Consider the following 72,089-nt stretch of genomic DNA (forward strand, 5'->3'; position numbering starts at 1 on the left):
TAAGCAAGTGAAAGACCTGTATGACAAGAACTTCAAGTCCCTGAAGAAAGAAATTTTGGAAAAGATAATAGAAGATGGAAAGATCTTCCATGTTCATGGATTGGTAAGATTAGCAGTACTTATTACCATCTTACCAAAAACAATCTACAAATTCAATGCAATTCTCATCAAAATATCAACACAATTCTTTACAGACCTTGAAAGAACAATTCTCAACTTCATAGGAAAAACAAACAAAAACCCAGAATATCTAAAAAGCAATCCTGTACAATAAAAGATCTCCAGGAGGTATCTCCACCCCTGATCTCAAACTGTACTACAGAACAACAGTAATAAAAACTGCATGGTCTACTGACATCTTAATGACCTGATTCCCAAGTCAGGTCACATCATGAGATATGGCTGACTAGAACAAGAGCATCTGAGTAGGGCAGGACATTACTGATATCCCAGGTGTCTGTGAGTGACACTGGGTTGGCCTGAGGGAAGTGTTCACATACTGTACAAGGCTAACTGTAGTATCAGGGGCTTTATAAGGAATGGAAATGAAGAATTTCCAAGCCAGTGCCAGTAAATTCTGAGACAAGCTGAAGGATCCCACATGCATGCTCTAATGACCTTTCTCTGAGGAAGAGAGGGGCCAGGCAAAGCCTAGGGATGACTCAGTGGAAGAAGGGAGCACTCTGAGGAGGAGAGGGGCCAGGCAAAGCCCTGAGATGTGTCAATGGAAAGAGGGAGCAGAGGACAATCAATGGCTCAGCCAGCATGTGCTGGCATGGCACACGGGTTCTTCCTGTGCACCCCCTGTGCATGAGGGCTTCGTGTGCAATAGTCCACAAGTGCTCACAAGTCCACAGACCCTAACGTGATATCTGTCGCTTTCGTCGTTTGCAGTCTTCCCTTCCCAGATGACCACTGAGTGGACACAAGTATGTGCATGCTGTTGTGCTCAGTGGTTTCCATCATGGGCCCTAGACAGTTTCCCCTTTAAAATATGTGTGGGTCTTGCCTCTCTTTCATCTCAGCTGAGCACTTCCTCAAAGTCTTGAGATGAATAAATCATGCCTACCTCAGTCTGCACCAACCTTCCCACTCAGGACTCTCCACTTCCTCCAGGGCCTGGATGAACCAGAATTCTGGGGTTCTGTGCAAGTAATTTTCATATTCCTGCAGACTTTTCCTCCCAGGGGAATTTGAATAAACAGCAGGGCATTCTCTGAGCTCAGCTGTAATACCAACAAAGAGTGAGACTACTTCCTGAGGGCCTGACCCTGCAGCAAACTGAACCAAATTGAATGTCCTATATTCAAGAGGTGAGGTAGTCTCCTCTGTCAGCTGCCCCAGGGTGGTTAGCGGAGGGGGATAGGGACCCTGGAGGCTTATGTGGTGTTCCAATGGATTTCATCAGTGCTGAGGAATGCAGGGCTCCCTTTTCTAATGAATAGTCTCCAGCCTCATAGATGTCTTCTCTGGGACCATGACAATTTATCCAGAGCTGGAGGCCCTTTCCACAGCAGCTTCAGGGGAACCAAAAGGTTGTTGACCAGAACTCGGTCCCTGTTGCCCAGAGTTCTCCCTGGACTCTTTATAGGTATGTATGCTTGTGTGGGTTTCTCAGATCTTTTCCATCCATGTGTCCAAACTCTTCATTTCCTCTGACTCTATTTCCCTTCACGTCCCTGCCCTCACTTCTTATTCTATGTCCTTTTCCCCTCATCTCCAACCAGTCTCGCCAGCTCTCACCCCTCCAGAGGACAGCTCTGTCTTTCTCTGTGTCAGGTCTAATCTCCTGGCTACACTATCCAACTCTTCTTTCTAGACTGTGTTTACACTGTAGCCAGTATCCTCCTAGGATTTTACTCTTGCCCCTCTTTAACTTCCTCTAGGTAGGGTGCTAGTTTTTTATAAAGTCAACACTCACTATAAGACAGAGCCTTTCAGCCTCTGGCCATAAGACATAAACAGTGTGACTGTTTAGAGACTATTCGGGGTCCAGGCCAATTCCCTACTGTCTCAATTAGAAAAACCCATGTCTCTAGGCCCATGAGTTAGATAAACAGCTGTAGTCCATCCATGCAATGCAGGAGGAGATGGCCAGAGGCCCAAGGCAAAACGCATGGCTATTGTGGAAAGCAGCTATTCTGCAGAACACAACATGGCTCTGTTCCTTTTAAGTTACAGAAATAGATCTGATCTGTGCAGTTAGGAGCAGAGCAGAGCTGTCCAGTACTGGGATAAGCTGAAATCAAAGCTGGGGGAGCATGAGGGAAGGAGCCACTGGGATTCTCTCTCTCTCTGATCCCCATAGGCAGTCCCACGCCCTGAGCTCCGCTGCTCATGCTGGTTGCCATTCAGAGTCACCTGCTTGATGTTCCAGGAGCTTTATGAAGTCCTGTGTCAACACTGTGATGTCCCCAACCCTGTGTGAGTCAGAGAATAAGGCTGATACCCATGTGACAAAAGAGTGAAACTTCAGCATTACCAGTGGAGAGAGAAGCCACATTTTTGCTCAGGCCTGGTTCCTGCTATTCTTCAGGCTTGCCTTCCTCAACCTCCTGGGGAGTTCTGAGCTGAACCTCCAATGATCAGCGGAGTATGATGCATTTTCCATGGAGTACCCCAAAGCTATCCTGTATGTTAGGTCTACCTCTTCACGTAGAGCCCAAATCTCATCCAGGCTTGAGACTTGAGACCCACACATTCTACCTGACTCCTAAATGAAGGTCTAGCAAGCCTTTGGGCTGCAATGTTCCCAGGCTCTGAGGTCCTGTGGCAACTCAGGACATGGAAGGACTCTGCTCAGCAGGATAGGGACAGCACCCCGCCTGCTCCTTTCCAGGTTCTCTGCAGGGCCAGGCACCCTGTGGAAGTCTTAGAAGAAGAAAATCGAAGAGAGTCTCCAGGAGGCGGCAGGCACCACAAATAGCTGGTGATGTGGACACTTGAGGTCCTCCAGGCAGGGCCGGGTCAACATTTAATCTTCAGAATGTCTTTAATGTGACCTCTAATACAAAGTTCTTAAATTTTTCATGAAGAAAAGCATGAAAAATTTAAAATTAAAGCCATTAAGAGTGACCTCCTGATAAACAAATGTTCAGGCCTACTAACTCTGTATGGAGGGGACATCTGTGCCTCTCCCTGGAAATCCCCAGGCTCACTAGCTGGAGCAGCCCTCATTCCAATTAGGGCTGAAAAGTTGGGGAGTGGATTCTGGGTTGGGGCAGTGGAGTTTGTTTGAGAGGCAGGTGTCAGGGCCTGTTGCCGTCTGCAATGCTCACTTTGGGTTCAGTTAGTTTGAATTTTTTATGCCTGCCCTCATGAAAAATTAAACCAGAGTGTTCTTACCCTTTAGCTGCATTTGGGATTGATGAAGAAACCATCTCACAGAGCTGAGTTGCACTTCCAAAGCATATGACAGGCTGAAGACAGGGGGAGCCCATCCCTCCTGCGTGGGGCCTATCTGGTCTGCTCTGCTTTGGCCAGAGAGCAAGTGAGTGATGTCAGTCCTGGCACTGCATCATGGGAGAACTGGGCCCATGGCCTCAATTTAGTGGATAACCCTGGGGATTCATTTGGGGATTTGCCCAAATCCGTTGGGGCTGTGCTTGGTCTAGGACATTTAACAGGACCGTCATTTCCTACAAACGAACCCTAGACCTAAGGTACACTGTAGGAAGCAAGAAAACAGCCTCCAGAGATGTCCACATTCTATTCTTCAGAACCTGTGTGTAAAAGATGCTGCCTTACTTCTACTTCTTATCTCTGTGACAAATATGCTATAAGTCAACTTAAAGGAGGAAGGGTTTATATGATGCACAACTTGAGGTTATCACTGTGGTCCATCACTGTGGTGAAGTCACAGAATGGGAGGTTTAGATGGCTGGTCAGATCACACTTATAGTCAGGAGCACAGAATAGTGAACATATGAACTAGTCAACCTGACTTAGATAGTTCCTTCCTGGCTTTCTTATCCTAGGTGACAGAACAGGGGGCAGTACTGGCCTGGAGGTGAAAAGGGCCATGGCCCAGGAGTTGAGGCAGCCTCTTCTACTAAGAATGGAAGGGAGGAAAGAGAGGCCACATAGTTTCAGAAAAATACACCCTCCACAACTGGGGTGTTCATTCAATGAAATTCCTTTGCACATTTGACTTCTGAAACTGTTTTAAAAACTAGAAGAAAAATATATTAGAGAGAGAGACAGACAGACAGACAGAGGGAGAGACAGAGACAGAAAGAGAGAGGAAAAGGAGGGAGAGAAGGAGGGGAGGAGACAAGCGTAAAGGAGAGCAGTTCTCAGTGATGGTGTTGGGAATCACACAGATGGATTCAGACCTTTGGCTGAGAGGCATCTGTTATTCAGGACAAGAAGGAAGAGTCCCCGGTGGACTCCATCTAACAAAGAGGACTGGTCAGGCTGCATCTGCCTCACCATCCAGCATTTGGCTCTCCTACTTCCCTCCCTGAGAGCATGGCTGCCTCCTTCTCTCTAACTTCAGGAAGGATCCTCTGGAAAGAACTCTGAATCCCGAGCTTCGTCCTCAGTCCCCATCACTTCCCAGCCTCCGCTACATGTGAGTAGAGCCACAGCCCTCTTCCCCCTGGGTGTCCCCTCCACACTGGTCCTACCCTCAGTAGCATCTTAGCTAAAATTAGAGGCTCAGAGCCACACAGCACCAAGACTTGGGTCAAAAGTGTCTGATTATTCCAGAGGCTGGTGCTGGATGTGCTCCTGTGGACATTGCTGACACCTCAGCTCATTCTTCCACCTCCTGCCAGTGGGGCTTCTTTCTTGTGTCACTGCATCCGTGTGACACTGCTGTGTCCATGTGATGCTCTTCTACACTCTCCTGTGATGTTCCTTATATTGGTAGGGGCTTTTTGAGGCCATCAAGAAGCTAGCTCTAGAAGTAGGGCTGCACCCCTTCCCCATACCAGATAAAAACATGGTTGTCTCCAATTGTCTTTCAAGGACTTGTCTAAGTATGGGGAGACCCCCAAATTCTGTGACAGAGGGAAGAAATTAACAGGGCAGCTTGAAGCACAAACATAGGGTCCGTGAGAACAGACAGAATGTTTCCATTATTTATCCCATGACATGGGATGGGTAAAACCCACATAGTAAAATGGAAAAGACAAGCCTGGAGTTCATCCATGGAAAGAAATCTTTCCCAGCTGGTTTCCTTAGAATGGTGTGAGCCCTGGTTTAGTGATGTTGTCTCTCTCTGCTGCTGCGTGTTCTCTTACTTGGAAGCCTGACAGGACGGAGGCTCTGCCCAGACTCTGAAACCGGAACTCCAGTGGCTGCAGGTTTCTGCTGGATGTTAGTTAGGCCCATGTGTTCTCTATTTGTCTGTCTGTCTATAGACCATCTATCTCTATTCTTTTACTTTTACTTGCTATATATTTAACAAGCTCACTCATTCCAAACCTTATCTATGGCTCTAGTACACCATTTTTCCAGACTGTACAGTATTGTTGTAGTAAATCAAAAGATGTTGGGGTAAATGTCATTTATCATTAGCCCTATAATTATTATGGCAATATTACTTAACCCACTATCACAAATAATAAGACATAGACATCTGTTAGATTTTATAACTGCCTTATTTACCTTGGGCTGGGCAGATATTTCGTCTATACTGTCTCAACAACCTCATCATCCATCTCCCGGCCCCCATCCAATGCCATTCATCTTTAACCATTCCTATCTGGGCTACCTTCCAGCCATATTCCCAAGTTACTTTCTTATATTTCTCATCTTGTTGTTTGCTCCATCCACATCGTCCTTTGTGTCCTGCCTCCTGGCTCACATGGTTTCTTTTCCACACTAACTAATTGTGGCATCCTCCTGTCTCCTCTGTTCCTCTCTGTATGTCTTTATCCCATGATTTTCCCATCCTCAAAGCTCGGGAACCTTAGCCATGCTTACCCCATGCTGCCCTGTCCAGGTTTTAGGCCTTTTAATCAACCAATGAGGTATAATGTTTTAGCAGGTTTACACAACAAGGATAGGCATATCCAGGAAGTAACCAGATCTTGGGGGCCAGTAAGTAGCATAAAAATAAAAGCATCAGACTAACCCCCAATAATTCCCCTTTTCTGTCTAAAATAAAATGTCACTTTTTTGTACAGTAAGAATAATTATGAAACAATTATAAAAACCAATAGGAAAGAGTATATATAATGTCTAGTGTAAATGTATTTGGCAATCTTGAAGAAAATATCTATACTGTCTATGAGAGTTTAAAGTTTTGTATCTAGGTTAATTATAGTTTGTATCTATCAATCTAAAAACATCTATCTAGATGTTAAACATCTTTTTTAATTCCTAAATAACTAAGCTAATTGTAAAATTATGACTATGTGGTCTTCAACCCCATCAGAGACTTGAGAAGGAGTGAAATCAATTACTTAAGTAAATAAGAAGTGCATGTTAGAAGCTTCAAAAAAAAAAAAAAAAAAAAAAAAGACAGGGACAGTTTTTACTGCCTGAACAGCTATCCAAAATTCTCTACAATGTTGAAGTATCATTTTCAGCCTTCTGGCCCAGTATATTTGACCAATATTTATGTGAAGCAGGAACTATTTAGGATTTATTTACCTTGTCTTGGCAGAATTTGGCAGTCAACTTGCCCTGTATTTGAACTTGCCCATTTTAGGTAGAATTCTGTCTGTCATAAAGCAAGGGCATTTTCTTTACCTAGATGGCTGGTTTGCCATATTTCAAGCCATATTCATATAGGGGCTCTTCTCTACTCATCATCTTTTTTGAGATATGTTGGGTGCTGCCAGGAGATGACATGCATTATCCTCAAAGAATCCTTAAAATAATAAAAACATTTTAAATGCCATGTTTTGTAGGTCTCTGGGGTTTTTGAAGACTTATTATCTATCTGTCTATAAAATCATAACTATCTGCTAAACTGAGGATATATATTTCTGTGATTAATTAGATTAGTGTCTGACATGGCCATGAGTTGATTAACTAAAAATTAACTTGCATTACCTAATATACTAAACAGCTTGTAATGGCAGTTTTAAAAGTATTGGAAACAAACTTAAAATTTGTACCAAAATTTATACCAATGTACAATAAACCTATTTTTGGATCAATATATAGAAATCTATACCAATGAGTTAAAAGTAACAGTTCAGAATAACAAATGAAGCCTTAAGTTGAAGAATAGATGCAATAATCTATTTTTTTTTTGGTTTATCAATCCTATAAGATATCTCTATATTCCCCTTTCCTTCTTTACAACCTCTATCTCCATACCTGAGAAAGATAAAGGAAAGGAGAGAAATCCCCGTGTCTAATCTCATTGTCTCTCTGAAGAAGACAGAATAATTTTTAATCATCTGCCAATGTCAATAAACATTCATAGCCCCAGAAAACAACCAAAAATTTAGCCAACCCCCCTTTAAGGGATGTCATCCTCAATGTAGCTGATTTAGGGATGAAGAAACCTTATTTGGAGGACCAAAGGAAATTGGGGAAAATGGTTAGGAAAGCTAGCCTTAACATTTTTTGGCCCAGTTTCTAAGTTTTGAGAAATTTCAGGCTTAATAGGAGTCCTTTTTGGAACAGTCTGAAATGCTGGACCAGTTGAGATCAGTATCTTTCTTTGAAGCTGTTTTGGGAGCAGGACTTGATGAGGAACAACAATTGAAGCAGTTGAGGCTGGAATAAGCAAAATGCTGGAACATGCAGGATGCTGGAATAGATGTGTCTCAGCATGTTGGAAGGATGAATCCTGTTAGGTTTGATCCAGCATTGCTGGGGTCTGGTTCTTTTTTCTGAAAACATATAATTTCTCATAAGCATAATACAGTCCTCAAATTATAAATCTATGAGATGTGCAGGATGCACAGATCAACTAAGGATGGCTCTCTGCTCTTTGTATTAGGAGAAAGACATTTGTAAATCTTTATTCGAGCCATATGAAAGAATGGCGTGTATTTGTCATAGGGATTTTGTAGCCAACAAGAACTATTGGCTATGCATAGACATCATGTCTCAGTCAGTTTTAGAGCTGGATCAAAAATATAAGTGATCTCTTTGTTTTATTTTGACCTTCCTTAAAGAGGATGTATATTACTATTATTATTCAACATATAATCATGATCATGTTGAAATCAAAACAAGGTTGTGTAGACCTAAATATTTTTCTCTGATTTCCTGGGCATCTGTTGTTTTAGGCCAAGCCATTACCTGTCTCCTGTGAGAAGGTCTCATGTTTTAAGAGACAAGCCAGTTGCCCTGAGCAATAGAAAAGGCATAATCTTTTAAAATCAACATTATTTAAATTACTTTTACCTTTAATGTTTAAACATACCCTAGGCACCGTGTACCTGTTTAGAGGTTTAGGCCTGGGTTTTTATATTTGCTGTGGCTATTTTTGTCCTATCATGTTTTTTATGTTAAATGGGCCGTTATGCCTTTATAGACAAATTTTATATAAACTCCCTTTTACCTTTAGAGTATAAGCATATCCTAGGCATTTTTGTATTTGAATTTTTATATTTGTTGTGGATACCTCTCCCCTCATTTAATACAGAATGGGCGGTTATACCTTCATAGCCAAATTTTATATAAACTGTCTTTTATCTTTAGAGTTTAAGTATACCTTAGGCATTTTGTATCTGGGATTTACACTTATTGTGTCTATCTTTACCTGGTCCCTCCTTTTTCATATGGGATGGACAGTTTTGCCTTTTAAACATTTGAGTTGTAGTCTTTGGGTTTTTAAGACTTAACTAGGTTGGCATGTGCTTTGCCGTTTGTAACTCCTCTGTGTCTTTTTTGCAACAGGCATGAAAATGTCTCATGTTGAAAAGGATAGGATGGCTTCCAGAGCAGTGTAACATCTTAATTTAGTTAGCATTTAAAGGCTTTTTAATGTGGGAAGCCTGCAGTTTGGATGTTTGTCAGCCAGCCTAATTTTGGGTCCTTACATATGACCAACAGAACATATCTCTTAAGCCAAAATACCATTTACCATCAGTTCTTCCCTGGGAACCCCACTTTTTAGGGAGATTGGTTGGCCTTTTAGAGCACTGTGACATCATCTCTCCTTACTTAAATCTGAGATTGTTACGTATCTAGCCTTTAGATTAGTAAGGACATAACATCCATTATTAAGAAAAAAAAAGGAACTTAAATAGTAACTTTAAGGGAAAAAATGTCATTTTGAATCCTAGACTGTCATTGTAAGTGACTTATTAGCAGGGATTCCTGCCCTGACTTTATTATGTAAACCAGGCTGATACAGAACCGCAGGGATCTGTTTGTTTTCGCTTCCTTTGTGTTGGGATTAAAAGCATAAAACATGTGCTGTCATTGTCCTGTTCATATATTTTATTTCAAATCTATAGTATTGTAATTCAAATCCTTTAAATAAAAATTAAACAAACAACAACAACAACACAAGGAATTTTAAAGTTTTGCACCAGTTGTGCCAATTTAGACCGTAACAAGTAAAGCTCATAATTCATACTTTGGAATTTAGTTGTTGCTAAAGTGTATTGGTGGACATTTCCCAGAAAGTTCTGACGAGCATCCTGTAGCCAGAGAGCTTTTAATTCCAGCCACTATCAATTTAGTTTTTAATGGGAAGAGTGCCCTTTTTATTGTCCATAACTTAGTATTCCATCCCTTGGCTTTTTCCTTGAAATTTTTTCTTTTTTTTCTTTCTGAAAAGGCATGGAGAAGAGCCATCATCATTAAACACCTTGTAACCAGATCCATGGTTATGACAACCAAACAAAGCAAAAAGAGATCCAAACACCCTCTGCCATACTATTTTTGTTTGTTTGTTTGTTTGTTTGGTTTTGTATTTTAGATGCAGTTCCAGGCCTAGCTCTGCCTAGAAGTCTGTTTGCCTCCCAGTTTTGCCTCTCCACCTTGTCATGTCTCCACCCCATAGCCATTGTTGTTGCTCTGTGGGAGCCTAGCCAGCCAGCAACAGTGGGGAGGGATGCTTGTGTATCCTTGGTGGTAGAAGGTAGCCTTAGCCAGTTTTGTTACATTAGGTCCTCTCCAATTGTTTTCCAGTCAGCCCACAATAAGCTGACTTTGCTTGTGATGATGTTCAACAGTCTCTCTTAAAGAAAGAGTATTTGACCCCGGAGTTCTTAGGTTTTAAGTTTGGATTGTCTTGCTGGGAGCTTATTCCCTCCCACCAAGCTATGATGAAGTATGATGTAAAGGGTGTGAATAGATAAAATTAGTTGAGCACCATTTGTTGGTGGTGATAAAAATGGGTGTTGGTCTATATAATGTTTATTATTTGCCCTATGATTATCATGGCAGTATTGTTTAACCTGCTATTACAAATAATAAGACATAGACATCTGTTAGATTTTATAATTGCCTATTTACCTTGGGCCGGGCATATATTTCACCTATGCTGTCTTAACAGCCTTATCATCCATCTCCCAGCCCCCAACCAATGTCTTAACCATTTCTATCTGGGCTACCTTCCATCCATAATTCTAAGATACTTGCTTAAATTTTCCATCTGGGTGTTTTCTCCATCCACGCCATCCTTGGGGTCCTTTCTGCTGGCCTACATGGTTTCTTCTCCACACTGACCCATCATGATGTCCTCCTGCCTCCTCTCTTCCCATCTGTCTGATTGTTTTCCATGATTTCCCTGTTCCCAAAGCCCCAGGAACCTTAGCCACGCTAAGGTTACCCATCTCTCTGCCCTGACCAGGTTTTAGCCCTTTCAATAAACCAATTAGTATAATATCTTAGGCAGGTTTACACAATGAGGATAGGTGTATCCAGACAATAACCAGATCTTGAGGGCCAGTAATTAGCATCAAAATATAAGCATCAGACCAACCCTCCCAGGCTCTGAGGAATATCCTAAGAAACTTTCCTTATCAATGTTTGCAAATTGAAGCTCATTGCTCCCAACTCAGCTGTTTTGCTCCCACAGTGTGGCTGCTACCATTACCTCAGCAACAATGCATGATGACAGAGCAAGTGAGGCCAATTCTGCCAGTACCACCCACGCTTGCAACACCAGTGCATTCTTGAAGTTATACCTGCCATACCTTCTGGACACATTCAACCTCTCTGCATCAACCTCTACATCCTGGTTGTATGTGGATGGTACAGAAACAATCACTCCTAGCTCAGAAGGAGACAGAAACACAGGCCTGGCAGCCACTCCAGTGTCTATTTGGCTGCAGTTGAGAGTTCACTGTCCAGGGCCAGCACTGGGCTTCCCTGTGTTATGAATTGGAGAGATTGTTTAATGCTCCTCTCTCAGTTGAGTTCACTGAGGTGTGGGAGGAAGACCTCATTGCTGCTGTGATCCATGCTGATAACGGAGCTGAGGCTGAGGAAATCTAAGCTCAAAGACAGAAAGTGATGGACTCCCATCTGCACCACTATAACTCCTGGATTCTAACAGCGTAGTGAACAGAGACTGAGCTTTCTCTTGAGAAGCTGTGTACCCTGTTTCCTGGGCCAGGCAATGCATGGTTATTTCAGAGGTATGCTCTGAGCCACTCTTCCTCAACCCTAACTGAGCCTGGGCCTTAAGTCCCATCTTTGGGGTAAAGCAAAGTCTACTTACTAAGAGACAAGGCTTTGTGTTCCATGGAGCTTACGAAGGTGGATAGTTAGCTCCCAAGGGAAGGAGAGCCTGGGTAGGGATGTGGTCCTCTATTGTGCTTTCTCTGGTCCTCACAGCACAGGGAGTATGCCTTCCACATCTCACGCTTTCCCATTTTCAGGCTCACACCACTCTTGTCCAATTTTTAACCTTAAGTTCAGTTTTTACCTTCTCCATGCTTTGTACTCACAGGGCCCTTAACAAGTGTTAAGTCTGGTGTGGCTTGTTCACTGAGCACCCACCACACTTCTATAGACTTAGCTCACATATTAACCACTATGTGAGGACCAGCCTAGCCAGTGGGTAGCAGCCAGCACTTAGTATTTGCTTAGGAAGTATTTGGTATGCATGAAGGAAAGCTGGGTCCCAGAAGGTTAAACACACTGCTCAAATGGCAAGGCACAGGAGGCAGATGTAAACTGGCCCCTGTTGGCTTAGATTTTTCACTAAACCTACTTTATTTAGGATTCTTAAACACTTTTACCTCCCCTCCAACCTTCCCCCGACCTTAGGTAGAAGATTAGTAGGGAAAAGGGATGTAGACCTCTTCATCTACTTCCTGCTGACTAGGGTTAATGGGTTTTTAGGGGATTTCTAAACTCAGTTGTCAGGATACCAGCAGTCCAGTCCAAAGGCCAACACTAAGCAGCAACATGAAGTTAGGGAAAGCTTCAAGACTCATTTGGATTTCCCCAAGAAGTTCCCTAGAATGTTTCTCTCTGCAAAGACAAGTATCAAAGCATAACGATCAGTGAAAGCAATGCTGATCCAAAAAAACGAAGCCTCACTGTGTGTGGGCCTCTATATAACTCTTCTTCTCAGAGTCCAACCACAGATGCTCCCAGCCTGCCAAAGTCATGTCTCGAAGGAGAGAGTTCACAGAAAATCATCATGTGCCCTCTCACAAGTCAACCTTCAGCAAATCAGGTGCCCAGCTTGCAGAAAAACATCATGTGAAAACACTGAGTCTTCAAGGAAACCAGAAATTCCCACTTCAGTCTACTCTTCTGAGAAAGGGTGTTTCCCATGTGTGCTGCCTGGTATCAGTTAGTATGATGTTGGCACTTCCCTCCCCAGGGCCTCCAGCTCAGAATTAGGAGGAAATTTGGAAGGAGACAGTGGGAGATGCTGAGAGAGGTGTGTTGCAGGCAGGGTTTCAGGAGGTTTTTGTGAGTCCCCTGGAAAAAACAGGGATGCTGTCCTTCTCACTTCAGCTCTCATTGGCCCCAGTTGGCAAGCCCCAGGATTCCATACCAATTCCAAAGTTACATAGCCTCTTGGTGACTTCAACCTCTGCTCACCCTACTGCAAACTGAATGCAAGAAGGGGCACCAGCAGGGCCGGAGCTGTGTGGTATTCATTTCCAGGGCAGTTGTGGCAGTCTTCTGGCCACCTGACGGAGGCACATCCTAGGAGGCTGTCTGTGACTTGGGCAAAGGCTCCCAGGTCCCAGCTGCTGCACTGACATTCAATGTATGATAACATGCTGCTCTGTGCCTGGGATACATTGGTGGTGCTATAGTGCAACTCACACTGTCTACCCTAAAACATTCAGGCTTGTCTTTGCCCGAACAGATCAAATTGGAGGAGGCTCTCACTCCATCCCAGGATTATTAGAAGTTAATTCAAGGCTCTGCAGAGCTGAAAGACAAGATTTAGACATAGCAACACGTTCCCAAAAGTTTTTTGGGTGCTTTGTACATGCTCGTATGTGTGAGTGTGTGTGTGTGTGTGTGTGTGTGTGTGTGTGTGTGTGTGTTGCGCGCGCGCGCGCATGCATGCATGTGTGTATGAGCATGGATTTGGAGGCCAGAGGTCTCCTCAACTGTGTGTGATTTGGGACTCAGGCACTGTCCAGCTTGCATTTTGAGACAGGGTCTCTCCCTGGACTGGTGCTACTTTGCTGATGACTAAGCCATCTTCTCAGTGAGATGCTTTCATTTCAGGAAAGAAGACACAGAAAGGAAGGGGGACTGGCAAAGAAAGGTAAGTCAGCAAGAGCCTGTGGCTCAGATTCCTTGGTCCTGGAGCTACAAACATTCAGACACAACTGGCTCCATTTCGTAGCTTCTAAGGCCCCGTGGCTGTGGGAACATGGGGTCTTTGAAGGGAAAAATCCCTTCCACATTGCCATGGTCATGAGTAAATCATAGAGGAACAAGCCTGGCTTCTGTTTCCCGGCCTCTGTTGCTATTAGGCATGACATATTTACTAAAAAAAAGAGTCAAATTGCATACATCTGAAAGCATTTTATCAGCTGTACTTAGGGCTGATTTCACCTCAATCCCATGAAGGTTTGTTGCATGAATACAATTCTTTAAGGCTACGTGTGATTTCAGATCTGCAGTGTATTCAGGAAGGAGCCACAAGGTTGTCAGAGCTTGACTGACAGGAGGAACTTCACATCTCTGAATGTTTTAGGGGAAGACAGAAGGGGGTACCAAGCAAAGTCCAGAGCCAGGCCCATGTCTTGAGGACCTGAGGCCCTTGGCATACTCACACTGAATGGGATCAAGTTTCTGTGAGAGGGGTTCTGGAGAGGAGGAGGTTTGTGTCCTCACCTATGCCCTGGAAATGACTTGTGTACAGGACATAGCAAGGAGCACTGTCTCACTGAGAAGCTGGCTACCGCTCTAAAAAAAAAAAAAAAAAAAAAAGTGTGCAACTCTGCAGCACGTGATCAGGGTTTTAGGCCCCTGGCTGCCAGGTATCCGACAGGGATGGCAAGGAAGGTGTGAGGGAGACAGAATGCTGAATCTAATGAGATGACCTTGTCTGCCAGCAGACAGCAGCATCCCTCCAGCCCGAGCAGCTGTGGCGAAGGGTGAGCTGAGGGGTCCATCCATACCCCCACCCCCATCCTTCTCTTCCCTGAGGCCAGATGCTACGCTAGTCTTTTCCAGACTCTCAATTTTAGGACGGACTCAGATAGTGTCGGACGAAAAGTCTTGCATATGTGAAGCGTTTGAAAGTATTGAAATAACACAGCAACTGTTAGTAAGTACCTCCTTACCATGAACAAGTCAGATTTCTCTCCTAAGTCGGGATGCTGCAGTCACTGCCATCCAGGGAATTATCTTTTGTGTTCATGTTGCATGTAAGTCATAGAATCACAGGCTAAGCATGCAGCAGCAGGAGGCTAAGGCTGGCACATGTATCTTTAGAGTTTCTTAATGTCATTTGTGTGTTGTGTATCGTAAGTGTGTGGGTGTCTGTGGAGTCCAGAAGAGGCCTATGGAGCTAGGGCCACCAGCAGGTGTGAACCATCTAGTGTGGGTGCAGGAAATTGAGCTCAGGTCCTCTGAGAAAGCAGCAAATGCTCTTCACCACTGAGGCATCAGCCCCTGTGATCTTATCCAAGGATGCTGTCTGACGGTGCGAGGGTTCCTGCCTCTCACTTTTGGTTCTTCTGGAAAGAGAGTTCGGTTCTTCTGGAAGGCATGTCCCGTTTTGGTAGAATGGGCCCTGTACCCTCCACTATAGGTCAGCTTATGGTTGCATGTTCACACATGCCTGCTGATGCTGGAGCCAGCCCCACAGACCAGGCATGACATATTGCCTCTACATGTGGAATCCACAACAGCATGGAAGGAAAGGTCCAGAAAACCAAATGCTTTGGGGTTCTTCACAAAAAAAAGAAAAAAAAAAGCATCTTAGGGGCTGCTGTTTCTCTTGTAACAGCAGCAGCAGAAGCACATGCATAATTTAAAAACCATATATTTTCAATTACTGTGAGTGTCCCAAACAAGAATCTCTCTCTCTGTGTCTCTTTTTTTCTCTTCTGGTGAATGTTAAGCATGACCAGGTGATGATTAAAATCTCGCTTGTGTTGACATTTCCTTCAGCTCTGAAACCAAGATAAATTTTCTTAGTAGTAAATGAGACCTCTTGGGAAGAGAGCTTCAATAAAAATGATTTAAGCAGTTTTCCTAGCAAAGGATAGGAAATGGAGAAAAGGTGGGAGAAACAGAGAGAGAAAGAGAGAGAGAGACAGAGAGAAAGAGAGAGAGATCTCACTTTTACGGCTTGTTCTAGAATCAAAGTCATGGCCAATGTCCCATTGAGATGAAAATGAATCCAGCATGGAACCGGGTGGACAACGAGTCTTTTGAGATGTTTTGGGACCACAGTATCCACAGTGTGTGTACATATCCATCTCAAACCTGCCATGTTACCCTAAGTCCTGGGCATTCTTATCTGAGACATCAGATGGAGGGTCCGATGTGATCTCATTATTACCAAACTATTTCAGGTCATAGAAGGGTGTGGGGTAACCCTCCCGGGAATAACAGAGTGGCAGCCTGATGGATCCTGTATCAGAGGTGCCTCAGCAACGTCAGGAGTCTCATATTCTAGCGTGAGCAGCTAGCTGCTCAGACTCCCACCTACGAGATCCCAAGTCCCAGGAAATAGCCACATAGCCATGACCCTGAGACCTGGCTTGCAGGCATTCATTCCATCCCCTCTTAAGAACCATTGATTTCTCATTAAACTCCTAAACATAAGTTTTTCATTTCTTTGATTTTTAAAACCTCCTCATCTTACTTTCCAAAAATGTTTAAAATACCCATAAAACTTAGAAAGTTTAATTCATTGTCAACAGAGACATTTAAAAACAGTCCAGCATAGTGAACATCTCCCCATGGCCACTCACAGGCTCCCAGTGGCTGGCCAAGGAGCATTTACAGCTTTGGAGCTCTTTTTAGATCCAGATGAGGAATGAAGGATTCACAGATCTGTCCCATGGGAAGCATTAAGACATCTTCATAAGATGTAGATGTAATGACAAAAGTCAAGCCATGTCCAGATGTTAGAGCCCCACAAGCCACTTTGTGTGTGTGTGTGTGTGTGTGTGTGTGTGTGTGTGTGTCTACATCCAGGTGTTAGGGCAATAAATATAATTATTAGTCACCTGTATTTTTCCCAAGCAAAATTTCTACTCCTAAAATATCTCACATAACTTTTCTTTGCCCCATTATAAAAGCCTCTGGAGCATTTTATCATATTACAGCTAAGAATGTTGTGGGGCCACACTGCTTGGGCTGGATTTCAGCTGTGCACATGGCCATGCAGAGATCTGGGAAAAGACACCTAACACTTCTGAGCTTGAATCCTGGCCTTGGTGAGGTACAGTTATTAACTGACCCCCCCCCCCCTCACCGCTTCTCTGCACAGGATTAGATTGGGTGTGCTCAGCCAGTGACAGTCATTTGATAAACTTTCACTGTGGCTATTCAAGTGGGCAGCTGTCCTTAGCTGTTTGTCCTTATTGTTGTCAGGATTTTGCAGTTCCAGAAGCTGAGTCAAGCTATAGAATAAGACTTCTTGCTTTGTGTTTTATGAAAGACCCTATTTGATGTCCTTTATCCCTGTGCTTTCGCGAAGCATACCTTAATGTTTTATTTCACTTCTATGACTACCACCACCACCACCATCATCATTATCATTATTATTATAATTGACATGGTACCATTCTGTATCATAAACTAACCTCAAACTCAGAAATTGTATTTTAGTCTCTTAAATACTCGGATTATAGGCACAGACCACTTGCCTGGCTTATTTTATTATGTTTTAATCATAAGCTTTAATACAATTTACACAACTGAAGGTCACTCTTGTGACTTGTGCTCTTGGGTCAATCTTCATACTATTGCATGAAACATGTGGGTCTACGTGAGGGGAGAGCCAGTCTGTATAAGCAAATGACAGATTTAACTCGTGGATTCTGTGATGGGTGGATGGGTTGGCTTTTCACTGTGGTAGCAATATGGCTTTCCAGTGGCATCCTTTAAAGAACCTTCTAGGGATGTTCTGCATAGCCCACACATTTTCCTGAGCTATGTTGAGCAGAATTGGCAGGTTAAAAATGATGAGTATATCGGGGAATAGAGAGATGGTACAAAGGTTAAGAGCACATGCAGCTTTTCTGGAGGACTCGAGTTTGGTTCCAGCACCTACAATGTATATGATGCAGGGTATATGATGAGCTGCACTGGACCAGTCCCCTTTCCTGCATGACAGTGGCTGCTGGGCTGAGACTGTAGGCGTATCTCATACTACTCTGCCTCCTGCTGCTGGGAGGACTCTCCCACATGGATCAAGTACGAGGGGAGCGTTGCACATTATGTCCTAAGACAAACACATAAAGCCCCCCCTACTACAGTGCAGTCCAGAACCCATTCCCACCCAGCCAGGCAGAGAATGAAAAGCTTGCTCTGCCTGTGTGTTTCAGTGGACTGTGAGCACCAGCTGGGGAGGGGCGAAGCTGTAGCTGTCTCAGGATAGCCAAAGCCTCTCACAGGGCTCTAACTGTGATGGAGCTGGCTCCCGCACAGGGCTGCAAGGCATGCACTGTCCCGAAGACGGCGATGACCAGACAGGCTTTTGATGGAAGTCACCTTCTGCTTGTTTGCCTTACAGACTTGAGACTAAGGACATCATCAACACCTACAGAGACCCCCCCCACACACACACACCTGTACACAAGTTCACACATCTACTTGGGGTCCCTGTGATGACACGCTAAGATAAAGTGATAGGGGAAGATCATGATCAGTGGACTCGGAAGCAAGACCGGACAGGAAGTGAAAACCTTGAAGCCCACCCATCAGCAACCGGTTTCTTGCCAACAAGGCTCCTCCAGTTAAAGGTTTCACACTGCCTCCAAACAGCATCACCAACTGGGGACTCAGTATTCAAGCACCCAAGCATGCAAAGACAGTTCACATCCATTTCATCAGAGCGCCCCGCTAAAGTCCCCTTAGCAGTTACAGCAGCTTTCAAGCAGGTAGCTGACAAAGCACACTGCTTTACATTTACAGTGTTGACATGAGGCATTTTCTCCTATATGATGCTTAAGGTAACTTCACCCCCAAAAAGGTGATGCCATGAGGTTGACAGGGTTTGCCTGTTTTCTCTGGCATGGTTCCCTTGACTTCCCCTGGGAGACAGATGTAGTTTCACGGATGTTCTGCCTCAGATGCTCACTTCCACCAGCAAAAGGCCCTTATAAACAATGATTATCTGATTTTGTCAAGTCTTTTCTGTTGGCCTTTCTCACTGTCAGCTCTGCTCTCCTGCATGCTATTGCTGCTGTGGCTTACAAAGGTGTGATTCTCCAAGATGTGCTGTAGAGGCATCATATAACTGACTTGAAATCTGTTGGTTGTGTTTCTTACATGTGTTAATGCTTAATGAAACTGATAGATATTTTATGAGGGCATTTTACACCGTTGCTTGTAGGTGAGATTTAGCTAAATTCCTTTGTCTTGCTCGGTCATTGCCCTATGTTGGCCTTAGGGTTGTCCTCACCTTGTAAAATTAATTGGGAGCATGTTTGTGTTGTTACATTCTTGTGAACAAGAAAATCAGCTGCTTCTTCATGGTTCGATGGCCTCATTCACAGTTACTCCTGTTCTCTTCAATGATTTTAAGAGTGAGAGTTGTACGACATTGTAGAGAAGAGGCTCTGCTGATGGCGGTGGGATACGGAGCCTTTCCATACCTGTTGATAGAGAACCACAACAGAGGAGAAGGACACAGAACTCAGCCTTTGCCCTGCAGGAGCCAATGGTCCTCTGAGATATTAAAATTCAAGCAAGAGAAAGCCTGAAAAATAGAGATAGAACCTGGTTTGGGGGTACCAGATCATCTCAGCTGCAGAGATTGGAGACTGGAGCTCCTGAAGCCAGAGGGTAAGGGTGAGCAGGCGACCTACAGCAGAGAAGGCAGACAGGGGGATTCTCCTGATTTGTGTGAATGTCTTACTGTAGCCATCCATTTTTCTGGGCCTGTTTTCAAGCTCCCATCAATGCCCCCATCTCACTTGCCCCCAAGGACACAACCAGGCCTCTTCTATACTACACAAGGCCCTCTGCCTGGCTGGAGGACTAATTGCCATGGATTCAGATTAGCTAAAAGTTGGGTCTCTGAGGATCCACAATAGGGACTTGGAATACCAAACCTCTCATTTAAGGGACACACAGACAGATGGGATGGCTTTCCAAAGCAGAGTGAGCTGGAGGTAGAGCCTGGTCTTCAACCTCCTGGTCTAGACTGGGGGCTCAGTATTCAAGCACCCAAGAATGCAGAGACAGTTCACATCCAAATCATTAAGCTCCTCCCTAAAGTCCTCCTTAGCAGTTACAGCAGCTTTCAAGCAGATAGGTGACAAAACACAGTGCTTTACATTTACAGTGTTTACACGAGACATTTTCTCCTATATATATATGATGCTTAAAGTAACTTCAGATAGGAGATGAATGAGAGATGTAACATTGTTTCTTTCATTTATTCTCAGTTTGCTTTTTGTGTAAATGTGAGGGACTCCTTACTCCAGAGTCTAAACCAACCACATTTGGAAACACAGTGACATTATTTTCCAAAGTCATTTCCATCCTTGCTTTGTAGGATGTTAACTTGTACTCTTCCTGCTCGTCTGATACTGTTAGTCCCATCTCCGGTTCCTTCTCCACCTTCCACCATCAGAATCTCGCGCATATTTAGAAACCCGTGTCTTAGCTGCCATGACCTTTAACTGCCATTGGTAACACAGTCATGTAGTAAACAGCCTTGGCCACGAGAGTGATGTATTTGTAAACTTTCGTGAAGACACAGTCAGTGCATGTGGGCACACTCATGAAACACCCCCGTCAAGCTGCAGGAGAGGGCTGCGTGAAAGTGGGGAGTTCGCACTACCATCGCCTCAAGCCTCCCTCTCTTCCTGACATTATTCAACTTTGAGACTTCAAAGTGACCTTCAGATCTAGCTACATATTCCCATACATAACCAGTACTTTGTGTTTCCTCGTCTTGTTAAAAATAGCAGTGATTAAAAAACAGCACTAATTCTCACTTGTAGCCGTGTTTCTGCTTGACCTCTTCCCAAGGGTATCTTGGATGCTATTCATATCTTACTGCCCAGAACACTTCAGCAGACCTATCTAACATGAGATGTGTGTGTGTGTGTGTGTGTGTGTGTGTATATACGTGTTGTGTATGTACTTGTTAGTGTGGGTGTGTGCATTTGGAGGCCAGAGGTAGACACTGGGCCTTTACTCTATCATTTTCTATATTTTCTGAGACCAAATCTCATTCTTTTGTTTAAAATTCACTTTACATCCTTGTTGTAGCCCCATCCCCCACCCCTCCCATTCACCCTCTCTTTCTATCCCCTCTCCCCTCCTCTTTTCCTCAGAAAAGGGGAGCCCTCTTTCCCATCCAGCCCAGCTCATCAAATTCCAACAAGACTGAACATGTCCTCTTCCCCTGAGGCCTGGTAAGGCAGCCCTGCCAGGAGAAAGTGATCAAAAAGCTGTCAAGTGAGTCCATGTTCAATGCAGTCCCCACTTCCCATACATGAGACCCATCTGCTACATCTTTGTAGGGGGCCTAGGTCCAGTTCATGCATGGTCCTTGGTTGATGCATAAATCTCACTCTGAAGGGGAGATAGAGTAGACAGACTGAGTGGCTGAAGAGAGGGAGCAAGATAGGAGAGAGGGCACAGAGAGTTAAGAGGGTGGAGATCAGATTTGCAGGAAGTGAGGTAGAGAGGCCAGAAGGCCCATAGAGAAAAGATAAACTGATCTCTGTGACAAGCTGGAGACCTAAGTCAGGGTAGGCTTCTGGAAGGATATGAGGGGTACTCAAGCAGAGACTCCTAGTAGTAGAGGCCATAGGGACTATATTAGTCTCCTAGTAAAGAGTGGGGAACACCAACCCACCCACAAAAACTTCCACCCCAAATGTACCCTACCTAAGCTTGGTACCCTGCTAAGCTTGCAGACAGGAGCCTGTCAGAGTTGTCCTCTGGGATACTCTGCCCAGCAGTGCCTCAAAACAGATGCTGGGATTCACAGACTAACATTGAGCCATGTGTAGGCAGTCTTGTGGAAACATGGGAAGAAAGAGAAAAGGATGGAGGTGACAGGATCTCCACATGACTGACAGAGACAATTAATTGGGGCTTAGAGGGGCATGCTAGGTCTCACTCTTACAGAAACTGGAGCTTCTTGAGTTTGGCCAGCTAACCAATGAGTTTCAAGGATCTATCTGTTCCTATGTTCCTTGTCCCAAACACCCAGTGCCGGCACTCAAGGTGTGCTCTGTCATGTGCCCAATTTCTTAGATGTGTTTTGGGGATCTAAACCTAATTGTGCAACAGGCACTTTACCCAAATGAGCCATTTCCCCAACACCCACATGTGTTTACAAGGATTCCAGGGTTTTTGTAAGGACATCTTGTTCAAGTCCTGATCTGGAATGACTTCATCTGATTTGATGACATCTGCAAAGAGCATATTTTGAAAGGTCACTTTCAGACACCAGGGTTAGGATAGACCCTATCTCCTGAGTAGATGCAATCAACTCAGGACAGGGAGTTGTGCTTGGGAAATGGTGTTCATGTCTGAAGCATTTTGCAAATAGCTTTTTAAATGTCATCTTTGTTTTCCAAGCTCAGGACGGGTCAGCCTTGTTCGTGGTTCTGGTCTGGGCCTCTCCAGCTCCTCCTTGCCTGCACAGCTGATTACAAGACCCTCTTCCCTCGGTTCCTGGCCCATCCTCACATGGTGCACCTCTCCCTGTGTTTTCCAACAGTGGGTGGCCATCCTGACCTCCACACCCACCTTTGGCATCTTTCCCTCCATCTCTTTGTCTATTTGGCTTCCCATTGTTTCAGCTTCTGTTCACTGCCCCTCCCCAGCCTGAGCACCTCTGATCCTCTGTTTAGCATCTCCTCCCTGGAGCTCTTTGCCATCTCCCTTCTTATTGCTTATAGCATCTTATTGCTGCCATATGGAGTAGAGTTGAACCTGCTCTCTGCCCATCTCACCCATGAGACACAGACTCCAAACAGGCAAGAGCCCTGGACTTTGCATCTGTCCTGGTTTTAGACCACCTGGCACCTACAGGGCTCATGAATATTCATGGATTAAGGACCCTATTTTGTTCAGCGCGGTGAATTATTCAAGTCCTAGGCAGGCCTGTCTCTGCGTCACAAAGTGGGACCAACAAAGTGGAGTGAGTTAGTGTATGCGTTCAGGATGTGGAAGATTCTACATAGTTGTTCAGTTTGGAAAAACTAGAGTGTGGAGTGCAAGCTGACAATAATACAGTTTTCTGTGTTTTCTTAAATTCAATAAAGTACCATCTACTAACGAGACTCCATCCCACCAGTTCAGTCGTTTACGTAATTCATTCCTAAAAAGAAAACAACATGATTTTTAAACACAAATCAATTTATTCAGTAATAAAACTTTTATCATTATGGTAAATGGGAAGCCAAATGGGTTTCCATCTGCAATAAGTAAGAAGTAATCCTCGAAGCTAAATATAATAAAATGAAATAAAGCTAAACAAAGCACCACTCATTGCATTCTGACTGCATGGTGAAGGCTCAGGACATAAACTGACTCTCAGACGGCGGGAGGGCGGGGTGCCTGTCTCCCACAGAGCACCAGGATGCTACTGACTGGGGCAGGAGGGCACTATGGGAATCTATCTAGTGAGGCCATCACTACTTCAAAGTAAAACATGACCTCGTGGGCGGGGATGCGTGTGCGCTCAGGTACATTGGCGTGCCCCCATGTGCCCACACACGTGGAGGCTAGATGCCAATGTCAAATGTCTCCCTTAGTTTATTACCACCTTCTTTTTAAGACAAGGTCACTCGATCAGCCTAAAGCTCACCAAGTCAGCCAGATGGCCTGGCCCGAACATTTTGCAGAGCCAACTGACTTCACCTCCCGCATGCTGGGATCACATGTATGCACCACTAACTGCTGTGGCCGCTGGAGCTGGAGCTCATGTGGCAAGCATGTGACTGACTGAGGCCCCCTGCACACCCAGCCTGCAGAATGTGTACTTTCAAAAGGAGGCCAATGTGCATCACAGAGACGTTAGAGAACAGTGCAGTCTCCACAAGTTCATCGAAGCTGAAGAGGCACTGGTCAGGTGAGCCCCGCCCACCCAGCAGGATGGCACCTGTTCAGTGTCTATGCATTCAACTGGGTTTTTCTGGGAAAGAACAAAAGTACCCTGTCCACGAATCTACTGGTCCAGGCCTCAAAGCCACTGGTGGGGAGGGTTGGTTGCCACACAAGCACTCTGAGTCATCTTGGACCTGTGATCCTTCAGGGCGGCCTCTGTGACACATTTCTCAGCACCTAGACATGCCGAGGTACAGGTCACTGGAAACACACACACACACACACACACACACACACACACACACACACAGGCATGCCCACACACTCACACACTACACACACATACACACACACTCTCTCTCTCACACATACACACTGCTAGTGAGGGGAAGAGAGGAACAGTGGCATGAGCACACCTTAAGGTGTTTTCCAGATGCCATCCCACGCAGGTTGCTTTAGCTGTAAGAACAAAATAGCGCCATGTGGGACAGAAGCAATGCGCTGAAGCTCCCAGAAGCTCCTAGACTCAGCAAATGTGCAGCCTGTGGTGCCGTCCACAACTGGCTGACAAGTAGGCCAGTCTGTGCTGACGGCAGCACTCGATGGTTGTCTAAGGTGAATGGGCCAGATAAAGAGCACAAGGGGCATGAGGAGATATTCTTGGGTGACAGACTGCCCTTTGTCTTGACTGCAGCACCCACCCGACCGACGCAGGCCCTCATCATTCTCACAGAACTGTGCCCTTCAGACCCATGGGGTACAGTGAGAGTGAGGAGTAAGAGGTAGAAGTATTTGAAAAAAAAATGTGCAACTTGGCTAAAACTAAGCCTAGATATCTTTAAAGTTGCAAACAAAATGGCTGTAATTATTAACAGATTGGTGCCACTTTTGAGAGAAAGTATGCTTTTTACTGTGACGACAGGAAATGCATCTGGGCTGAGACTTGACCCACAGAAGGCTCCAAGGTAAGAAACCTGGAAACTCATTTGAGATCTCTCATTTGAACAGTCAAAGCAACAGGTGATGTACTACTGTAACAGGTCTGCCTAGAGAAACAGTCTCAAAGGTTCAGCCATGTATGCATTCAGAGCTGCTGCAGCCATGATCCAAGGGTTCGTGACCACTTCTCAGGCTGGTAGCAGGACCTGGCAGTGTCCACACAGACCTGGTCTTTCAGCTGTGTGGTGTAAAGTGCCACAAGACTACAGAGACTTGTAACACATTAAAACAAACAAACAAACAAAAAACCCCATGAGGTCAGGCAATGTGTAACATGTCAGTCTCTCTGAAGGGAGTACTCCAGCAGGCTCCTTCAAGGGCTGTGCTTGAAGCTTTGAGGGTGAAGCTGAAGTTGGAATGGAGCCAGCAATGGATGCCAGAAATGATAGGTATGTGGGGTGCTGGCCAAGAAAAGCTGCAGTCACCAAGTAGAGCCGGACCAAATGAGAGGGCATGCACTCTGTTTTAGGCACAGTCAATGGGTTGGGCTGTCTGAGCCCATTGGAGCTCATATCATAGTACAACTTTCCCTGAATTAGGGACATGGAGCTTCAGGGTTTAATGTTTTCCCTGTTGGGCTTTGGTCTTTCTTTGAACCAAGCCTTTCTTTCTACACTCCATATTCCTACTTTGAGTGTAGGGATGTTTATTCTGTGCCATTATATATTGGAAGTATGTAATTTTCATTTTCATTTTGCTGGGGCTCACAGCTGAAAGTTTGCCTTGAGTCTCTGAAGAGACTTTGAACTTTGGACAGTTTGAACAGTGTTGGAATTGTGAAGACTGTGGGGACCCTTCAAGTTGGAACAAATGCAGTTTACAATATAAGACTGCCACGAGCCTTTGGGGGGCCATGGGCAAGTGTTCTGGTTTGAATCTAAAATTTTCCACACAGGCTCACAGATTTTCCCTTCAAGTTATTCCGTCAGGCATTTGGTCACAGTGATGCAAAAATGGCGATGGGCAGGGCAGTGTCCCTCTCTTTACTGCAATCTCACCTGCCCTTAGCACCTGGCCCAAGCAAAAATGACCTCGCATACACAGCCGATGAATGAATCGATGAAAAGACTCTGGCCAAGCTGGATACATATCAGCTAGACTCTGGGTTTACTTCTTACAAGAAATTGGACTGGGACGGGGGAAGAACAGAAGGGCAGAGACTAGAAGAGGTTCAGGCTTTCCAAGGCTGGGAATCCCTGGCTCTTGTGCGGGGTTGAGGATTACAGAGCTATGCTTGTGATGAGATGCAGGGACCCGTCACCCTACTCACTTCAGGCAGAAAACAAAGGATATTGTTAGGGTCACTACCTACTTACCTGGGTGGCCCAGACCTGGGCCTGGACATGGCTGAGGCTGTGGGTCCCAGGTGGACGCTAGGATTCAGTATGCTTTCTGTGCTGTGGGAGGCAGCAGCAAATTCTCTTATGCCTCTGAGAATATCTCAAGTGCCATGGCAGAACTCAAGAGAGGTCAGGAAAAATCAGAACATCATAACTCACAGGATGAGGAGGAGGTAGCCATGGCAACCAGGAGCAATATCCTCTCTTCCTTCTGATGAGGATGGGGCTCATTCATGTCTGGGGAGACCTGGGATCCAGAAGCAAACAGGAGAGTGTTATTATTGTCTACTACCCTGAGGGACCTACACCTCCTACCCATGAACTGGTGGAATTCAAGAAGTCAGCCAGACAACAGAGAGCCTAAGAAACTGAAGAGTCAGTTGGCTTTGGGCATGGAGTAATTTGCCATCAAGTTTTCCATCAAACTTTTATTCATCACAGGTATTTCTCAAACAATGGGGTACTTTGCAGGCAATACAAAGAAGAACAAAAGGTGTGCCAAGATAGAGTTAGAAGAAGATTCTGGAAGCTTCCAACTTCACCTTCTCCCTCATTCCCAGATAGTTGTGGCTAGTCCCTCCTCATGTCTGCACACATTTCCTCCTAAAGAGCTCATAAACTGAAACATCTCGATGCAGATTTGTTCTTCCCTGATGAAATGATTTCTGAGTCTGTCTCACAGGCCTAGAAAATAGAATGTCTGCAAAGATCTCATCTGTGAGAACAGGAGGCAGCTGCATTTCTGAGGCAAAAAACTGTGGGAGCAGGCAGGGGTGGGGTATGGATATAGGACACCAGGCAGAACAAAGACTTATTTCTGGGTATCCTCTTTCTAAGACCCCAGACCCTGGATGAGGTAGTCAGATCCCTGTTCAGTTTGGTGAACAGGCAGTTCTGCCCCCCCCCCCAGGAACTGTGGTTCTCGAGGTAATCGTGTTCCAATTGCTCAGCCAGACATGTCTTCTTGTCCAGTCACTCGTAGAGGTGGGCATTGACTGCTGTCTCACTCCGGTCCGCCGCAAAACTTTCAAACCTTCCTAGCAGGCAGCTGGGAAAGTAAGGCGCATCCATGTAGCCAGGGCTACAGGCCACCTGGGGTGTGAGCTTCGGGATCCAGACTGGGACTGGAGGCAATCTCCAAAGGCAGAAGGCAGAAGAGAGAAAGAGAGTGCAGGAGGAGAAGCCAGCAGAAGTGGGGTGAGCTATGACTCGTCACTTTGGGCTGAGGCAGCACTCTGGCCTCTAGTGTCCCAGGACTGTAGGGTTCTGGGTCACAGGATGGGGACTGACTCATGCCCAGGTGACAGTGCCCTGTGCTGTGGCTTCCCACATGATTCCACAGCCTTCCCAGGGACACTAGACTAGACCTATGAGTCTCTAGCAAGTCTACACCTGCTTAAGCTAGCTGGGAGGGCTCTGTGGAAAGTGAGCACGGAAGGCAGTGCACAGCTGGGAGCCTCCAGGAGTGAGACAGGCCATGTGCTGGCCACCGGGAGCCTCCTAGAGCGAGAAGGGCCATGTGCTGGCCCCTGAGCTGCAGGCACCTCCTAGCCTGGCTCAATCCTCGGCTAATGCTTGGTTCCCTTTGGCACTTGAGCTCTAGTCTGAACAAAATCATTCGGTGTGCAGAGGCCTTCATGTGGCACTGACAGAAGCTCCAGAGAGTGGGTTATCTTCTCTGTCTTTATGTAGTTATTTTCCTTTTTGGACAGCCAGCGCTGCCAACAAAAAGCCTTATTAGTCTCTCCCTGGTATAGTTAATTATTTTTAAAACGCAGGTTTGTCCTTTTTTTTCTCTTGTGTTAGAAACACATGAAATTGGACCAGAAAAAAAAATTGGACAAATCACACCAAGATTGATTAGAAATTCTGAAATAGGGGATAGAACCCCTATACCGTGAGCTGTGGATAAGCCCTTTGTTCATGAAAAGAGTCAGTGGAAGTAGCTATTAATCTATCAGCTTTCTCTGTGACTGAAGCTGTTAACTTAAGAGCCGATGAGGACAGAAAAGCCGATGGTGTGGAACAACACTAAATAGCAAAGCAAACAGAGATCTCCACGGCTCTTCAGACGCCCAAGTAGAGTAGATTAACCTGTGTATTGATTGCCTGGCCTGTGAATTAATGAATTATCCCTATTAATTATGTGTGTATCTTCATAAATGTCCTTAGACTTCCTAGTGATATAGGATGTGTGGGGAACCAGGTGAGGTGACAGAGCAGGTGGGATCTGCTGAGGAATCACCTCTGGGCCACTGGCCTAGCATAGGCTCTTGGTTTTTGCTGGCCTGCCCCTCCCAGGGCCCCACTCCCAGCAAGCGGAGGGTGCATCAAGACTGACTGTCCCTCGGCCTCCAGCTCTGCCTCCCTTGACAGCCAACTCCCAATCTGGCCACATCTAAGTCCCGAAGGTCTGGACAAAAAAACAAAACAAAACAAAACAAAAAACAACCAAAACCACAAAAACATTGCTGTTTTAGCTAGCACCTTGAAAATGCAATGGGCCAACTCTCTTTTTAAAGTTACTTCATATATTCATGTATATAGGTGTGTGCGAATGCATGTGTGTGCATTTGTGTATGTGTTTGCGTGTGTGAGAGAGCACATGTGTACTTGTGTGCAGGTCACAGGAAAACCTTAGGGAGTTTCCTTCCATCATGTGGGTCCCAAGGTACAAAGTCAAGTTCATCAGGCTTGGCCGCAAGCACCTTTACCTGCTTAGCCATCTCACTTGCCCCCTCCTGCCCTTCCCTACACTGCTCCAGTACATAGGCATGGTTGAAGCTCCTCCCGGTTCTCCATCTCCTGCTCAGGCTATGTTCCTCTGAGAGGGATCATTTGTTCTCTCATCTCCATCCTTGATTCTCAGACAAGACTGGACTTGCACTGGGGTGAGGGATGGTGCTATAGTTGACCGAAGCCTTGGCATTGGTTGCCTTCAGGACTGTCCTGAGTGAGCACATTGCTCCTGGCAGGGATGACAGTGGATGTGAACATGGGGACTGTTATGAACTGCCCCTGACACTGCACGGAGCAAAGGAAAGATTCTATCTAGGCCTGCCTTGGTGAAACAATGAGTTTATCTGTGACGACTTCCTGGAGCAAGGGCGTTTATGAGTGGCTGTCCTGACAAAGAGAGGTCTCTCCTGCCTTCAGGTCAGGGAAGCAGCCCAATGAGCGTAACATTGTACACCTTGGAAGCCTCCCCTCCAGTAGGGCCCGTTAGAAGCTCCTATTCTGTGAGGGTCTCCCATGGGTAATCACAGCTGCACAGATGGGATGTCAAAGCAGCAGTTGTCAGGCATCGAGGACACATCAAGGCAAATGCTAAGCCAGACAGTGCTCCATCCAGAACTAGGAATTTTTGGTCATTTGGGACCCTGTGGACTATCTGTCTCTCTTCCAGGGAATGGAAGGGTGCTGAGCGGTGCACCTTCTGAGTGCATGCCTTCTGGTCCAAGGCTTTGGTGGGTTTTGCTAAACTCAATAACATTTCATCTGTATTTATCCAATGTTCACTTCCACTGGACTGTGGGGGATGGCATTCATGTGGCATTCCTCAGTATTTAACTGACAGGGAGGTCTGGGAGGCCCAAGCTGTCCTGTCTCCATCTGAGCTTGGCTTCTGGCCTCAGTGGGCCTCACTGAGAGACCGGTGAAATGGCGTCCAGAGTGGAAGAGAGTGGGCAAAACAGTCCCTAGGGTGCCACCAGACCCAAGATTCTGTACTTCCACTTCCATGGAGGATGAATTCCTGCACCTCTACTGGACAATGAGATGGTAAAAAGGATGGCTGTGCTTGCCTTTGTGAGCACCAACCTGCAGCTGAGCATCCCTGAGAAGAGATGCTTACAGCAGGTTACTTACAGAATGATGTCTTGCATATCAAAGCAGGAACTTCTCTGTCGCCTGGGGGGCTCTTTCTCTATTTATAAGGCCATTTATCTTTTATCTCGCCCCTGTGAGCAGGCAGTGAGATGCACAAAAGACTACATCATTTGTTCCAGTAGCACTCAGACAGCAGCACCACATAAAATGGGAAAGCGATCCCGATTCCTGCTTTTTTTTTCTTTTTCTGTTTGCTATAGACATTTGAAAAATTCTAATTTGCTTTGATATTGAATTAGCTTTGTTTTCCTGCAACCCATATAGAAGCTTTGGATAGGGAGAATCAGAAAATTAATAATTCAACTCTTCTTATTTGAGGCAAAGTCACTAAAAACAAAAAAGAAATGGCTTGTAGGAGGGGCAGGAGTTCGATGAATATATCCATGGCTGCATGAGCCACCATGCTGTCTAACTGCATGTGACTGTTCCAGCTTTCCAGGTGTTGGATGGTGCCATCAAGGAATAATCTACATTGTTCTTTATGCATATGGAGTGCATAGTTTCTGCATGGTTGGCTCTTATTTCTAGTAAATTTAGCCCAGAGAACAGGAGCCGTGGTGTATCTCCATTAGGCCCAGTGCTGGCCTCAGAGATCCTGTGTGGGTCTGCTTACTTCTTGGTTTTCATTCAATCTTGTCTTAACATCGGTGCAAACCAAAGAACTCAGGATACCACACACATGAATCCCATTGAGTGCAGGGATGCTCCAATGATCTCGGGATGGTTTACGAGCACAGAGACATTTGATAACTGTTGTTGCCAGCTTACCAAGAGCAACAGGAGATTATTAATGACTGCTGAGGAGAACTGTGGCCCAGGGCATCACTTTCCCTGGGCCAAGTTTGGGAAGGGATTTGTAAAGATATGTTTTCACCCGGAAACACCTGGTAGCACAGACAGCCTTATAAGTGTCTCACACAAAACTAAGAAACAGTATACGTAAAACAGAAATGCATTAAATGTATAGCTGATATTGCAAGAAAAAAAGTCAGAGGCTGGAGAGAGTGGCTTCATAGTGAAGAACATTGGTTGCTCTTCTAAAGGATGCAGGTTCAATTCCCAGCACCTACATAGTAGCACACAACCATCTGTAACTCTAGTTCCTGGCAATCCAACACCCTCTTCTAGCCCCTGGAGGCACTGCATGTGGGTGATACACAGACACATGTGGGCCCACATCCATGTACATTAAATTATTAATTAATTTTAAAAGAAAGAAGTCACTGCTAGTGAAGAGAAAGTCTTTAACCCAGGACTGAGTTCTTGATTCTGGCTGCACACGGTGGACTCATCTTTGAAGAGCTTCTAGGCCCCTGGCAGTGATTCCAATTTGGAGGCAGGTTGATTTGGGATTATGGGTTTCAATTCCCACATTCAAGTCTGAAATTAAACCACAGGTGCTGATTATTAAACTGTTCAACATTATTAGGTTGCCCTAACCAGGGCAGTAAGATGAGAAAGGGGGAAGAAAGGAAGATAAGGCAGGAGGGAAGGAGAAAAGAAAGGAGGGGGAGAGAAAGAAGGGAGAAGGAAGGGAAGGAGTCAGGGAAAACAAAAAACAAACAAACAAACAAACAAAAAACCAGAACGGAGTTAGGAGAGAGGAAATTAATTGTCCGTGGTATTACAAAACAAACAAACAAACAAACAAAAAAACCGTGAAAGCTAGCTTTTACAAAACTTAACAGTTTAGAGACTGAACATTAAAATCAATTGTATTTCTAAACACAGCAGCACACAATTAGATCATGTTGTATTCAAAATACTACTCAAAACAGCAAAGCACCCAGAAGATAGTGAAAACTCCACGTAGCAGAAAAGCAAAATCTGAAAACAGAACATTGAATATAGAAATAGGACTCTAGGGGGACAGAAGGGATCTGCAAGAATGGAGGAAAGATGTGAGAAAGTAACTGGGATAAATATATTAAAACTACTTTGTGTATAATGCATGAAAATGTCCTGATAAACCTATTATTGTGTATGCATCCTGTATGTAAATAAAAAATAAAAACGTAAAATATAAACATGCCCTTTGAAGAGGAAACTATTAACTACCAATTAGAAAGTAAAAAAGCAAAAATAAATATATGGTGAGGTACACTATGTTTACAGACAAAAGCCTTAATGTTCTGATTAGTTCAACAAACATATATCTAGCAACTTTCAGAGGTCAGATCTCACTGTGAGAAACACGTCTTGCTTAGTGGTACTTACGGCGTGAGAAGATGGCCATCCGAAAAGAAAAAAGGAAGGGATGCTAGAAACATCCAAGGAACAGACAGGATCTCAAAGGACACTCTTCTGATAGCTCTCCTCACTGTGCTTCATTTAAGCAAAGCCTGGAAGCAAGTGAGAGGGTTTGACAGAGGGATAGCTGTCAAGGCCTGTTCTAGGGAGAAGGTGGTAGCAATTTCCTCTGAATTCAAACACTCTGTCCTGGAGGAAGCCTCCTTAAGACTCAAGAAGTCACAAGTCCCAGGAAGGCTTCTGTCCCAGGGTATGTGACTACCACCTGCTGCAGAGAAGGTGTTCTCCAACCAGAAGAACTGCCTGCAGAGAGCTCCAGGAGGCAGGTGTCATGAGCCATTCTGGGCTTGACTTTTCAGATGTAATTGCCTTTGTGTCACACACATACACCAAGCCAAGGTCCTAAAACTGAGTGGGCACCTCAGGAAGCCAGCTAGTGGGGCTTCAGTAGAAAAAGAGCTGACTTGAATCCTAGATACTCAGCGGTTGCAAAAACAGGCAACAGACACGGTAGGTTGACAAGCAGCTTATTGAAAATAGGTGACGTCCCCATTCTGCTCCTAACAAACCCCCTTCCGCCCTGTGATGGTGTGCACTTGGCTAAATTATGGCTGGACTCTGAGGATGTGGCTGGACTCTGAGGATGTGTCTGCACATTCCTGTTTTGGGGTGTCAAATTCCAAGCAGGAGTAGCAGGTAGGTGTGGGTCAGGTGATCTCTAAGGGCTAATTGCTGTAAGAAGGCACCTCTGATACAAGGGAGAGACACCAACTTGGCCAATAAATTAGTCAGCCTGCCATGCTCAATGTCAATAAATCCAAAAGAAACAGTGGTAGGGCTGGGACACAAAGGCGAGGTGATTGCTTTGACCCAAGTGACTATTATTTAAAGCGGTCATTGTGCAGGTGGTGACAAGAGCCCAGCTCTGGAGATGATTTGACAGTTTGTTCCACTGCAGAAAGTTAAAGAAAGAGGATGGGATGACTTCCGGTTTGGACCTTCACCACAGGAAGGAGATTTTAGTCTCTGAAATGACATGAAGGTGGAAGGACCATATTGACGTAGGATGGTGGGTAGGAGGTGTTTGCATCGCAGTCTGGGAAGTTTCAGGGCAGATTACAGTGATTGTGTTGCTGACTGATTATGAGATTCTGGAGTTGGAAGGAGTAGGTGGGGTCTAGGGTGAGCATAAATATCTGCAATGCATCAGCATGCTGAAGATATTTTGACAAGTGACTCTACCGAAATGCCAGGAAGCTCTTGCAAAGAGTGGTCGCAGGAGCATCATTTGTTAGAAGTGCAGAACCTCTATCCCAGCTCCGGGCTTACTGTGCTGACAAAGCACGGCACAGCCCAGGGGTTAGCACTTTAGGAGCTCTCAGGGTGGTTGGAAGCATGACAGTGTCTCCTGGACACAGCCCTAATGATTGTCCCCTCCCCCATGGAAGGAGAGTGGTCAGTACTGAGACCTGGGTGCTGCAAGGCTCAGGGGCCCCAACAGGGACATGGGGAAGAAACAGCTAAGAAGGAAGAAGAGAGAGAACATGAAGTCACACAAAGAAGACGGATGTCTGCTGCAGACCAATGTGTTGGTTTAATGCAATCCCAAGCAAAACCTTAGCATTTAAGAGAGCTTGACCGCTGACTCCGCTAACAGCACAAAGGGCCAAAGATGGGTCTGACAGTTGTGAGAAATCGGGGTGTGGAATTAGTCTCTGTGGAACTCATAATACCTGTGAGAGATTCGTGTTTGAGTGAAGCAGCGTTTCACCCTGATGGGAGGGACAGGATGTTTAATAACAGGTGTGGAGACAATTGGCTAGACATGTGGAAATAGACAGTTTTAGGTCTTTCCATGATACATATGCAAAAATAAACTCCAGATGGACTATTGGCCTGGACTTGAGAAGGGACTGCTTGAAGGAAAATCTGAGATAATATCTTTATTCCTATGTGATAGTAAAGAATTCATCAAGAAAACAGATTAATAAAATTTGAATTTGGTAAGATGTAGAAAGCTTGAATGGTCAAAGTCGGTTCCACAGATCAAAGGAAAGTATTTCCAATGGCACCAGTGGCAAAATTTGATAGCCAGCTTGTCAAAAACAAGAAAGTAACATTTTAAATGACAGTGGGAAAGGAAAAAAAATCTAGAAACACTTCAACCAGAAATCTAAAGGGAAGAACATCAAACTGGCTTGACTTGGAGAGGGAGGAGGAAAGCACAAATGAAAACATTAGCATGGCATTTCCTGCCAGGCTGGCCACAGGAGTAAAAGCCACAGTTGCAGTTACAAACTGTCACTAGTCTAGTCCTGAAATGGTACAGCTTTATTGATTTGCAGTCCTGGACCTCAGAAGGTGGCTGTCGCCCTCCCTGGGATAAAGCCATGGTGTCTCAGAGCCATCTCCTAGAGGCTTTGAGGGAGGCTACTTTCTCTGCCTGTCAGCTAAACCCATATTCCCTACATTCCCTGGTACCAGGTGAAGCCTCAGTTCTGGGGGGCAGTAGCCCCGCATCTCAATGGCTTTCCTGACTTCCATCATACCCTCTTCTGCCACTCAGTCTCCTGCCTTCCTCACAGGGACCCAAAGGCAGACTCACCTGGATAATAGGGTCTGATCAACCCACTCAAGATCCTTTATAGAATCCCAGTTTCAAAGTTTCATTCAGAGTTCCCAGAGAAGCTGGGGGGATGGCTCAGTTGGTAAAAAGTCTATTTTATGGTCATCGGGGACCTGGATCTGGATCGATCTGCAGCACCTGTTAAAGAGCTGGGTGCAGTAGCATGTGCCCTGTACAAGGATACCCAGGGCACCCTGGTCCTCCAGTGTAAACGATAGATGAGTTCTCTAGGTTCAGCAAGAGACCCTGCCTGAAATCATATGGGGAAATGCTTGAAGAAGACACTTCATTTCTGTTTCTAGCCTCTACACACATCTACACACACACACACACACACACACACACACACACACACACACACACACCTCCCGGCTATTAGGGAATGAGCACGTTGCATCTGGAGCCTGGTTTAGCCTGCCACACATGCTTTGGGAAGATGCCAGGCACCAGGATGGCCTCTGCATCTTAAGCCAGCATAGCTTCTTGGAGCTTTCCAACATTGTGGAACCTTTGAAACATGTACACAGTTCAACCCCTTGGATTTGTCTTGGTGACACTATCGTGTAAATAGTTACAGGAGCATTCACAAGGCACCCTTTGAAGCAGAAAAAAAAAGGAAATTTGGTCTCAGAAAATAGATATTTATAAGAACAAGGGATTTATTTACAGTATGATGTGGTATGCTTGAAAAATAAATAATATAAACGTCTATCAATAATATTAAAATGTGAAACGTACTTTGCAAAAGGAAGGATAAGAGTGCTCTTCGGTGATCATAAAAGCACAGAGAGCACTGTGGGTGTTGTTAATGGAAGCGTACATATACTTTGAGCCTAATAAATCCATCTAGTGTTGCCTACAATTTCAGGAGATTGCTGGTTTCCAGAGACAAAGTCGGGGGGGGGGGAACCTCAGACCCTCAGTTTTAGCTGTCTAGCTCGGCTTTATTGTCGTTACAAAATAATGATGTTTGTCTTTTTTAATCATGGTGCTAAATACATAAGTGTTTATCATATCTCCCTCTGAACTTTCCTCAAAAAGTCACACACACAGCATCACCACAGAACACCAACAGTTCCAGACACACCCTTTTGAGAAGCCCACCAGCTTCCTACACCATCCTTGGGCATCTCACCTGGGCTGGCAACTGGTATTTTTCAAAGACACCAGAGTCACCATCATGCCCAGCGTTGGCACCTTCTCCCCTGGTCTCAGCACCCAAGATTCTTTCCAGCTCATGAGCCTCCCTCCTGCTCTGATTGTCATTATCTGGGTCTCCCTGGCCATGCTTTGATCCTACAGGAAAGGCCCTATGATAAAGAATGACCAACACAGGTACATTCCTGAAGTACATGCCCCCTCTCCAGATATCCAGGAGAGCGTCCCTGCTCCCTGCCTCATGCCCCATCCCTGTGGTAGAACATGCTTCCTTCTCCTTCCCTAAATCCAGATCCCTGTCCTGCATCCTCCCCACACTGGGTAGGTCTCTGTTCCTCTGTCCGCCTGACACCTCTGCATCATGTCCCATCCTATCCGTACTGCAGTGACTGGCTCTGCTCAGGTGGGGGCCGCTTCTCATCAGGGAAACCTAAGTGTCCGCATTGCGAGTGCCACTCTGCTGTGGGGCCTTTGCCTTTTGCTACCACTGAAAGGCATCCTTACTGTGTGAGGTGCCCAGGCAAACCTGCATGCTCACTAGGTATTATCTGGCTAGTCTGGGAAGTCACTGTCCATGTGGCCACCCTTACTCACTGTGGCCACTCTTCCTTTTGACTTGTGAGCAAGCCCTGTGAGATGTGTTTTCAGCATTCCAAGGGAGACCCCACAAGCACCAGCCCTGGTCACAGCAGTGCTCGTGTACCTGTGTCCTGATCCTCCTCTTGTCCTCAGTCCTCTTCTCTGTAACCACCTACCGTCTCCATGAGTGCCATCTCAGCCCCTGGCTGGAGGCCACAGGCACTGTTTCCCTTTTTGGTGTTTTCAAACAAAGAACGAGAAACAAATCTTCCCATTGTCATTTCGACAGGAGCATGAAGCCACAATCCTCCCTTCTTTACCCCTCCATCCTCAGCAGACCCTAGATAAACTTTGCACTCTTTGAATTCTGCTATTCCATAGCTGTCATGGGTTACTTCTGTGCAAACATGCCCTCATTCCTCCATTTTAGGTGCTAATGTACACTCTGGGTCATTATATGTTGGAAGCCCGTAATTTGCCTCTTTATTTCACAGGAGATTACAGTAAAGAGGTTGCGCTGAGTTTCAGAAGAGACTGGATATGTTTGGACAGTGTGAGAATGAAACTGGACTAAATATATTTTGCCTTAGGATATGCACATGAGCTTATGGGGTCCAGTGGCTTTAGGAAACAGTGTTTAACTTGGTCCTCATTTGGCATGCTGTTTGGGAAGGTTATGGAACATTTTAGGGGGTCGAGCCTTTCAGAAGGAAGCACCAAGCTGGGCTTTGAATTTTTACAGCATTAGCCCACCTCTCTCTCTCTCTCTCTCTCTCTCTCTCTCTCTCTGTATGTGTGTGTACTTTATGTGTGTGGTTGAAATGTGTCCAATCAGCTTCTTGCCCCTCCCACCATGCTGTCCTGTCTATTGCCCTGACCTCCCTGCCCCTATGGACTCTATCCCTCTGCAACCATAAACCAAAATAAAACCTTTCTTCCCTACATTGATTTTTGGGCTTACTCTTTTATCACAAAAAAAAACAAAAAACAAACAAAAAAAAAAAAACAGAAAAGTAACTAATACACTTCCCTACAGCATCAAATATTCATCGAACGGTCAAGATTCCAGACGCTTTCAGAGAAGCATCTATATTTAATTTGTTCCAATCAAGATTCAGGATCGTCTGGTCTGCCTCCGGCTGCACACTCTTGTGTCTCCATCTGACTATGGCCTTATCCCCTTCAGCTCCTGGTATTGGGTCATTGGAGAGACCCAGATCATTTTCCTGTAGAATCTGTTACATTCTGAACATTGTGGGCAGAATATCCCATGTCATTTAAACTGGTTTGTGTTTCCTGTATTTCTTTCTAACTGGTCACCTTGAACACACAACCGGAGGTTGCCCACATTTGGGTGTGGGGGAGGGGAAAGAGGGAGAAAAGGAGGAAGAGAAGGAGGAACAGGAAGAGGATAGGTGGAGGGACAGGAAGAGAACAGAGAGAGAGACAGGAGGAAGACAGGGGGAGGGACAGGAGGAGGATAAATAGGAGGAGGGATAAACAGGAGGAGGGAGAGCTGTAACTCTGTGTCAGATGAATAAAATCACTTCCACAGAGATCCTCTTTCAGACATGGAAGGATAGAGGATCAGTATCCATAGGGACACTAATAAGCTGAAGTGTCCAGGTCTGTTTCCTGCCTGGACTCATGTCATGCCAAGCTGGACATCACAGAATGTTCAACCCAGGAGGGAAAGCCGGGCTGCCGTTGAGAAACATCCATAATGAAAAGGCCAAGGAGATCTTAGAAGACAAAGCTGGACTCTCAGGACTGTGATTGCTGAACTCGACCTACTTTCTGCTTCCAGATGAGCATTCTCATTTCCAGACTGAATTTTCCTTTTTAGAGAAGGCTTTGCAAGCTGTACTGTCCTGTCAACTCTAAGCCCCACCAAACTCGGATTTGCTCCTGATAAGTGCTATGCATCTTGGGGCAGGTGTGCATCTGAGTCTGTCTGTCTCTGTCTCTGTCTCTCTCTCTCTCTCTCTGTGTGTGTGTGTGTGTGTGTGTGTGTGTGTGTGTGTGTGTGTGTGTGTGTGTGTGAAAGAGAGACAGACAGACTGAGAGGGAGAGAGAGCTATCTTGGGAAGGGAGGTAGAACTGGCATGTTTCCCATCCCAGGACCCTGACCCTGAACTTGCTTATTAACTCTGACTCCCTCCCATTGCTGTGTGAGCCACACTGGGCTTTCAGAAGAGAAACCCAGGATCCTGAGACCAAGGCTGCCTGATGGAGTGGCTGAGCTTGGAGGGTAGTGGCCATTTGTTCCGGAGCCCCAGCTGTCCAGATTGGGTGGTATCCACCCACCTCAGCAGGACCTGAAGCCCAAGCAGCCTCTAGTTTTCCACCTGCAGAGCCAGCAGGTGGGTCCCGGCCCAGCCCTACCTGCTCTTCTCTGTGGAGCAGAGCAATATAGATGGGATTTACCTGTCTCTGGGAGCTTCCTGGCAGATCCCCTGTGATTGCCCCAAGGCTGTGCTTAATCTAACAGCTCCACTCATAGGTCTGAAATGAGGTTTCATGGAACACTGGTGTGCACACGCCGTCACGGGTGCAGCTCGCCTCCACACATGCGGCTGTACATGCACACCCTCTGAAATGGCCTTTTCATTAATTGTGACTTGTAGTTTGGCTATTTAAAACAAATTGCCTTTCAGCAATTTTTTTTTTCAGGGAACTGGAAATAGTGGAGGTGGCAGCGGCTGCGCGCTACGATAGTCATTACCAGAGCTCATGCCTAATGGCTTCTTCCATGGGGTCTGCATCGGAAAGAAGTGGTGAATAAACAGGGGCTGCAGGGCAATGCAGCTCTCCTTTCTTGGATGTGAGGGGCTGCCAGAGGTGGAGGAGTCAGCATGGCAGCTGGGCAAACGAAGTGTGGCTTTGTTCCTTCTGTCTCGCCAGAGCCTTTGCATGCACAAGATGCTGACTAAAGAGCACAGAAGATGCAGGGATCAATGAGTTAATAAGATATGGATCTTTCCCAGGGGGAGTTTGTATGCAAATCCAATGAGTACTGCAAACACACATCCTCTATGCCAGACATAGGAGAAGAAGCCCAAACTCAGGAGTATGCCCGGGTCATCAGGACACACCTTGAGACAGATACAAGAAGTTGGCTGAGTCCAAGTCACTCACTACCCATTCAGTCACTCATTTACTCTCTCATTCATTATTAATTTGGTCACTCACCCATCCATCCATCCATCCATCCATCCATCCATCCATCCATCCATCCATCCATTCATTAACATACTCAATTATTCATTTACTCATTCATTTGTTCAGGATTCGGTGAGAGCCAATTATATGTATTCTAGGTACCCTGTAGGGTATGGATTCTCAGAGACAAATCTAAACTCTGGCAGAGGGTAAGGGGTGGAAGCATATGAGAACGTCTTTCTCCACACTTGTCCTCCAACTTGTCCTGATCAAATTCTGAGTTCTGGACTGCAGCACTCTGGACTCCAGTTGCCTCTACATTATTCTGTTAGTCCCCTATTCCTCCAGGCTGACTTTGTAGCCTTGGGGAAGGTGGTGGCTTTCATGCCATCCCAATCCCATTTGGCCTGGGTTTTTAAGTCTCAGCTTGGACCTTGCCTCCTCCCAGGAGGTCTCTCGTGGCTCAGTAGGTTCCCCACAAGTCCACATCCTTCTCTCCTGGCTGTTAGGTTGCATGGTTTCCATGAAAGTGTTTGACTTCAGGATGGATATCTGTTTTCTGCTGTGCCCCCATTTCTCAGCCCAGACCTAGGAGCCCCAGCTCATGTGTATAAGGACTAAACAAAGGCCTATCTGGCCAAGTAGAGGAAATGTATCCCTAAGCATTGCAAAAACTGAAAAATGAGGGCAGAAGGGAGCTGAAGAAGCCAGGTAGTGTGCTAGAAAACAATGATTGGTTGATGAGACAGGAGTTATTTTACAAACTTTCCAGAGAGAACTACAAAACTTTGAAAAGAAAACACCCATTTTCCTTTTCTTTCCTTTAAAATTTTTTTATTTATTATATGTCTGTCTTCTATCTATCTATCTATCTATCTATCTATCTATCTATCTATCTATCTATCTAATATATCTATTAGATCTATCTATATAAATTAGATCTATCTATCTATATGTATATTAGATAGGTGGATAAATATATATATATTATATATATATATATATATATATATATATATATATATATATATAGTTTCATTGTGTAGCCTTGGCTGGCTTAGAGCCCACTATGTGGACCAGGCTGACCTGTTGCTCACAGAGATCAGTTCACCTGCTTCTGCCTTCTAAGTGCTGAGATTAAGGATGAACACCACTGTTCCCAGTAAAACATGTATTTCTGCATATCAGTTTTATTAAAATTCAAATAATTGCATCTCTCTCTGTTACAGCAAATAATGCTGAATAAACTATTTCAAAACATTAAAGATCAAAGAAAATTATAAAAAAACAAAGCCAAGTAGATGGCACAAAAAAAAAAGATACCTGGAGTCTGTACAACGGTTCCAAGTAAAAGGAGCTGAAAGAAAGGAAGCAAGACCTCCCTGTATCTCTGCTTCCTCTTCCTTCACTGCTCTCCACCAGGCAGTAAGCAAGAAGCAAGCCACGCAGATTCAAGAAGGGCTTTTCCTGCTCTGTCAGGAAAGCAAGTGCACAATTGTAACTCCTGCCTCTGACTTAAACCTTAATGTGATGGGCGGGGTTGGGCCGCCATCTTGTGAGACAGTTCAGCAAACTTGACTAATGTCAGTATACCAAGAAGGTGAGAACCGAGCAAGAAGCCTAGAGATGCCTGAGTATGTGATGGCTTTGTAGACAGTGGGGCGAAAGTGCCAACTAGCCACCTGCCCAAGAGTGTGAGGAAACAACCTCGTCTGAGCCACTGTCATAGTCAGGGGGCCTGTATTATTCTGGCCTAGCGTGTTCCAACTGGTACTGTCCAGTGGGTGATGCCCTGGTATTTGGTAGCTTAATTGTGAACAGCATTCTGTGTTAGCTCTGTGCAGAGGTACTGGGGAGATCTCTTTCAAATCCCAGAGTCTCCCTTCACAGGCCCTCCTCCCTCCTCCTTCCTTTTCCTTGGGAAGCTACGGAGACCACTGTAATGGCTGATTGACAGTGTATCCTGGTTCCTGTTCCTCACCCTGAATAATGCTCTTTGAAGAAATAACAGCTTTTCTGAGGTTAGAGCTGAACAGAGACAGCCTGGGTGTGGCCTCTCTGTCCTGGCTCTGCCCTGGCAGGACTGAGTTGGCGGCAGGACTGAGTTGGGAGTGGAGATGGAGCAGCAACCCTCCCCTTGCTATCAGTTAGCTTTATGACTAGCAATGTGATTCAGTGATGAATGACACAAGTGCCCCAATGCCATGGGACCACTTTGGCCCTGCCCTCTCTCACACTCTGGGACCTATAAACCGTCACTCTGTAGGGCTTTGGTGAGACACTTCCCAAAACAGTCCTAGAGTTGTGCAGAGCACCACTGGCTCAGGCTTCCAGCTCTGCTACACTCTGTGTAGCTATTGATCACCCTGCTAAAACCATTCCTTAATACTACCCTGTGTGATTGTAACCTGCTCCCTCAGAAGTTTCCGGATCCGCTAAGGAGATGGTTACTTGAGGATTTGAATTTGATTCCTAACACCCATATAAAGAGGTGTGTGGTCTCACATGTCTATAATCTCAGCACCAGGGAAACTCAGGCAGACAGATCTCTGAAGCTCTAGTTTCAGTGAGAGAGCCTCAAAAACTAAGAGAGCAAGTGAGGCAGATGCTGGCAGTTGAGCTCTGATCTCTGCATGCACACACGTTCACATATCCAAGTGACTACACATACCCAAAACACCCGTGTGCATCCATTAATTCTATCATCCCTCAGATAAGTTACTGCTTTCCAAAGTTATCGACTGAGCCATGCTCTGGGATGTGATAATAGACACAGCATGTGCACGAGTGGGGAGCATAACTCCACTCTCTTGGCACAGGAAGAGAGATGCTCAGCTTCTCTGGAAACAATTTTCCCAGTTTCCCAGCAATGCGCCCGCACGGCGTCACTGTCTGGTGGTGACAGTGGGAGGCAGACCTATACCTCATAGCGTGCTCAGCAGTAGCACCCTGGCTCCAGCTGACTGCCGCAATTGTTTCCAAACATCGCCCAGCCTCCCTTGTGAGACACCCTTGGGGTTGGTGGAGAACCCTGAGCAAAACTCCCTACCTGTGGACAAGGTAACCCTCAGTGACTGAGATGAGAATCAGGTCTCAAGAGCCCAGCAGAGCAAGCAAGGAGTGTGCAGAGGTTTGGGGCATCCGGGACCTCCTCCTGAAAGCTAGCAGGGCTGGTGGTGTGAGGGCTGACTCTGTATCTTCCAGGACCAGAGAAGAGTTTGTGGAAAACAGTGTGTTTCCTGGAATTGTTTCCTTCAAAGTTTTCTTTCACTGAGAGATTTCTTTAGCCAATACCAGTCTATTCGTGTGCTCATGAGAGATGAGAGAGTCTTATTTTGTACAAGATCAGGGCAGCAATAAAAACAAAACAAAAACAAAAATTAACATCTCTCCGTGGCAGCATGAGCCATGGAAATTAACAGTGAAACTGGGAGAAGGATGGGGTGATGTTGGGCCCTACATCTTCCTCTTCTCTGCTCAGAACATTTATGGTTGAAGGATTTCCTTCAATGAAGGAAGAAGTTCCCTCACTGCCACCAACACCATCACAGTGTACCCATAGCTCCCAGCGTCAGTTTGCCCAGGGCCCCTAATTCCTAGCATTTACACCTTATGAAATGGCAGGTTTATTGACTTGTACTATGAAGTGTTGGGATCATTTGTTACACGCCAGCAGCCAGTGATAGATTCAGTTCTGTGCCTGCACAGTCGGGGATGTGTGTGGAGAACCCCCTGGGCGGTGGGAACTCTTGAGATTTCCAGGGTGTACTTGTGAACACTTATTCAACCATGTCCACACACTGGAAAATGTCATGAAGGGTGCAGTTAAGCTCGTCTTAGCCTGGAACTTCCAATGAGCTGTTTGGGGGCAGCACATTCTCAGGACACTTGGGAGGTAAACTGAGCAAAGGGCCCAGAAGTGAAGAGCATCAAGAAATCATTCTCTTGTGCAATCCATAGCCAAAGCCAAGGACCAGCGTTTCACACTGTGCTTTCATGTAGGAGTCTAGGCGCTCCAGGTTTTACCCTGCGGGGGGGAGTTTAGTCCATTTTGGATTATTGATGTCAGGGTCTGGCCAGTTCATTTTTTTGACTTGGAGTTCTGAGACCCTCGAGGTCCGTGTGAAATGCTCCCTTTTTCATACTGAGAGTTCTCTCAGTCCTTGTGCAAGACCAGTAAGTGACCATGACCGTTCAGGTGCATTACTGGACTCTCTATTTTGCTCCGTGGCAGAGGTGTTCTCATGCTGATGTCCCAGAGCAGATGCTGCTGTAGTATGAATGTCTGAGCAGGGCTGGGCTGTGTTTCTTCCACGTTCTGCATGGGTTGCTCGAATATTGGTGTCTCCGTGGGAATTTTGGAGTTGTTTCTGCATCATTGAAATTTGCTGTTTGAGTTCTGGTTGGATGTACATCGAAGGTACAGATCACTGTGGATGTTATGGGCATTTTGCCAAACTAAATTCTTTCCATCCTTGAAAAGGAGCTATCTTCCCATTTATTTCTGTCTTGTTTACTCTCTTTGATTATATTTTGTGGTTTTTTTTTTCAGGGCATACATAGATCTTGCAACTTCTTGGTTAAATGTATCCCTAAGTATTTCATTGTTTTCAGTGTCATCCCAGGTTGGACTATTCTCCATTACCAATATATATATATATATATATATAAACCTCAAGTCATTTTCTTGTGTTCATTTTTTCTTTTTTGTTCTGCAACTTTAGTGATTTTGTTTGCTAGCTCTAACGTTTAGTGTGGAGGCAGAGGGTTTTCCACACACGGGGATCGCATCCTATGCCTTTTATTTCTCCTTCTGTGTGAGGTCCCTTGCTCACATGGCCAGCACGAACAACTGCAAACATAAGCAGGCCAGATCTGTATCAAACTAAAAAGCGTCAACAGTCAACAAACGCAGGGAATTTTGCTTGCCGTGCGAACACCCTACCCACTGACCCACATCTCCAAGTAGAATTTTTGCAAATAGTTGTTTCCTGAGTTCCTAAATGTTATACACCAGCACTGAGCCACCCTGCCATGTGCAGAGCTGTGTGCATAGCCATTCCCCCTACCCCTGTTCTCTCCACCTCAGGAAGGAGGGATCTGAGGAGAGAGCTAACACGGGTACTCACTGACGGCCCCACCTGGAAGTCTATTTCAAGGAGTGAGGTAAGTGCCAACTAGATTCTTTTATGAAGGGAAAAATTTCCCCTTGATTATATGAAAGATTAATGAGAAGACAAGATATGAAAAATATTGTCAAGAGGCCAACAGGCTGAAGCCACATCTTAGCCAGTGTCACACTTTCCATCATGGGGATGACATTTCTGGGTACAGAGACATAGTAATTACCTTCTGCACATCTTCATGCCTCCTGGCTTTGTGCCTTCCCTTATCTAGAGGCATCCGGCATCCCTGTAACATATTTTCATATGTTTACTGGATAACTGCATGTTCAGTTTTAATATATAGCTTTAGCCTATGTTTTAGATGCTTATTTATTTACTTGTATGTGTGTGTGTGTGTGTGTGTGTGTGTGTGTGTTTGCCTGAGTATATGTTTGTGTAACATGTGTACTCAAGAGTCCGCAGAGGCTGGAAGAGAGCATTGGATCTGCTGGAACTGTAGTTACAGGTGGTTGTGAGCCACCGTGTGGGTGCTGAGAACCAAATTAAGCTCTCACAGGTCCTCCACAAGAGCAGCAAGGGTTCTAAAGTGCTGAGCCGTATCTACAGCACCTATATTGAGTTTTAAAGATATATTCTGTGACTCACTGTACGCAGGCTTCCTAAAGTGTCTCACAGTACCACTGCACTCTACATTTCAAGTATTCATCAATTTAGTTTTATGAAGCTGTTTCATAAACTAGGGTAGCTGACTGTTAATCTTTTAGTATCTGCACATGCTACTACTTCCATGTATGTGTATATGTGCATATCTTCATGTTGAAAACACTCAGGTGTCATACAAACACGCACACACTGGAATGTTGTTTGCAGGAAAATGCATGCAATTGGAGAAAGTCATGTTAAGGGAATCAAACCAACTTCAGAAAGACAAAAGTTTTCTTTTATTTCTGGTTACTAGATTATGTATAGATACAAACACAAAACCACGTGCACAGACATGGATGTCAGGGAAGTTAAAATAATAATGTTTAGGGGACAATGCTCTGTGCTTTGCTGTTGTCTGTTCTGACCTGAAGGTTCATTTCCTCTTTTTACAGCATCCAGAAATGGCTCAGGGCACACCTCCTTTAAGGAAATTCATGCCCAAGATTTCCACTGAGGCCTCTGATGCCCCCTCTTGTCACACAGGCCAGAGGGCAAAAGGGAAAGTTGAAACAATCAAACTAATTTCTGGTGCTCTGGATTGGCCAATTCTAGATGCCCTCCTGTTAATTACTTGAAGAATTACTGAAAACACAGCAAACCAGAGGAGACAAACGAGCTAGTCCCAGGAGAAAGCAGAAACCACATGCTTTCAGGGTGGACTCTGAATTCTCAGACTCTAGCATCCTCTTGGCTTCCCCTTACTGTCTCTTTCCTCCCTGGGCCACCCTGGCATGACATCTGAGAACATGGTAAAGTGAAGGGTGACTGGGAACAAGTTGGGGCGTGCAGAGCTTTTAGGATCTAGACGCATGTCCCTGCTCACCCTGGAAACCATCCTCCTTGTTAACCTACCATGGGTGGCACATCCCAGAGAGCCCATGGCTAACCTATGATGTCTCATGCAGTTTACTCCTCCATAGTTAGTGTTTGTTGTTCAGTTTTCACAGAGAAACAATTACTATTATTTATAACTTTAGGGGGAGTGAAGAGGGGAGAGTAGCTTACAGACCGTGTTTCTTCTAAAATATCCCTTCTTCATACCTTTTTTTTCCCCTCAAGATGAAGAACAGTGGTACAGAGTTGAGGAATTGGCTCCCAGTCAACAAGGTTTTAATTTGTCCTGTCCACAATAGGAATGCTCCAGTAAGCCAGCTTCAGGCTCTGAAGAGAACAGCAGAGGCCCAGTACCTTGCTGTCTTCTATGGAGATGCCAACTTTCTGGAGGACCAGAGAGAAATATGCCACCTTGGAGACATTCTCAGCTTTGGGGTTGGGGAAGGCCAGTAATCCATCAATAGATTCCAAAAGGGTTTACCTTTCATGTGCAAGGACGTTAGGTCAGACACAGAGCTGGGCAAGGAATGGCTATTAAGAAGGTTAAAGACACCTGAGATAAAGTGTAATTAGGCTCTGAGCCCGCAACACTCAACTGCTCTCCAGTCCCTGACGCTCTGGTCAGCATTGCAGAAGGCTCATCGGGGGCTCTTTACAGGGAACCTTCATTTGCCTATGCATTTGTCTATAACAACAGATAGTTTTGTTTGTTTTACACTTGTGGCTAGGACTCCAGGTTCTTCTTCAGTCTTCCAGCACACACTGTAGAACAGCTCGGCATAGCAAGAGGGAGCTGGGGCCAATGTCACTGAACCACTGGTCCCCAAGTCCATATCCATATGTATAGGGCTGCGAGAAGTCCCAGAGCATGTGGAGGTCTCCGTTTCCTCCTAGCACTCCGTGGTGTCCTGTCAATACTCCCCATTAACACCACGATGCTGAATCCTGCCTGACAGTCTGCAGTCTGCCAACCACTTGGTTCTCATTCTCAGGCCCCTCAGGTTGCTAGGGAGCAAGGCTGCACCAATCCCCCATGAGGCTGCCAATCATGTGGCAATGAAGTTAAACCCGTCCTCCGTCTTGGTTAAATGAGAAGATGAGCTGGCTGCAAGCCTCAGGAACATGGATCCCAGCTGGAGGCACAGCTCCACACTGGGGAGGGTTGCAGACAGCACTGAAAGTCCAGCGCCTCAAACATTAGCCCCTAAGCTGCAGCTCCAAAAGTGTGAATGACAGTCATTTGCACCTGGGAACACCAGAGTTAGGGAAGCCCAACCTTCGCAGCACTCACCCCTGAGTGCTAAGGAGCTGTGAGACCTGGGGCCTGACACTTGACCTCTCTGGGCCTTGCTGTTCAGGGTGTGAAATAAAAAGATCAGGTGGCCAAAGAATCCAAGCTCTCATGGATCAGGGTCACGGCCTGCTGCTTCTGGGGGAAGCCAGCAGCAGAGGCTGAAGTGGGCACAGGCAGGGGTGAGATCTCAAGGACAGCGACATGATAAATGACTTCTGATTTCTGCAAGCAGTCCCGGGAAGTTTCCTTCTGTGGGGGCCTGAAGGTCCAGACTCACAATTCTTCAGGTTGTCTCTGAGGCTGGGTATATTTGTACATTGTCTACGGGTACATGCCTGTGCACATGGGGGGCCAGAGCCCGACCTATGATGTGATGCTCAGGGAACCACTCACCTATTTTAGCATAGGGTGTCTTACTAACCCACAACTCACCAAATCCCTACACTGCCTGGCCCACCTGTCTCCCTCTCCTGGGTCCTGGGGTTACAAGCATGAACCATCACACCCAGAGTTTTTACATAGATTTTTTTTTTATTTTTTACTCATGTCCTCCTGGTTATTTGGCAAACACTTGAATCGAGCTGTCTCTTCAGTCTAGGGGTGATGTGTAATTGTGAGATAGTCCCTGTCTCTCGGGGTCTGTCACAGGTTTGCTTTCTCCTCATGGCAGCGACACTTTTTTGCCACCACAAACTCTGCCCACCATTTGCACCCTTGGACATTAAAAGAGCAGCAGTTCACTGTTTAAGTCACCGAACTTGTGGATGCCGTGGGCAGATTTTCTTCCTGTTCTTTCCTGTTGAAAAGCAAGAGATCAGAACATCAGATGCACACAAAGACTCGACTATCATCACAGCACATTCGGTCACTTGCCCTCCTCAGTCTCAGACTCTGATGTCCAGGGATCCAGTGACGGAACAGAAGGGAGGGAGAAAGCCCACAGAGGGTCTGTGAGGAGAGTGAGGGGCATTCAGAAATGAGAGAGAACCGGGCCGAAGTTGGGGGACATCTTCCTGATAAGGGGTCTAGGTGAATAATAAGTGTTGGGGTGCCAGGTAGAGCTGGCAGCATGTGCAGCCTCAGGGTCCTTTCTGAATTTGGCAGAAAGCCAATAGCCCCACTGTCTCCTGCATGTGTGTGGGGGCTCGGAGAGCCCCATTGTCTCCTGGGTATGTGTGGGGACTTAGCCCACTGTCTCCTGGGTGTGTGCAAGGGGCTTAGAAAGCTCCACTTATCCCTCTCTCTCTCTCTCTCCCTCTCTCTCCCTCTCTCTCTCTCTCTCTCTCTCTCTCTCTCTCTCTCTGTGTGTGTGTGTGTGTGTGTGTGTGTTTGGCAGGGTATGAGGACTTAGCTGCAGGAGGTAAAGGAACCATCCTGGTGCTATGGGGTTTTCACTGTGGCGAAGCCTCCTTCTTCCCTTCTGTTAAATATTATTTTAAAAATATTTGTTCCACTCACACTATGAAGCCATCTGCTCCTACACAGACCCACCAGCCTTGAGAAATTATCATACTCAACCCATGGGAAAGTGGAGGTGGAGCAGAGCAGGTGTGGGGGAGTCTCAGATGGGAGCTGTGGGCTCATCCTCACCCAGTCTTCTGGAGTCTAACCAGGGTCTTCGCAGCTCTGGAAACTCACTATACAAAGGCTTTGGACAGGAAGGATGCCTCTCCCTTCGACTTCTGGGATTTTGGACCAGGATATTAGGAATGTGGTGGAGTGTTTGCCAGTGAAAAAGACTGTAATTTACCTACTACCTCTGTGATTGTTCCCTTTGGAGACATGTCCTTTGTTTCAGTTGCTGGGTAAAGCAGCCCACAGAGCATCCAGGAGAAAATGAGATGTCCTGGAATTTAACTAAGGGTTTCAGTACTTCACATGGTCACTTGGCATCTATGGTCCCCATGGCAATGCCAGGGTTCTTTATGGTGGCATTTCTGTCCAGGCCACACCCCTTGACTCTACAGAGATTCTCTATGAGGATGCTGTTAAAATCATAAGCATGGATCCTCCCACTGATTGCTGGCTGAAGCTAAGGTGACTGACTGACTGACCCTCGCTGGCCTACCCAGGTTGAAACTAGTCACTGCAGATGGCTGAACTGCAGTGACTTTGAGGTTTGAGAGCCTGCTGTGTTGGAGAGCCATGGTCAGACACCTGAGAGGAGGAAATGAAGGAGAGCAGAAGGAGGGGAGGGGATCTGTGAGCCAGAGAGAAGGAGACAGAGAAGGCAATGATGCGGACACAGAGGGCCTGAGGCCATCCCTTGATACACACCAAGAGGCAGAGATGAGGTTGCAGAATGGAACCTGAGCAAGGGTGACTGCAGACTCTGGGATCTCCTTGGTAGCTGCAGTTGACTACATTCTACCCACTCTGTCCCTTCCACTGGATACCCCTTCCACAGCTTTTGTGAGATTTGCCTATATTTTCCCCATCATATCCTTTAATTCCCCCATAAAAGCTTGAACAGATTTCTTCCACAGAAACTCTGGCTCCTGTCTTACAGAATGCAATCCACATCCCCACTTTCTTCCTCTGTGGAGGGGGTTGAAAGAATCCCTAATGTTTTCTCTTACCTTCATCCTTCCTGCCTCCTCCCATTTTGTCTTTTCTCTTTAACTTTCTCAGAACTTTCCTCCACTTCACTAATTCTCTCTTCATCTGTATCTAGTCTTTCAGTCATAGGAAGGATGGGAACATGTTGGCCTCACAAAGGGCCTAAGGCAAGGATGACATGAGTGGGTGTGTTGTGGACAGAGGGGTGGACAGAGGGAAGGCCTGGGTCCTGCTTATGATTATGGAGTGCTAATATAAACTGCAACCTCACCTCAGAGGGAAGAAGAGAGTCTGTTCTAAACTGAATGTGAGTCAGCTTGGCCTGAGAATAAGGATTCAGGTTGTCCCAAGTGAAATGTCCCAGTATGGAAGCAGTGCCATGAGCTTTGTAGTTGCAGAACAAAGGACAGTCAGGTCTAGGCATTTACTGATGCACTGGGGGGACATGAGGCAGGCGGCGCAACAAAGCTTGGAAGGTTCTGCTGTAGGTTGTAGACATGGGGTTGACTGATGACGCTCTTGGCTTTTGGTTGATGGGAGCCAGCAGTCTGCTAAGAATACATTCCAGAGGTCTTACCTGATAGTCAAAGGGATGTTAGGTCAAGCAGTAAGGTGCGAAAGGAGTGGCTTTTAAGGGGAAAAACAATAACCCAGGGTAGTTTGGCTCTGGACCTGCAACATTCCAACTCTACACAATTGGAATGTTCTAATCATTTTAGACTTTTCAACATGGGTGTGGCTTTTCCAGGGAAGTTTAGTTTGCAGTTAGTTAATGACTTTTCTTCTGAACCATGTTGCATGAGGTACTTTTATTTGTCTTTCTGCTTTGCATAGTTAAGTTTCTTTTGTCCCAAAGAAGCAAAACAACAAAACCCCCACAACCAACAAGCCAGAAGCAAAGGTTCAGTGGAGCTGGAGCTGCACCGAATCCAACCAACAGGGCTGCAATACATCCTGCAAGTGACCTTGCTGGATACAAAGGCAGGGGAGTCACTGAGGCCAGAGATGTAGAGGAGCCTGTGTCCTGACAAGGTGCTGCATAAGCAGCTTTCAAGCAGATCCATGGACACATACACATCTTCACCACTTGCTGACTTCAGCTGTGAACTCAGTACAGTGTGCACAGCCACTCAGGCACTGGCTGTGCCATGGGCCAAACCCATGTCCCCTCAGAGGACCTGTCTTCTCTAATCCCACAGCTGACCCAACTCTCTAAGGCATGATTCCAGGAACAGAGAGCCACAGGTAAATATTATAAAAATTGCAGGTAACCACCAAGCAATGAAAATATGAGCAGAAGTCAGCTCAGAGCCATCCAGATCCGGGAAGATCAGATATGGAGGTGAATGTGCTTGAATTGATGCACACTGGAAAATGTGAAGATAAAGCCAGGCAGCTCCAAAGTAACTGCACAGAAAGGAAATAAATAGAACGGCTGCAAATACCACAGCACACAGCGTGTAATTAAAATTAAAAACTCATTGTATAGAATCAACCAATTAGAGCAAAGTGAAGGGGAAATTACTAAGTGGAAGAGGGTGAGAGGGTGCTGAGCTAGTTGAGAACTCAGAATAAAGAAGCATGAGCGGAGACTCTGAAAGACAGTGGAGGTAGAGGGATGGACACAGGATGTCTGCCCAAAGGAGAGAGAACTGCTGGGAAGCCGTTTATTCTACATATAAGACACAAAGATGATTACCCAAAGCAAGGCTAGCCATGGAGGTAAACCATCACTCGTGAGGTAGGCAAGAGAGTCAGGAGCTCAAGGCCAGACTTAATTACATACTAAGTCCAAGGTCAGATCCTATCTAAAAAACAAACAAACAAAACTCTGAATCTGATAAAGGGAACACTGTATACAAATTGAAGAGATTGCTGTTTTTTTTTTTTAAGGATGTCAAAGAAAAATATTTTCACGTGCACAAAACTGGAATTGTAACTCAGAATAAAGCAAAGTGAGCCAGGTAGAGAATGGGGAAGAAAGGAAGGAATGAGATGATGGAGGAAAAAAGGGAAGCACTGAGGGATGTGGCCCGAGAAAACTGACGAATGGGACAGTTCCACACGCCCCAACTTACCACCATCCTCTAAGGACGGGGTAAACACTAGAGCCATCGCCACAGCCCTGCCTGCTCAGGATGTGAAGGTCGATCTCCCAGGGCTGGCATTCCGCAGTTCTCCCTTGTGATTTGGGGCAGCAGAAGCCTGTGTGTCCCCAAGTCATCCTGGCAGCATCCTGGCAGTGGGAGAAACTTGCTAGTCTGCAGATTCTGTGCTGGTCCAGGAGATAAGGGATGGGGTGCAGAATCCCATTTACCATAATTCACCTCGGGATGGATATGTCAGCGTGGCCCTGTCGTAAGCTGGGGAGTACCTCCACAAAACCTTGAAATTAGTGTGAGTTCGGAAGCACATGGCAAAGCTACAATTGACCAGCCATTGTCTAAAGAGATACATTTTATCTGCGGCAGACTAAGAGGCATGGACGTGATAGTATGAAAGGGGACACAAAGTGTATTCCTGAGAGCTTCCTTTTTTCTTTTTTTAAACATGAGCTTTTGTTCCTTTAATTAAATTTTTTGACAGTTTCTTACTTGCATACAATGTGTTGGGCTCACACTCCCCTCCTCCACTGCCTTCACTTATCCCCTCCCAGAGCTGCTGACCCTTCTCTTCTCCCTAACTCCTCCTTGCCCCTTCTCCCTTCCTCCCTCTTCCTTCCTCTCTCCTTTCTTTCTCCTCCCTCCCATCTTTTAACCTCCATTCTTTCCCCCTCTTCTGTCCCTTCCTTTTCCCCACTTCTCACCCTCCCTCTCTTTCCTCTCCATCCCTTTCCCTCCCTCTCCCTTCTTACTTCCCTCTCTCTCTCTCTCTCTCTCTCCCTCTCTCTCACTGTCCACACAAACCTTGTGTGGATAGTCATAGACTGCATTCTTGATCACAGCAGCCACATCAGATCCAGAAGGCAGTCTTTTACAGAGTTCTCCTCATTCTCCTACAGTCTTCAATGGCCCTCTTCTATGATGTTCCCTGGGTTCCCAGTGGGCAAAACTGAGCATTGCTCCTCCAGGAGGTAGCTAGGTTCAGATTCCTCACCGAGCCTGTGACTTTCAGGCATGGGATCTGGTCTCCACTGTAATATGAGAGCTCTGGCTACTCACCTATGCTCTCCTTCCCACATTGGGAAGAAACTGCTCTTCCACAAGGCTGCCAGACAAAGCTCCTCCACAAAACTGTGAGAAGGTGAAGGTGCTGACTAATGCTGAAAATGAAAAAGGTCAAGGAAGAGACAGCAGGGGGATATCCTCAGAGCCTGGACAGTAAAGGACTACCAACCAAGACTGTCCTTCCAGATAAAACTCCCTTATCATCAAGGTCAAGAGAGACCTCCCTGGAGAATAGAAAGATAGTCAAGAAAGTTCCAGTCAGTAAGGCGCTTCCACATAAAAATCAGGCCATGAATTTGGAGCCCCAGCACTCATATAAAAAGCTGGATGTGGCAGCATGCTCCTATAATCTCAGCGCTGGGAATGGAGAGACAGGAGGACTCCAAGGGCTTGCTGCTCAGTAAGTTGAGTTGAATCAGGAGGCTTTTGGTTCAGGAGGCTTTAGACTCAAAGAATGGAGAGGAGCATGACCAAGGAAGACCCCTGACTTCAATCTCTGTCCTCTATATGTACATAGCTACATACATGCAAGCATACCCTCATACACACACACACACACACACACACACAGATAGAGAGAGAGAGAGAGAAAGAGAGAGAGAGAGAGAGAGAGAGAGAGAGAGAGATTCCTAAATAGACTTTAGCTGAGAGAATTTGTCTTTTGATGCCACAGATCTGCTTTTTCCCTTCAGGGTATCCAAGCACCTTTGTGCACCAGGCTGGACTGGAGGGAATGAAGCTCAACTGGGTAGATGGGTTAGGGAGGTCTTAGTCTGCGTTGAGTGCAGGAGAAACAGGTGTCTCTGGAGACAGTTTTCAGCATAACAACTCCCTTTATTGGAGGGCGGGGGGGGGGGAAGAGCTATATAAACTTTGGGGAGTGGGAAGGGTTATTCAAAGTGAGCATACATCATTGGCTGGGGCTACGGTGTTGGGAATGCCTTATTTACATGAAGAGGAATTCCAGGTGCTGTCAGGCATCTTAAAAGAGAGTTTAATTTGAAACCTGGCCACCAGGCCATGTGACTACCTCCAGGGTGGCAGAGGTGGAGATCATAAAGGCTATGTGTGTTGGGACATGGAGGCCCAGAGCAGGGAGGAAGCAGTCCTAATCCTGCAGGTCTCAGGATGAGAATGTTGGGATTTGGACACGTCTCAAACTCACTCTTGCTCCAGACCAGCTCCCCCAGTTGCACAGCTTTCTGGCTCCAGAGTCTCTAATCTACAAGAGAAGCTACAGGGGGGAAATTCTAAACCACACAGCAAAGCAATGAGAAATTCAAGATAAATATTGATTTGCCTTTTAAACTCTTCTCCCATCTGTTTTAAAAGCCGGTCCTGTAAAGCAATGATTACAAGCCCATATTGATGGCTGTGAAGGCATGAAGCCTTAGTTTATAGGAAGCCTTAGTTTATATGACAGAGAACTGTCAAAGAAGCAGAGCGGTTTGGGAGCAAAGGGCTGAACTATAGGTGCTAGTTTTTAATACCATATTTTATTTGGGGTCTTTTGGGTGTCTACCTTAACCCACCTGACACTAGGTAGGAAAAGAAGAAAGTTAGAGGGGATAAGGAACATAGACCTCTTTAGACTCAATTCCTCTAATTAGTCACCTTGTTCCTTGGGGCAATGCCAGTCTCTGTGGTTAGGATATCTGGCAGTTCGACAAAGCGGCAACAGCAAACAGCAAACACAGCAGCAGGACTAACAAGCAGACTTCTTTTTCCTCCAACCGTCTCTTCTTCGAAGCCTCCTCCTTCTCTCTTGGCTCTGGTATTTATAACTTCTCACAGTCCTCAGAATTAAGCTATCTCCAGGTGACAAAGACCACACCCCTCAAGAGACAATTATCTGTGGTGAGTAATCTCAAAGCAGCTCTATATCCCACACTTGGGATTAAATAATAATAAAAAAACTATTTACATAACATAACCGAGTATTTAAAGAAACCAAAACTTCCACTACCATGAACAGTGTTGAGATTAAGTCAGTACCAATGTAAGCTTGGTTGTCCAAAGAACAAGCCGTTTATGTGTAGCCACTGGGCTGATAGTGAAAAAAGAAAAACAGACATAACAGTAAAAGAAGCTAAAAAGGGGTTAAAACAGTGCTAGAGAGAGTTTGAAAAAACAAAAGACAGGGAATCATGGAATAGAAGATAAAAGAAAAACAGACATCTAGAAAGCAAGCAGCAGCATGGAGGACGTGGATCCCCTCGTTGATGATTGTTTTTCTGGGCAGATCAGTTAAAAAAAATCAACAGGAAAAAAATGAGGAGACTGGAGAAAATCCACATCATATAAATGAGTTGCTGTTGAAAGGATACACGCAAGAGATTCAAACACATGGTGGCTTGTATATGGAAGCATAGAGCAAGGCAATGGCTGGAGATGTCATGCCCTGATTTTAAAAAAAGATGGAGTGATTATGTTCATAGGAAATGAATTAGTCCTTAAGAAGAAATAAACACTGTAGACAGAATACCTTATAATGTTAAAAAAAAAAAAACAATAGTTCATGGAGACATAACAACTATAAACAGGTAAATAGTAAACAACACAAGCCCCAAATGCATAAAGCAAAAGCCAACAACACTGAATGAAGTGATTCAATAACAGTGTGACCATTCGGTGCTTTGCTTGCAGCAGCGGGAATGGAACGAGACTGAAGGGTGCTCAGGCTCTTCCCTCACGTTGAAGCACCGTGCCTCTTCTGCTCTGTGTATTGTCTAATTTGCTGTTTGAGTCAGGAAGGACCTAGATCCTGAATCATAAGATATCCAGATGCGCCCTATCTCCTAGCTTCCCTCCTGTTGCTGTGACAGAACACTACCCAGAAGCGGCCTGAGGAAGAAAGGTGTATTTCAGCCTACACTTCAGGTCCACAGTATAGTCCTTCTTCTGGGTCACAGCCCACCACTGAAAGAAGTCAGGGCAGGGGCTCAGACAGACCCCATGGAAGGACACTGCTCACTGGCTGATTCTCTGGCTTGCTCAGAGCCACGCTCAGCTGGCTTTCGTATATATCCCAAGACCTCTTGTCAAGGAATGGTGTTATGCAGTGGGCTGGGCTCTCTTGTATCAATTAACAATCAAGGTAATGCCCCACAAGCATTTCCACAGCCCAGTCTGACCTGTGCAGTCCTTCAGTGGCTGTTCCTCTCCCCAGATGCCTCTAGGTTAGTGTCAAGAAGACAATTAAACTAATTAGGACACACACTCTGATAACATTTTCCTATGATCCCCTTGGTTCACCCTCTGTTGTAGATCCAGGAGAACAAAAGCAGATCTCCACACCAAAGCTTGAAAATAGAAGTTCACAGTAGCACTGTTCATAACAGCCCAAACAAGGAACCCAAACCGCTGACAACCAAGGAGTGGAAAGTATTAACCATGCAGAGAGAGGACAAGGGACTGACATACGCCACACATGGGGGAATCCCGAAAGCAGCACTCTAAATGAAGGAAGCCAGATGCGGATGTTCACATTGGGTTTCGTTCATTTCTGCATAATCTCCTGAAGAGTTTCATAGAGACAGAGGGTAGATTAGTGGTCAACGGCAACTGGGCAAAAATTCAGAGAGCGACAGCTTTGCAATTGGTACTTGGTGAGCTTCTTTTATGGTGACAAGAATGCTCTGAAATCAGTGTATGTTTGGTGTGGCTACTGGAAGCCACCGACCGGTGCACGTCAAACCAGCAGCTTCTGTGCTATGTAAAATACATCCCAGTGGAAGATTTAAGGAAGACAATCCATGGTAACAGGCAGCAGCCTGGTGTGTAAAGACAGCTTACCTGTGCACGAATTGAATTTCAATAAAAATCAAACAAACAAACAAAAAAAAACAAAACAAAAAAAACCAGTATCTCTGCAGAGAAAGGACAGCAAACCATTTCAGCAAAGGGTTTGCTCGAATGGTTAGACATCAATACTGGGTCTCTAAAGCTGATCCCAACCTCGTAATGTATGGAAATCGACCAGATGTGGATCGCACAGACTTAATTGCAAAATCCCCAAACACAAGCATTCTCAAGTAATAAAATGCATAAGGAAAACTTTTAAAAATCTTGTTGGATCTCAAGTCTTGGGATTAAAAAAAGGCATAATCCCCCCCCACACACACACATACATACGCACTTCCTAAATTGGACTACATCCAAGATAAAAGGTACTCTATAAAGAAAGTGTTGAAATGTTGCCTTAGTTATTTTCCTGTTGCTGTGATAGGATACCCAGACAAAAACAACTTAAGGGACAAAGGTTTAAATCTGGCTCATAGTTGAAGGGTAGAGTCTGTGCTGAAGCAGTTGGCCCCATCACATTCATGGTCAGGAAACACATCCAGGATCCCAGCCAGGAAATGGCACCACCCACAATGGGCAGGTGCTCACAATTCAGTTCATCAAATCAAAACAATTCCCAACAGGCACACCCAGAGTACAGTCCCCCCAAGTGATTCTAGATGCTGTCAAATTGACAATTAGCACTCAGCACCCAAAGGCATCCAGACAAATCACAGAACAATAAGATAGTTGCAACATTGCTGACAGGACTTGTGTCTCCAGTATGTGTAAATCAGCTTTACAGCTTAGAAAGTCAGTGAGAAATTTCACAAAATGCCCACACAGACACTGAAGCAGATAAAAGATAGATACACTGCACTTTGGAATCATTAGAGAAATGCAGATTGATAACCATGGAGGTACTTCAGCACACCTACCACAGCCAGGGCACAAACAGACAAGGACTTCAATGGGGTGTCAAGAAATGGGGATGGGTAAAAGACAGTGGAAATGACAACGGGAGATTCCGTTGAAAGCTAAGCAGGCTGTTTTTAATAAAATAAAGTTAAACCTAAGGAATCAAACGATTTCTCTGTTAGGAACCTACCTGTGAAAAGTCTAAACAAATGTTCACCCCAAAATGGATTTGTGGTCATTTTACAGCAGCTTTGTTTACAACACCCTCAAGCTGGATAAACCAAATCTGTGTTGTTGGTGAATGTGAGGGCATCTCATGTCCACACAATGGAATACACAATGGCAGCAACATGAGAAAAGAGCTCCCAGAGTTCCAGAGCTGTGCTAGAGTCACATTCAAACTGTGCCTTGTGCCTTCTGTTGATGTTATCTTCTGGGGAGACATGCTGATCTGTTGGGGTGGTCAGCGGTGGACTATGCTTGGGGAGCTGTGGAATGGAAATACCCTAAAATGCCTTGGCTTATTATCGTTACATGAGTGCTCGCTGGCCGAAATCCATCATGCAGCACACCTGGATGCAGTGAGCTCCACGAGACTCGGATCATGCCTCAGTAAACCTGACTTTAACAAATTGCATCTGGAGTACATAGCTCATCTGCAAAAACTCAATTCCATCCGGATTGTAGATATGAACATAAATATAAAAACAAGTCTGAAAACATAGCAGGAGAGAACATTTTACAGTCTTCGTGTACCCAAAAGATCTTAAACAGAACACACTCATAAGAGACATACAGACATGGCACAGAGGCAAGTGCTAGTGTGCCCTAGTGAGCACACACGCGCGCACACACACACACACAAACACACACCTCTAACTGTGGATGAAATAAAGAGATAAATGTGATTTCTCTGAGCCTGAAAACTTCACTTTATTGAAGGATGCCACTGAGAAAATAACAAGAAAACTACAGTGGAGAAGACACCAGAAAGGCACTGGCCACATAGATCAGCCAGAAAGAATGCCAATAAAACTTGGAAAATAGATTCAATAAGCACAGAGCAGGTATTCAACTGACAAGCCTGTTTACTCAGACAATAAGCACGGAAGGTGCTTAGTGCCATTACCCGGCAGGAAGTAGGTCTCCAGGAACTGTAACTGACACATTCTGTTTCACAGACACTGACGTTTAAAAGAGTTTATAGCATGCGAGGAGGGAATCACCCCAATAGTTAAGTTGTATCTGCCAATGATCTCTCTTCTGCATATACACCCAAGATAAGCACATATGCATAGAATTCCAAAACCACATGCCCAGAAAAGTGCGAGTTAGTTTTATTTACTGTTCTTCTGAGGCCAAGCTTGCAATGGTGTAATCCATCAGCACCGCAATTTCACAAACACGAGAGCGTGTAACAGGGCACGGGAAAGCCTACAAGCACCGAGCGAGAGTTCGGAAGGGAGCATCTCAGGAGTCTGTAAGTTTATATAGTGGTGATCCGTAATATGACAGGCCTGAACAATGGTCCCTTGAAGGGGTACAGGTGGGCGAATGTGGGAGTCTGGCATGCTGGTGATAAAATCCATTTGCAAAACTCTAGATGCGCATGTCTGCTTATGAGGCAGACTCATATGCTCCTGATCTGGCATATGTCATTTCCACTTTGCGGAAGGTTCTTCAAGTAGCCAGGTAGAGCTGTGCTCATCTGTGAGGCCAGCAACTGGAGGGTTCAGACAGATTGATGAGTTTGCAGCCAGCCTGAGCTGCCTCTTTAGAGCACCAGCTGTGAGCATTCTCATAAAATGATGGTCTGAAGCAAGTGGCTAAACCTCCCGGGGCTGCTTGTAGCCCAGACCCAGCAAATCCATCACCCTGTGCTTGGTGGTCAATGGTGAATCCTGACAAGGTTTGCCCACCAGCTTCTCCTAGAGTGTCCAGGGCTTCTTCAGACTTCCCAGAAAGAACAGTTCCAGACACTCTGCTCTCCGGACCACACAGGCTCCTTTCTGCTCAACTTTTAACCACTCAACAATCAGTCACAAGTTGGGGCCATGACTGCCTCAGCACAAAGGCTGTGTGGAGCCAGGGTGAGGCCAAGGACATGGAGACAGAGAAAGTGCTGTCTGTGACCAGATTCCACATCCCCAAGCTGATACACACACAGCACTGGGCTTCAGACAAATTCTTACCAGACAGTTTCTAAGCCTGTAACTGGTTCTCAACAGTGACCCATACCCCAACTAGCTGTTTCTTTGCCGCTCTTGCTTTTGTCACCCCAGCTTTTAGGGTGCCTTGAGAGTTGCCTATAGCTCTGTACAGCAGCTCCTGAGAATAAGGCCTCAGCTGCTCTTATGAAGGCTTGAATCACCTTGGTGTCCTCCAGAGTACAGAGTGTATGCATGAGATCTTAGGGAGCCATTTCCAGGAAGGAGGAGAAAAAGAATGATGAAGAGAGAGGAGATGGGGAGAAGGGAAGGGGAAAAGGAATCTTGGGAGGCACCGAGTTCTGTGCGTAGAGGGGACAGCATGTGCCCACTGACATGGCAAGATAGGTCTCCTACCACCTGGTTGTGTCAGTAGCTTGGTGCTGGCATCCTCTGTAGCCAGCTACACTTCCTGCGTAGCTGGGCACAGGTATGTGGCACCCTGACAGAGCACATCAGTAATAAATAGGCATCAGGTTGCCTAGCCACAATTGACAGCTTTGATGTCTCCCTGCCCATCGGTCTTACTTCCTCTATCCTCTGAGGAAATTGCTTATTATTATTATTATTTTTATAAGTGCCTTCCCAGTGAAGAGAAAATTAAATATGCATGAATTTTAAAATGAAGCAGCACAGCAGAGTTCTGAAAGCACTTCATGGAATTAGTCAGCCAATCTTTCATTAATATTTTAATTTGGGAGTAACCTGGGTCAGGTGAGGAATGTGACTTACATGCTACGCTGGGTGGGTGAAGGGGAGAAGTCTAAGTCTGGGTTACAGCTGGAGATTGTATGTGTGTGAACATGTGCATTCACTCACATACCTGGAAACCCAAGGCATGGAATCCAATATGTGGGACATTCTAATTTCACCCCTCACCCAGAGCTTTCACGTCAACCAGGATTATAAATAATTTCAGATCGAGTATTAGATTCCTGCCTCATCTGTGGGACCAACTCAAGGGAGAAAGCCTCTACTCTGGCTCATGGTTTGAGGGGATACCGTCCCCTGCGGTGCACAGGCATAGAGTGTCTGTGGCTGTGACAGCACGAACACAAAGCTGCTTGCTCACACACCTGAAGATCAGAAGCAGAAGCAGGATAAGGGCAGGGGCGGAGCCAGGCCAAATGCACCAAGGCCTGCCCCTCCGTGACCCACCCACCCACCCATCTTTTCTAGCCAGCTCTCACTTCATAAGTGATGCGTAAATTCCCAAAGTATTGCCACCAGCTGGGGGCCAAGTGTGCAAACACATGTGCCCTTCAGGGTCATTTTGTAACTAAACCATAATAGTCCACTTGGAGGTTGGGGAAGATTGCCTTCTCTTTTAGCAGACTCCTTGTTTTCGCTTCTTTTCCTATTACTCTAATAAAATACCGAGACAAAGGCAGCTTAAGGGAAAAACATGTTTATTTTAGCTCACAGTTCAAGGCATCCTTCATGACAAGGAAGACAGGTGGCAGTTGCAAAAGCTTGAAGCAGCCGGTCATATGGTGTCTACACCCGGAAGAGAGCAATGGACGCCTGCCAGGGCCAGGCTCACTTTGTCCTTTTGATACAGGGCAGGGTCCCCTACATAGGAAATAGTCCTGCCCACAAATGAGATGGGCCTTCCCTCATCGGTCACCTTAGTCAAGACAGTCTCTCACAGGCATGCCCAGAGACCTGACTCCCAGGGAGACTCTAGGTTCTGTCAGTTAACACTTCTTCTGGACACCAGCATTGGCCAGTGGTTCTGAGCTCTGGGTTAGAATCACTGGAGCATTTTAAATGACACTGGTACCTGGACCTCACCCTGGAGATTCCAGCTTTGCTGCACTCAACACTGAACAGGTGGGGCTTGGGATGAGAGAATATCAGGTAAAGGAGTCTTTGGTAATGGAGACCCAGGAGCAATAAGCAAGAAGCCTGTTAGTCTACATCACTGACAGTTTCTGCTCCCAAGAGAAGTTCGGTGCTATGATTCTTTTGTAACCCCTCCTTAGAGAGACAGGCGCCAGCTTTTGTTGCCGGTGATGTACAGTTTCTGTGTTCAGAGGGGATGTTAACTGTGGCTTATAACAATGTCTGTCCATAGGCAAAGAGCTTTGCTTTGGGTAGCATCCAGACATCTGGACACCGCCTGGTCCTCACCACCCTGAGGGCTCCACCCTGAGATCTGGCCTGAGTGGAGCCAGAACCACTGTGGCTGTTGTTAGTGGACTGCTCTCCACAGGTACTGCTGGCACTGTTTGGGGTTCTGGAACCTTACAGGAAACAGCTAGTTCCAGGAACAGTGGGTTGCTGGTGGGCTTCTCTTGAGGTTCTGTAGAGCAGCTCCATGTCCTGTTCTATGACTGCTTCCCAGTCTCACTTTGAGTAGCAGGGCTGAGCAGTGCTTCCTTCCCCATCTGTGAGAGCATTCAGGGGCTAAGGGAAGTCCTATGGGTTTCTCCAGAAACCTATCCCAGAACATGCTACCCACCTCCCCCTTCTTCAAAGAGGCATTGCAGGGAGACAATTGTGGGGTGAGGTTCCCTGCACCATCCGTTGCTTTCCTAGGGAAATGGAGTCTCCTTTCTCTTGCCCATTTGTTCTCTAAACTCTCTCCATCTTTTCAGAAAGTAGGGTGTGAATCCACCTTGGTGGGTGGAATGTGGGGGGCATAGGGACTCACAGCAGATGGTGCAGGTGAGCCTGCTTCTGGGCAGGACATCACCAGATTCCACAGTAAGGAGTCAGAGACTGTGTCCTCAGCAACCAAAGAAGGGAAGAGACACTAGATAGCTCAAACACTTCACAGAGAGATGAGGAATCAGCTCTTTCCCTCTGGGTACTGGCACAGGGAGACGGGTGCCCTTGACTGCTTGCTACAATTTGGCGTCTGTTCTATCCACATCATGCAAAAGATTGAGCACGGGTTTGGGGGATCTCAGAACAAATTAAAACATTTCTTACTGAAATAAACTCCCTAGCCTTTCCACTCAGTGACTATTCTCTCCGTCCTGGAGTGAATTAAGTTAGAGCTGGCTGGATGAGTATTGTTCTGCCTGGTAAAGAAGTTACCTGAAGACGTGACTGAATTGTGGTCCATCCTCACTACTCACTGTTTCTGTGTTCAGAATTTTCCTACTTGCCAAAATTTGTCAGTAATCGATAGATGGAGTGTTTCCAGTGCTGTCCCAGGCATGCACTTGATGGTGAAGACATTGAGGGCTGAATGTTCCTACAGAGGCTTAGCTTATGTAACCCTGGCTCACAGAGGTGTTGTGGATGAGGGAAGGGCCTTTAAGGTACGCAGTGAGCTGCAAACACAGCAGCCAGAGGGACTGCAAGTCCCAACACAGGCACCAGGCACCACTGGGTGGGGAATAAACTTCCAAACAGTTTTACCTCTTATATGTGTGTTATACATAATGTGATATATTATATACAGATACATTTATGTATACATTGTGTGTATATTGTATTTATGTACATATTTAAAATCCCATACAGATAATATATTCCATCTATGTATGGTCCCTTGTTAGCAATTGCTTCACGGTCACAAAGCCAATAGTCCCAGGGGCTTTAGAGCGGGAAGCTCCATGAATAATGGGGATCAATTTATATTCTCTTGGTTGTCAGTGTTTCTCAGAGTATAACCTATTGGAGTCCTGCCATGAACACACAACAGTCCCACGGTGACACGCTTTGGCCAACTATAAAAAAACAAAAACAAAAACCTGCTTGCTCAATGTTCCTAACACACAAAACATGTTAAAACTGTAAGACATCCTGGAGTCAGTGAGCTGACTACATATCTTAAACATGTAGGTGTTGTCTACATATCCTAAACATTTTCTAGATTTGTTTGTTTTCCTTTGCTTTTTTGTTTTTAAGGAATCAGGAGTTAAAGGAACACAGTAACCAGTGACAGGGCACAGCAGACATTAATGTCTCCCTAAGGGGAAGTGTGTGTGTGTGTGTGTGTGTGTGTGTGTGTGTGTGTGTGTGTGTGTTTTGTTTTCAAACAGTGCAGAGTGTTGGAGGTTATAGGCCTGGATTCCATGTGTTAGTAAAAAAAAAAAGTGCTGCTTGCCTTTGGTAGTCCTGTGTATCCTCCACAGCTTTTGCAAAGCTCCAATTTGCCCTTCTTCATACTGACCAGTGGCAAACTCCTCTCACCAGGCCAGAGAGAGGCCTGTAAGCAATGAAGCATGTGAAGTTCAGTGGCTCAGCCCATGCAAGCTAGGGAGGCCAGCTTACATTCATTTAGGCGTTGTCCTTGTAGTGCAGGGATGTGGACTCAGTTGACTGTCTTCTGCAGTCACTAGACACTGAGGCAGGAAATGTCTGAGCTGCCATGGAGAAGTTACCAACTCCAAATGATGTCTCTATAAACCGGAGAAGCTGTGGTCCCTGAGGTCTGAGCGTTTAACCTACTTTTGATGGTGTTATGTAGCAGCGAGGAGGACAACATCAAGACTTTGCACTGGGGAGGCTTCTGATCCTAACTTAGGAGCTGCAGTGAGCCAAAGGAGGGACAGGGTGGCCTTCAGGAAGGAGGACCTAGAGGGAGCTGCTTCCTGGAGGATCTGGGAAACTGTAGGTGCCATCTCAGATTCTTTGCTTGGGCATTAGGAAAGAAGATGTGGAGATTATCATGAAATAGTGTAGAGATTAGAGTGTGGGGACATATCCTATAAGCATGACACAGAACTCAGTGGAAAGCAATAGCCTAAGAGAAGGGCCTGCTTACACACAAAACAGAGACCTCGAAGACTTAGTTGGGGGGCATCCTCCTGTCATCCTCCAGGAGGTGAACTTGTCTTTCTGAGTGTGTTCCCACCTCAGCCAGGCACTGAGAGGCCGGATGCAGAGAAACCAGAACATCTGCAACACTGGTGGCATGAGGGCAGACCGAGCTCTTTCCGCCTCCACAGAATGTCACAGAAAGCCGAGCTTTCTAAGTTCGCGAGACATGGTCTCCTAGGGCACAGATAGCCTCAGGAGCAAGCCTGGGAAGGCTCTGCTCTGCCTCCCGTGTCCTCCTTCACTCTGAATCCCAGCCTGAAAACAAACCTGGCTTGTGGAACATGCCCTCGCACAGGTGGAAGGCTCTTCTTCACCCAGAAAAGGGCACGTTCTGAGGACAAGGGGTGAGCTTTAACATTTAACCCTTGAAAGCAACGGAGATCAGATCTACCCATCTACACCAGGAAGTGTATCCTAGTCTGAATTCACATACATGTATCAAGGGGATAGAATAGTTGAAATGAGGTTTGTTACGGAAAATCCCAGGGTGGCATAGGTATATGGGTAATTAATAAGCGCTCACGTGGCTCACTGGGTTGACATGTTTGCCACATAAGCCTGGGGACTTAGTTTGACCCCGGAATCCACACAGAGAACCACTTGTGTTTCCTGCACTCCTACCATGAGATGGGCTCAGAAGCTCCCGGGTCAGCTACTCCTGTATATGAAGCATGGCAGAAATAAGATGGTCTCACCAAGGTGGAAGGAAGAAGAGAATTGACTCCCTAAAGTTGTTCTGTGTCCCCAGCTAGATGTTATGGGATGTATATTCCCACACTCACACAGGGATATCAAATACTATAATTATTAATAATTAATTTATTAAGAAGAAGAGTGAGTGCATCCCTCAAGTCACATCTGTTTGGGGTTTTCTTTCTTCTTTGGGTTTCTAAACCCCACTTTTAATTTAGGACAGGAAGATAAATGGTCCACATTTCTGGACGGTTTGGGGAGGGGTTCTGAGCCTGTGGAAAGCTTGTAATCCCTGGGGTCTCATTTAGGAGAGGATAGAACAGCTCCAGGTTTGGGGTGCCTCCTTCTTGGGCTGAGTGTTTTTGTATTCAGCATAACCGTCCCTCAGCCTCCCTTCCTGGCAGAGCCCAAAAGCCACCCGAGGTTTGCTTCTCCTCCGGGAGCAAGAGAAGTGTCTCTGAAGATTGGCCAAGCAGAGGAATGAAATAAACCCCAGAGGGACCATGAGTGGTACAGAAATTGATTTCACAAGAAAGCTGTTCTGCATCCCCGGACAGTTAGCCTCTTTCTGCAAGCATGCATGGAGGGTCTCAGAGACAGCAGAGAGAAGCTGAATTCTCCACCTGCACCATAGTCACCTAGCCCCTTTTCTGTACCAGGCAAACGGGCACCCACTCCAGCTTCCAGTCAGAGTGGAGGGGTCTGTAGCTTTTCTTCCAGCCTGCAACTTAGCAACTTTGGTTCTTAGTCCCTCCAAACCCTGTCATCTGAGGGTGGCTGTCCTTTGTACACAGTTTGTTTGGAGTACTTAATGTTTCTTTACAAGGATAGTCAAGGTCCTGGTGGAATATTATGGCCTTTCACAGGGAGAGGAACCTAGAAAAGTCTAAGTCTACTCTCCGCCTTGCATCTGGGATAGCCAACTAGTGCTCCTATGGCCCCACTGAAAACTTGAGATGGACCCTGATAAGTGACGCTGACACCACTATCCACCCACAGGACACATGTTTAACCTGGCACAGAACTCACATTCCTCCCACCTGGCTCTGCTCATGAATTTGCTAACAATCCCCACATAAACTGAGCATCTTCAGCTGGTAAGAAAGAAGCTGAGCTCTAATTTCTCCTGACCAGGCTGCTCAGATATGCTGCTGCACCCAGATCCACAGCCCAGCCCAGTGGCTGAATTCTAAAGCCGCTTGCACTACTCAGCTCCTCTCAGCTATCTTCTATGAGGAAATGAGACACTCCTTGGATGGACGTCTGCAGGCCAGGGTCCTAAGACAGCTTTCATCTCTTCTCGGAGCGGGCTTTCTCTGGAGAGCCTGGGGAGGAGAAGGGCTGAGCAAACACAGACTCTAGGACAAGAGCTCTATAGATACGTGATATGGAGGCTGCTCATATAGAATCTGCACCAATGCATGGGGGTCTCTTTCAGTTAGGCCATTGGGACTCACCTGGCATGCTCTGAGGAGCAAGCCTAACACCAGATCACAGAGGAAAGAACTAGAAAGGGCCGGCTGTGCCTGGGGTCTGTTGTAAGTACCACAGAAAACTTTCACTCCACACTGGGACTGGCTCCTTACAGCCCAGTTCGAGTAAGGATGCCCATTACAAGACCATCAGGAGGTCCCAAAAGTGAACACAGGTGAGCAGCAGCATTACACATGACAGCTGGCACAAGGCCAGGATATAAAGGCTTGTGCTGCAAATACAGATCCTCAATAGGAGGACAACGAAGAAATGAATGATGCGAATTGGTATTCATTAGATGATCTGGGTAGTCCTGCAATGGTTTTCTGCACACTGAGAAGGCTGAGAAACCAGTAGCTGCCCAACCCATGAAGATGGCTGCCTCACCAGTTCCAGCCTGGCACTGAAGGCCTAGAAGATTGTTGGAGAGATGATGGTGTTCAGTCTATGTTTTAATGCAGAAGAACCTCCTGATGGTGGTAGTGGATGGCCTTATCAGCGGAGCAGCAACAGAGCAGATGCACTCACCAGCAAGAAGCAAAGACAGGTAGGCAAAACAGCCCTCAGATTGCTCTGCTTTGGAGCTGTATAAATCTCACAGATCCATCCAAAGGTCCATCTCTTTGTGAGATGCTTCTCAACCTTCCTAATGCTGCAACCCTTTAATACATTTTCTCATGTTGTGGTGGCCCACCAACCATAAATTATTCTCATTGCTACTGTAATTTTGCTACTGTTATGAATCATAACGTAAATGTCTAATGTGCAGATGGTCTTAGGTGAGCCCTGTGAAAAGGACATTTGACTTCACCCCCTCCTGAAGAAGTTGTAACCCATAGTTTGAGGACTACTGTTTTGATGGATCCCAGCTCCAATCATGCTCTCAGCCAAACTCAATCACCATTGCAACTGAATCCTTTCTAGCAACTTTCTGACACAGGTTTAGGACAGGTTGAAAGTCAGCTATGGGCTGCATCAAAGTGAAGGAAGATAGTGTTAACCCCAGCCAGGGGGATCTAGGATGCAGCCTAGACAGGCATGGCTTCATGTCTCCATGAATCCAGTTGCAGTGGATCACAAATGCCATGGCTTTTCTTTTATGTATTATCTGGAACTGCTGTTGTGCTGTATCACAGGGTGAAATGGTGATAACTTCACAGCCCTACAGCACCCAAAGCAGATAATTTGCTGGCTTCTGCTGAGTGCTAGAGCTGTGAACTGGCGAGTGAGCCCTAATCCACTGTAGACATAGTCAATGTGGGTTTGCAAAAGTGGAAACTCAGATATCCCTTTCTGTAGCCTGAGCTTTGCTGCTGAACTGCTTCTCAGGTGTGCAGTTCCTGTAGTCTGCTTTAGGGAACCGATTTAAAGCAGCTTTTGAATGTTTTACAGGATTTCTTGATATATCCCATGCCTGAGAAGGGTACTGAAGGCACAGCAGAGAAATGGACTAATTTTGTCCTTCCACGCAACCACCCACTTCCCAGAGGTGACTGTGCTCAAGTTCTAGGAGCACAGGTGGGTGTGTATCAGCGGGGGAAGAATCAACCCAGGGCTGTGTATTAGGTCATGGAGATTCTATTTAAGGAAGGCCTCTCCACATAAGTGACACTTGAGAAGAGAAGAAGGGAAGAATCCCTGTGACAGGCATGCTGGAGGACTTGCAAAGGGAAAGCATTTGCCATCCCAGAGTAAAGGGATTAGGGTAATGAAAGCATACTGAGTGAGAAGAGGGTTAGGGTTAGGTTCACATCTGCCTGGGTCCAGTGCAGACATAACAAACAGTAGATGACACTGGGCACTCTCATACCAAAGGATTCTGGGGTGGTGAGCAGAATCCTTATGCCTTTCCAAGATCCTGGTTATAAGCCAGGTACATACCTTGACATAGTTAAATAGACTAAATTTGCACTACAGCTTTCCCTCAGGATATGGGGAGCTGAGAAGTCTGTTCATGAGCCTGTCATGGGGAGAAGCCCAGCATGGCATATCTTACTGAAGCCTGCAGAGGAGTTAGGCTGTAGGCCACAAAAGCTCAGAACCAAGGGTCAGAAGGGCAAACCCGAAGAAGATGGATGTGAGGGTGGGATGCCTGCAGCAGGGCACCTACCTGTGGTAGAGCCTGAGAAGAAGGTGGGTGCAAGCGGATTCAAGGCTGTTTGCATCAGTTCTTATTGTCTTGTCCAGTGGCAGCCATGAGCAAACCCCGTGCTGGTGTGACTGGAAGCTTACAAGGTACTCAGAACAGCAATGAAAAGCAAAACCACTCCACAGACATGGGCTCAGGAATGGCTCAAGCTGGAAACATCTACAGCAGTCAGTTTCTATGTTCAACAGGACTGGAGTTAGAACCACCTAGAAGACACGCTCTGCATGTCCAAAAGGATGTCTTTAGAAAGCTCTAGCTGAGGAGAGAAGATCCACTCTCAAGGCAGGTTGTCCTATCCCATGGGCTGGAGTTGCCTGTTGAATAAAAATAGAAAAGATAAATAGATAAGCACCAGCTCTTATCTCTCTCTGCTTCCTGACAGCTGATATACTGTGGAGAGCCACCTCAACTAATCCAGTGTGAAGAGCCACCTCATGATCATGCAGCCATACCTTCCTTCTGTGATGGGCCAAAATAAACCATCTTCCCCAAGGAGCTTCTATCAGATAGTTGGCCATAGCAATGAGTAAGGCATTGGGCCACAGCAACAATGAGAAACATAGCTAATGTGATAGCATGGTGGATGTTTAGCATAAGCATGATCATTGTGTCAAAGACTTTGTTGGGGAAGACAGAATGTTCAAAACATGTAGGGTATATCAATGAGGGTGGGAATTAAAAGACACATTAGAGTAACAGAGACAGAGAACTCCTCAGACGGACTTCCTGGTGGACTCATGTGTATAGGGAACATTAGTGAGATGTGAAACTAGGTCAAAGGGATCATCTAAATTATAGCTCAAAAATAAAATAAAAACTCAGAACACAGCAAACTACAGAGACATGTGGAAAGGCCAGATTTCTAACAGAAGTAAACTGAACACTAGAAACAAGATGGAAAATATGGCACAAGAAATCCCTGAAGTGTTCTGACTTGAAACTTTAAAAAAATAGTCAAAGACACAAATCTATACACACATGAAGTTCAGAGACCCTCAGCCATGATCAGCACTGCAACATAAATGGATATAAATTATTAAAACAATTAAAACAAAAATCCAAAAGATAAATAGAAAATCTTGAAAGAATTCAAAGGAAAAGCATATCTGATGTAAAGCAAGGAAAAAGAAATAAAAAAACTATTCATTAGAAACTATCAAGTCAGTAAATTTGGGAGTGGGGAGAAACACATGATCTGGAATTCTGTGTTGTTTTAGTACTAAAGCCTACAACATCTCCCCCGGGAAACTCACACAAACACTCAGGACTGATTATTAGCTTCCTTGTAGTAAGTACCAAAAGATATATTTCAGTTCAATGGAGTCCGTAAGTAAAGACACAGAGACATGAAACAAAAGAAACGAGACTCTGAAAAATTTTCTGGCATCTGGAACTTGCATCCCAGGAGGGAGGAGAGGATGTTTATGCCATCCGGGGGGTGGACAATGCCTTGTTAGAAATACTGACATTGGCCTTGAAGTGATGAGAACCGTCACATTCTCTGATGTCACATTCTCTGTCTGGATGGAATGGTGTCAGGGTTAATGGCTCAGCCTTGCACCAAGAAGGTGCTGGGCAGAGAACTTCCATAGCAATGGAGAAGAAAGCTGAGTCACTGGGTGAAGGCAGGTGGGAGAGGTGCATGCAGAGGCTGAGGCAGCATCCCACGTGTGCAAGCTGACTCACGAGATGTGGAGGAAGAAGAAAGGTCAAAGCTGCCCCGCAAGGTGAGGCTTGTGAGGCTCCTGATGCATCAAAAGAGGATTATGGGTGCAGCAGGAGTGAGGCCCCCAGAGCTTGTGTTCTTCCTGTAGGAAGTCTGGGTGGAAGGTGTCAGAGGGCAGCCAGAAGTTAGCACCGGTTATTGAGTGTGGCAGTCCGCAAACATGGCAGCTTCGGAATCCAGATGAGGGGGTCAAGAGAGTCCTGCCCTCCTGTGTTTTTCCCTAAACTGAAAAATAATGCAATTTTTCCCTTGTAGCTTGTGATTCTTTTATAGGTCTTTTGTTTTTTAAAATAAGAGTGTCACAAAGAAAATATGCAAATATGTCCAGATGTAATTAAGTGTTTCCCAAAGACAGCCGAGTTGTTTCTTTCTATCGATAATTCTTGTCTGCAGGTTGCCATAGCTGCCTGTCTTTTAAATATCTCTCACATGGTGTCTATCTAGTGCCTTGTCCTTCCCTGGATGAGTGCTTGATAAACAGTAGATGGTAATAATTGTGCATACCACTGCTGCGGCAGCTCTGCCGGAAAACCAGCCGCTATTGAATTCCACAAAGTCAAAGTTGTAGAATAAAAAAAAAACCAAAGGAATGTGTTCTTTTGTTTTGTGGTTTATGAGATGATTGGATCAGAATCACGGTTCCAACCCAAGTAATAGAACCAGCTTCCTATGATGAAGGGAAGGAGGAAAATAGCATTTATAGATTACTTGCCGTGTGCTTGGCTTTGTGTTTGTGTAGATTAAAAGTTATTTTAAAACCAACGTGAAGACATAGAGTACATACCACAGAATTAAGTGAGGGCATCTCACTGGTGGGATTGTGAGTGTTCTCCCCTTTCATTTAGGGGAGAATTGCCATGAGATCAAGGCCAGCCTGGGCAACAAAGTGAGACCTTGTTTCAAAAAAAAAAAAAAAAAAAAAAAATCCAAGTTTGATTTTCAGCACCCAGGTTAGGAGGCTTACAACCTCTTGTAACTCAAGCTCCAGGGATGCCTCTGCCCTCTGAGTGCTCGTGTGCGCACATGCGTGCGCGCACACACACACACACACACACACACACACACACACACACATCTCTGAAACAACCATCTTAAAATTTATCTACCTTATC

The sequence above is a fragment of the Psammomys obesus genome, unplaced genomic scaffold (genome assembly GCF_907164565.1).
Source record: "Psammomys obesus unplaced genomic scaffold, mPsaObe1.curated_primary_1811, whole genome shotgun sequence".
NCBI classification, from domain to species: Eukaryota; Metazoa; Chordata; class Mammalia; order Rodentia; family Muridae; genus Psammomys; species Psammomys obesus.